This window comes from Cygnus atratus, chromosome 22, assembly GCF_013377495.2.
Source record: "Cygnus atratus isolate AKBS03 ecotype Queensland, Australia chromosome 22, CAtr_DNAZoo_HiC_assembly, whole genome shotgun sequence".
Taxonomy (NCBI): Eukaryota; Metazoa; Chordata; class Aves; order Anseriformes; family Anatidae; genus Cygnus; species Cygnus atratus.
The window spans coordinates 5,024,566-5,093,355 of NC_066383.1; the positions used below are offsets into that span (position 1 = coordinate 5,024,566).

A 68,790-nucleotide genomic window follows, 5' to 3' on the forward strand; every position below is an offset into this window, starting at 1 on the left:
TTCGGACTACCTGAAGCATCAGTCAGTGTGTTGGGTTGTATTTTTCTCTTTGTCTGTAGCAGAATATATTTATAGATTCATGAAAGGGATTTCTGAGCCTCAGAGCCATGCATGTGCTGATGTATTAGGAGCAGAAAGGACGGGCAACCCTTGCAGCTCCTGCCCTATTGTTATTGCAGGCATAAAAAGTACTTCGGGCTCCTGCTCCCACCTCTCTGGCTTGGGACGAGCTTCAGAAACCCACTGCTAGGAGGGTTACAAACAAGGGAAAAAGAAAAACCAGTTGATACAGCAAAGCAGAAGGCAGCCCCGTTAGCCCCTCGGAGGCCATGCACACAGAGACCTCCCCAAATCAAAAAAATAAGTATGATGCAATTAAATATGTTACATATTACGATTTTCCTCCCTTAGAAATAACAAAAAACTGCCAAACCAAAGCATTCTGCTCCTGCCTTTCCTGCTCATGCAGAAGTCCCCTTGGGCTTCACGGAAATTTTGGACTCACAAAAAGCTGCAGAACAGGGGCCCCATGGCACTGTGTAATAAATCTTAGAAGTTAACAGCCAGAACTGTGCCAAATGTGATGGGTTTTGCTTTGTGCAGGATCATGAAAATAATACATTCTGGCTCAGTAAGTTAGGCCTGATGCACCAAGGCTAATGGCCCGCTGCTGCTGCTGCTGCTAATGGATTTACATTTTTGTCTCGTATGTTCGAGGGCTGTGATTTGGGAGGCCAAGGCCCAAGGCTCTATCAAATCTCCCCGTGTTCCTGAAGGGAAATCCTAATTGTGCCCTAAATCCAGCACTAAAGAGTCACCTTCCTTCGATCAGGCGAGGAGGTTGGAGTTTGCAATAAAACATGGGGGAACTTGGTGCATCCGCCACGACTCTTCTGAGCCACTGCAAGACCCCGGGAGCAGCGCTCCCCTTCCCGGCCCAGATTTGGGCAGTTTCGGTGTCGGTGAACCAACTCAGGATGTCTTTGTGGGGGTGTGCAGGAGGCTTTAAACAATATGCCGAGCTCTGGCCTGCCCCCAGCATCTCAGGTGCCGGTGGCAACACGTCAGAAAGGAGATGGGAGAGCATCGTGCTGGGAGCAACGGGAGGTGGACGTGGGGGGCCTGGGGACAGTGGGAGACCTGCCCAGGGGAGCCATTTCTGGGCGAAGCTCTCTCTAAAATGGAGTCAGGAAAAGAAATAATGAGATCCCGTGGATCAAAGGTGAAACTGGCCAGATAAACAATGCGAGGACTGGAAAACCAAGGGCTGAAACTACTGCTGAAGGGTGCCGGGGGCTCTCCAGAGCTTCCCTGTCCATGAGGGCAGGGGTTGTGCTCCTGCAGCTGTGTGCAGGAGGCAGCAGGCACGGGGGCAGCAGCCTCTGCTCCGCAAGCAGGACCTCCAGAGGAATCCCACTGGCCCTAAAGCCCGTGTGTCAGTTGACTAAACCTCATTACTACGTAATAACTTTTGTTATTTTAGAACAAACCTCGCATCCGGCTAATCCGCTTTGTTCCAGAGCTGCCCATCCTTCCCTTGAACGGGAATTAACTTCGAAGGGAATTAAAAAGGAGGTGGAGACTGATGGAGGGGTCCTTCGAGGTGTCTTTTTATAGCTGCTGGCTGCCCCCCCCACCCTCCCCCCCGGCTTCCCTTCTCCGCAATGTGTGGTATCCTTCCCCACTGCTTCTGTCCTTTTTTGCTTGCCAGGCATTGATTTGTTCCCGTGTTGTTCTAATGGAGCTTGAAATCAACAGGACTTTTGTTGTCGGTTGTTGTCGTTGTTGTTCACATCTTTGTTTGGGGTTCAGCATCCTCGGTGAGGCCGAGGCGGCTCCGTTTGCAGGCTAAACACCTCCTTAGCAAGGGAGCCACGAAGGCTGCATCCGTGTCCACAAAACAAGGGCTGCTACAGCGCGGCGGAGCAGTGCCTCCCTCCTCCTGTGTTTCAGCCCTTGTGCTGCTTCTGAAGCCCTTCCCTTATCGAGGCGCGCAGAGCGTGGCCAGAACAGGCTCCTTCTTCCATAAAAACGCTGTATATTGGGGCTTGCACACAAAATATATGTATATTTATGAGTGTGGCTGCAGATTCCATACGCCAGCCACATCCATCTCCCGCAGGGTTTATGTAAGGTGCATTTACCCGCTGTGTCGATGGCCAAGCAGGCAGCTTGCTGCCAGCAGCCATGTCCAGGCGTGCCACCACCGCCGGGGAAATTCGGAGGGCGAGCCTCCAGACCCCAAACCGGGGGGAACTGGGGACCCGCGGGCCTCCACCCCCCGAAACCTGGGTGATGAAGCAGTGGAGATGAGCCGGGGACCGGCGGAGAGGTGCCCAGCCTCTGCTTTCCCCCCCGTTTTGGGAACAAAAGGCAGCGGCGAGGAGGCTGCAGGGGAGGCCGGGAGGCAAGGAGCGAGGCCGGGCCTCGGCGGCGGCCTCCGGGCGGCCCCGGGCGAGCCGCGGGCGGCCGGGAGGAGGCTGCGGAGCAGGCAAAGAGTTAACGCAGCTCCCTCCTCCCTCGGCTCCGCACTGACATCACGGAGGAGAGGGCGAGCGCCGCCGCCTCCGCCCCGCCCGGGAGCGCGCGTGTGAGTGTGAGTGCGTGTGTGCGCGAGCGGCGGCTGCGTGTGCAAGCGGCCGGCCGTGCCCTGCGAGCCCGGGCAGAGCCCCTCGCCCGGCCATGGAGCGCCGCCACCGGCTCGCCCCGGCCCCGGCCCCGGCTCCGGCCCCGGCCCCGGCCCCCTGAGCGCCGCCGGGCTCCCGGCGCCCCGCCGAGCGGAGGCAGCGGCCGGGGGCTGCCCAGCCCCGCCGCCGGAGCCACGGCACGGCCCAGGGCTGCTCCCTGCTTCTCTTCGGCTGCTTTACACCCCCCCCAACCCCCCCCCCTCCCCCGATTTAATTTTTTTTTTTTTGGAAGCTTTTCGGTCTTTTTTTTTTTTTTTGGAAGCTTTTTGCCTTTTTTAAAAGGTTTTTGCTCTTTTTAAAACCTTTTTCCTCTTTTTTTTAAACCTTTCTCCTCTTATTTTCAACCTTTTCCCTCTTATTTTTAACCTTTTGCTCTTCTTCTAAACCTTTTCCCTCTTTCCTTAAACCTTTCCCTCTTCTTTTAACCCCTTTCCCCCCTTTTTCCTCTTTTTTTCTAACCTTTCCCCTCTTTTTTAGCCCTTTTTGCTTCTTTTAACCTTTTTTAACCCTTTTGCTTTTTTAACCCTTTTCCTTTAACCCTTCTCCTTTTTTTTTACCTTTCCTTTCTCTTTTAACCTTTCTCCTTTTTCCTTTAACCTTTTTCCCTTTTTTAACCCTTTTCCTTTTTTTTTTTACCTTTCCTTTCTCTTTTAACCTTTCTCATTTTCCTTTACCCTTTTCCCCCTTTTTCCTTTTTTTTTTTCCCCCCTTTCTCCTTTTTCTTTTAACCTTTTTCCTTTTTTTATCCCATCTTTTTTTTTTTTTTTTTTTTTTTGGCGGATTTCCCCTCCCCTCCCGGCCAGCCCCTCGGACGTGCTCGCTCCCCGGAGGAAAGCACCGCGCCCCGCCGAGCCCCGGGGACCCCGCGGATGTGCCAAGCTCCCCCCGGACCCCCCCAGCCTCCTGCCTGCTCTCCTGCCGCCCTCACCGCCCCTTTACCCTCCCGCACCTCCATTTTTCCTTTTTTTTTTTTTTTTTTTTTTTTAAAGCAGCACCGCGGGCGGGGAGGGCTGAGGGGGGGGGGCCCAGCGACGCTGCCAGACCGCCCCTCGCCCATTTCTCGGAAGGAACTCTCATGGCTTCACAGCTGCACACAAGTTGCCCTGCATCTTGGTGGACTATCGGAGTTTGCATCCTGGCGGCCGCGCTCTCCCCAGGTGAGCCGCTGCCGGCCGGATCCATCCCCCCCCAGCTCCGGGATGGGGTTCTGCGGGATCGGGGCAGCCCCCCCAGGGAGGGTTTTGGGGGGATAAAGGGTGCTGGGAAGGACGGGAGAGGCTTTTTGGGGTGCGCCTCTGGAGCAGGTGTGGATGCATCTGCCCGGGGGTGGGAGGGGGTCGGGGCCGGATCCCCCCCCCCCCCCCCCCCTTGGTGTGGGGAGGAACAAGGCGATGGTTTGTTTGGGAAGCAGCTGCAGGCAGCGGGCTCCCCGGCCCTGCGAGCCGAGGCGGTTTTGTTTTTGCTTTTGGGATCGAGCGAACGGCTGGCGAGGCACGGCAGCCAGGCTGCCCGGGGAAGGGAGCCACGAGGCTGGGTGCTGAGCCCAGATGTTTCGGGAGGAGACAGCGAGGTTTCAGCCGTCCCCAAAGTGCCCCCCCCCACCCCCCCCCAACACACACACTTCCCGCGGGCCCTTTTGCAGAGGGGCCGGGCTGCTCCCAGGTCTCAGACCTTCCCCGGCTTGCTTTGTGCTTGGCGTGCCTGGTTGGGGTTGTTGGAAAGGAGGAGATGGGCAAGGATTCGGGTCGCGTCCCCACCCGGGGCTCGGTGCTGCCCTGGGCTCCAGCCCAGCTCTCAGCAGCGGGTGGGTGACCCGTGTGATAACGTGCCCCGGGGGGGGGGGGGGGGTGGGGGTGGGTTCTTCTGCTACCATGCAGAAGGGGTTAACGCCATCCTGGAGGGCTGTGGAAATGTTCACATGGCAGGGCGACCAGCACTTCGGGTTTGCAAGGCTTGTGAATGAGCTGGGAGGCGAAAGCAGGACGCTTGTTTGCTTTTTCGAGGCGATCTGGGGGTGGCTGGGTCTGGAGCGGGGGCAGCGGGCGCGTGTGCCACCCCCGGGCAGGGGCGAGGGACAGCCTGTGTCTGCAGAAGTTGTGGTGAGGACAGGGGGGCATTGCCTCTGTTCCTCCTCTCTTGGGGCTAGAGGAGCGGCCAGGCTGGCTGGGCTGTGAGCTGGGGCTGCAGGCAGCAGGGTGTGAGCCAAAGCTCTGGCCACCGGGGCAAACGCCAGGGCCCGGGGGCTGCGGGTGGTGGCAGAGCTGGAGGTGGCATCACCCCGGGCACGGGAGGTGGGCAGAGCGCAGTGCCGGGGGGGTCCGGCTAAAATGGGTGAAGGCAGAGGTGAAATGGGGGCTGGCTGGTCAAGAAACCAGGCGGATTGGTGAGAGGGGAAAGGTGAATGAAGAGAAACCGGGTCTGGGTAATGCCTCTGTACTGCCAGTACAAAGGGATCTGCTGTGCATTGCAAAAAGGGGTGATGGAAGGGACAGCCTCGGGCTCCCTGCACTCCTCTGTGCTCCAGGCAGGTGCCTGGCTGAGCTCTGGAGGAGGCTCAAAACTTTCCATGCAGTTCCTGCCAGGGGCTTCCCTCCCTCCTGCCCCTCCACCAGGCAGCCCCGTGCGCAAAACCCTCCCCACGGCCCTGGGAAAGGCGCTGGGGCTGCAGTGACGCTGCGGTGACTGTGCCGGGTTAACCAGAAGGGGTTTATCCTCCCCCAAATCCCCGCAGGAATTGCTTCCGCCAAGGAGAGACACCGGCAGCGCTCGGGGGCAAGCCTGGCATTTCACCTTGCCCTGCCACAGGAGACTTCTTCTCCCCACCTCTTCTATTTCTGGCTGCTGTCGAGGCACTGGCAGCACTCAGACAATCTCGTCTCCTGCCACTCCGCGGTAGCCCGGCAGTTTGTCCTGCCCTGACAGCTCTGCCGGAGCGAGCCGGCGCTGGGTGCACCCAGAAAAGCAAAGGGCACGGGTAGGAAAAATCCCTCCCGACCCCATCCGGCGGGATCACGGGGTGCCCTGCAGCCTGCGCGGGCGCCGCTCTCGGCTGGACCAGTTTGGTGGTGGCTGCAGCACGTTTGTGGACTGGCTGGTGCTCTGTTACGCGTTCGTTCACTCATCCCTCCCAGTCATTCGGGGGCTTCTGTGGAGGCATCCCGGAGCTGCAGGGAGGGAGCAGCACGTTATGGCGCTGCACAAAGCCACCCCGTGCTGATGGTCCTTGCTGAAGTTCGGGTCTGGATGGCACACCGAGGCAGGTTTGGCAGTGTGTTGTGCCAAAAGAAGCTGGGGGGATATATGATACATGTAACGAGCCATATGTGAGCTCCGAACGCAGACGGGCTTGCTCATCAAGGAGAAGGGGAGAGGGTAACTTAGGATTCTCTTCTAGAAGTGAATTAGTGGCTGCGGACTCTTTTTTGGAAAATGCTGTTTGGTACCTAGCACCGGAAGGATGAGGGGAAGGCAGGAGACACCACGGGCTTTCTGGAAAACACTTGTGCCCATCTGATCAATGCCATTTGATTTTTGTCCCCATCCATGCACACCGCTTCCCCTTTCTGCCAACGCTGCTGACAAGGAAATAGGAGTTGCCCGCTGTAGCAGCTGTAAGGAGCCCCTGATAAAAATCTGCTTTACAAATCGTGCTCAATGCAGTTGTCTCCATCATCCAAAAAGGGTTCAGAGCAGGGTTCCTGCAGCCTTCCATGCACGTCTGCCTGCCTGCCCGCCTGGGACCCCTAGCCAGGTCCCACATGGCTGTGGGATAGGGGTGGCAAGGTGTTAGTGCGAACAGGGGCCGTGGTAAAGCCGTAGGGTGCTGGGGAGGGAAGAGCCCCGCCAGCTGATTGTCAGAGGCTACGAACACTTGTGGTTGGATTTACGCTCTGCAGGCTTTAACAATCTGCCCGTGTACCCCCGTGGGAAGCTCGGTGCAGCTCGGGGTGCAGCCATGAGGAGCGGAGGCCCCGTTTTTGTCCCCTCTGGCTGGGGACAAATTCCTGCCTGCCATCGCCGGCCGCCTCTCGGGCTCGGGCAGGGCCCTGCGAGTCTTTCTCTGCGAAGTGCTTTGAGATCCCCAGCGGGGGAGAGCCGGGGAGGTGTTGGAAGCCGTGGCGTGGGGCTTTTTCCATCGCGGCTCTCGAAAGCGGCACTGGCTGACCCGGGCCTCGGGTCAGACGGGGCTGCAGCTGCAGGGCGGGCTCCTTTGGGGACATGGGACAGCTCTCAGGGCACTGGCAGCAGTCGCAGCGTGCCGCTGCAGGATCCAGTCCGTTCTCTTTAATGTCCCGAACCAGCTTCCAGAAGGCCAAAAGTCGCCAAAGTTTTGTTCGGCCTTTGCTTTGTTCATTTTTATCTGTTTCTGTCCTCCTGAAACTCCAAAACGACAGCACCAGGCTATGTCAGGAAGCGAGGCAGTGCCCTTTGCTGATGTTTTCTCATTAAACCCGGCTCGCTGCAGTGGAACCGACGCGGCGAGTCCTCACCCGGCGTGAATTGGTGAGCGAGGCTGGGAGCCAGCTGAGCCCCCGAGCAGCCGTGCTCAGAGCCGGGGCACGGCCGTGGTTTGTGCTCCTTGCTCTCTCAACCAGCAGCATTAATCAAGCAAGAGCCCCCAGCCCGATGCACAGGGACCCGTTTGCAAAGGGCTGTGCAAGGCGGGGGCATCGCCACGTCGTGGCTAGCGCCAGGCAGGTGCTTGCAGCCAGCTGGTGGCCCACGAGGTGCCGGTGGCGGCGGGGCCGGGCGCATCCCTCCTCGCGTCGCCCCTCCTCTGGGCTGCAGCCGGGCCGGCCGCGATGCCGAGCTTGCAGGGAGGCACCCGAAGGATCCTCTGGGCACCGCGCACACCTCAGCTGAATCACGGAGGGAACCTGAAGAGCCGGTTGGCGTGACCTGCTTCCCAGGCCCGCACGTCCACGGGCACCCCGCGCCCTCTGCTCGGGCCACTGAGGCTGGGGACAGCGGGGACAGCCCATCCCAAGGCGGGCACGGCAGCCACAAAGCCAGGAGAAGGCTCTTTCCCACCGGCAGCACCCCGGGGAGCTGCACAGCACCACCAGCCCCGGGGGGAGATGGGGACAGCACCCGGGAGAAGGACTTTTGGGAAGAGCAGAAGGCTGCAGTGAGTGCTGCAGGGAGGAGCTGCTCGCTCCTCGGATGGACAGCCACGGTCCTCAGGCCTCTGAGAAGAGGTTTGCATCTCGCAACATCATTGCTCAAGGTTGTGGAGGCTCTTGCTGTCATTTTCGCAGGCCAGCAAGGCGCAGCAGTGCGAAAAGCAAGAGAGGGACACAGGGACTGCGACCCGCACAGCCCCTGGAGATGTTGCATGCAAAACCACGTCATTAAATGAGGGCGGCGCTGATGCAGGGTGAGCTGGTGCCGCCAGCCACTGGAGCTGGGACCCGGTTTGCACGTGAGACACCTCCGGTGTTAATTACCAGAGCCCCGCCGTCCCAGCACAGAGAATTCAGAGCTCTGCACCGAACCCAGATCGATGTTGCAGGTGAACGTTTGCTTAACTAAAGCACGAAGCCTCCCGTGAAACGTTCCTTTGCTTTCCCTCTAGCTGCTGTTGAGCCGCAGGTACCCTCCTGGCCTTTCGGTTTCCTCGGCTTCTCCCAGGGGAGGTTCAGGCCAGGTGAAGGTGACGCACCGAGCGTGCAAACCAGCCTGGCTCCGTGGGGAATCCGTGACAGAGGAGGAACTCCTGCCCGAGCTGCCCAAATGCAGAAGTGTTGTCCGCAGGAGGAAGGACAGATTTGCCTGATCTGCAAGTTAAAGCCCCGGGCAGGCAGACAGGCACCGCTCTGGCCTTTCACCGTGCCCCTGTTTGCTGGGTTTCAGGTCCTGCCTTCCCACTGTGTCACGCACTTACAGGGGAGAAGTGAAAGTTGCAGGTTCAGGGGCTGTCGTTCCCAGCACCGAGTCGTGTTAATGCCCTCTGCTGCCGTTTCTGCCTCTCCCTGCCTCCATGGGCACCCAAGGAGTTTAAGGCACTGCTGTCCATTCGCTGTTTCTCCTCGTCCCTGGGGCTGATGCAGCGTTTATACCGGCTGGCATCGTAAAAGCTGCAGCGGCTCTCGGCTCTGCAGCGGTCCCGAGGCAGACGAGCAGCAGCTGCTGGCGTGAGAGGGGGAGCACGAGCTGCAGTCCCTGCTGTGTGCCCGTCCCAGGCTGCTCGTGCCCCATGTGGCATGGGTTTGGGGGGAACCTGGCCAGCGTCTCCGGTCCCTTTGGCTTCGCCGTGGCGTGCTGGGGCTGGACCCAACCCACTGAAGCTTCTCGTCTCCATTCCCCTGCTCTGGCAGGGAAGGTGCTGAAGGAGGTGACCGAAAACCACCGCACGGGGCTGGCCGTGTGCCTTCCCGACTGCAGGAGATGGCAAAGTGGCTCCGTCTGCTCCCGACCGTGCAGGAATGTTAGGGACAGGCCCACAAATCACATCACTGCCTCGCAGCAGCGGCAGGTACCAGATGGGCCACCTGGCTCGGAGACAGAAGGTGCTCCCAAGCCTGGTTAGCCACGAGGACTCTGCCTCCATCTCTCTTCTCAGCACTTCTCTTTCTACTTGGGAAAACCCCGTAATCGGACCGAGCTCGAGCCTGTTTTTCCTTTCCCATGGAAGATCCCTTCCTCCCCCCATGCTGGAGGGAGGCACCCGCAGGCAGGAGCAGGACAGAGGGGCCGTGCAGCCCGCAGCTGGTGGCCAGCATCCAGCCCTGCCGCGCTGGGGACAGGCGAGGGCGGCTCCGCGCACAAAGGCGCAGCTGTGTGGGAGGCACGGGGCTGGCACCGAGCACCCCGCGGCCACCTGAGAGCAAACCCAGCCTTGTCGGGGGGTCGGCACGGGCTGCCGTGATGGAGGGTCCGTGGCCACGTTGTGCAGAAACAGCTTTCAATTCTTATCCACCAGCGGGATACCCCTGGACTGAGAGGTGTGCTAGTTGGGAAGGGTTTCAGTGCTCATTTTCACTGAGAGATGGCCCGAGGAGAAGGTCTGGGGGCAGAGCTCTGGCTAAGGACTCGATGCTAACATGTAGGAGAGGCTGATAGGGCTCAAGAGCCCAAGCAGAGCCCTTTGATTAGAGGATGTTGTGCCGAGTGTCCTAGCAAAGGCGGGGTTACGCACCGTCCCTGATGGGCAGAAGTCATAGACCAGGGGAGAGTTTAATACGATGAGCGGGGATTACTGGAGGCAAACACAGAGAGCTGGCTAGGTGAGGAGAAAGGTCAGCATCTCCGTCACCGTCTTCTCACGGTTTCTGTGCCGAGCAGCTCAATATTTCGCCGCGGTGCTGCCTGCGTGAGACACGGCGGCACTCGGGGCAGGGGCAAGCAGCGAGGGCGGAATGAACCCTGCCCGTCCTTGACCAGCCCAAACAAACTGCCTGAGCTCAGAGTCCGGGGCTGGGTGAGCTGTCAGCGCCCCGTGGCGTCACAGCTTCCCTCTAGCCCAAACCCACGGCGCTGCCGGAGGTCCCCCTGCCTTGAGACCTCTCCTTGTGCTCCCCTGGGTAGGGGCGAGAAGCAGAGAGGTGGTCCTGGAGTGCAGCAGCCCCAGCTCTCCCAGCTCCAGAGCCGCTGTTTTGTAGGCTGATGTGTGCTGCATGCCCACAGAATAAATGCCAGGGCAGGCAGGGGGACACCTTGGTGCCGGCACCTGAAATATCCTTGCAAAGCCTGCAGTCAGGAACACATCGGTTGCGCTGGGGAATTAAGTTGCATCAAGTTATGGCTACTTCTTTCATGGTGAGATGTGTATAATGTTGTTGTTTTTTTTTTTTTTGACTTTCCTGGGTTAGGTAATAAGCACTGAGACCCCTTGTAGCCCAACCCTGAGTCACCTCCCCACCAGAGCCCTTGTGCTGATGGTCTGCGTAGCCTGGGGGAGCTAAGTCTGGAGGAAACGTTAAGGATGGATAATCAAAGTCTGTTCAGGGGCTGGAAGTGCGCACAGGAAAAAGATCTCCCCTGCTCCAAGGGGCTCCCAGCACGCAGGCTGCCCTCGCATTGCCGCTGCTCCCGCCCGTGTCGCCTACCCAAGGCCTGCGTCACTTGGGGCTGTCGTGGTTTGGCGGAGCCCAGCGGAGGCGACGGCACGAGCTGGTGGGTGCTGGGGCTGCTCGTGCTCTTCCCATCATCAGCGGCACCGGCACGGGGGCTCGGCACCAGCCAGCTTTTTGGGGACGCGGGGGGGAAGCGAGGCTGTGCCCATTTATAGGCATTTGGGACAGGGCCGTGTCGCACAGCAGCATCCCTGCCATCTCCTAATTCGGATCAGCTGCCGCAGTTTCCATGGGATACGGGACCCCTCTGGGCTCTGCTGGCAGTGCTGCTGGGTGCTGTAGTCTGTGGTGTCCCCCCCCTGCTGGACACGCTGGAGCTGGGGATCTCGCTTTGGAGGGATGAGCTCATGTTCTTGGATTTTGGGGCTGAGACCTGGGGGTTAGGGGCTGAACAGGGTGGTCCCAGCGAGCCCAGGATGGAGACCTGCAGGACACCGATCGTCACGGCTTCAAAGCCAAGTGCTCCGCTCCTTGTGTCAGAGTGCACATGGTTTCTTACGAAAGCCTTTAGAAAAAGCTCCTGGCTTTTCCCTTTGAGGCCACAGTTATGAAAGGCACTCGTGCACCAACATGTGAACCGACACGCAAGCACCACTTCTGCCCCGGTGCTTGCCCCAGCGCGGGCACGTCCAGCCCGCGGGCAGCGCTCCCGGCTCCCCGTGCTGCTTTTCCCCTGGGTCCCGGGGGTATTCAGAGGAGGGGACGTGCTGCCATGGCTCGGGACACCTGCAGCACGGCCCAGCTCAGCTCCTGCTGCAGGGGGACGTGAGACCCAGGCGGCAGCAGCGCCCTCCTGCAGGCAGGGCACCCCATGCGGGACAGCCTCTGGACATCCACTGCGTGCTGCAAGGGGACCTGCACGAGGCCTGAAGCTCTCTGGTGCAAGTTTGGTGCAGACTTTTACTGGTGATGGGTCTGAGCTTGCCAAACCTACCTCAGCGGGATCCCAGGGACGGGGCAAGACTTAGTGGGATCTCCTTGCAGAGGGATGATTGCAGCGCGCTCTGATCTCGAGAGGCGGCTTGTTTGGGGATTTGCTTGGTGCTCTGATGTCTAATGGGTGTGTTCGTGTATCCCTTTGATACGGGCGGAATGGGATCCTCCTGGGAGGATGGCAGCAGTCCTGGGAGGAGGTGGGAGGGATGGGAAGGAGAGAGGCTTGCACAGAGCACAGCTCGTAAAAAGGGGAATGCTGTCAGAGCCCGAGGACCCGGGGGCAATTAGGGGCTGAGTTACGCAGGAGGAGCGCTGCAGCGGTTGCAGAGGATGGGGATGCTCCAGCAGGGTCTGGTTTATCCTCAGGAACCCAGAGAGCAAGGCTGAGGACACTGCGTGTGGCCATGCAGGGCTGCTCCACCTGCGCTCAGCCAGCCACCGACGGGATTTCCTAGACGGCTGCCCAAAAGGGAGCCGGCCCCGCTCCCCGCTCTGTGCAGGGAAGGAAACGCTAACCGGCAGGGACATTAAAGCATCAGAAATTAAAACTGGCGTGGTGATTCAGCGCAGGGTGCCGCCTGCATTCCCCTGCCCCAGAGCCCAGGTGGCCTTGCCACGCAGCAGGGCTGGGACGTGCTGCTCGGGGGGGGGGACACCACGCGGGGCTGTGCCGGCTCCAGGGCCACGTCCTTCACTCGACATCCAGCAGCAGGTCCCTGCGCCTGGCCCCGCTGCGTCTGGTTACAGGCTCGGGCTCCCAGCCCAGTAATCCTGGCTGCTGATCCCGTGGGGGTGCCGGGTCACCTCCTCTCCCCTGGGACCTTGTCCCAGGCACAAGCGGGGGCAGCGCCGGAGTCACCCCCCAGGATTCAGAGGAGCTGCTCAGCCTTTGGGACTGATCCAGCTGGGAGGTGCACCACAAAGTTGCCAGTGGGAGAGCCCCCCAGCCCCCAGTCCTGCTGGGAATTCGACTTTGCAGCCTACAAGAGCAGGATGGGGGTAGGAACGAATTCTCCAGGGCTGATTTTTCCACCTATCACTCTCTAGAAAGAATATTCTTTCTTTCTTCCTTGGCATGGCAGGAACAGACTTTCAAAAATGTATCCTGATTTTTAAATACTCTTTTCGCCTGTGGTGTAAATACTAAAATGTGTTTTTTTTTCTCTCCCCTCTCTCCCGGAGTTTAAAAATATCGCTAGCCTGGGGAGGTGCATCTTTCAGCGAGATTTATAACGGCTGCTCTCAAGTGATGTGGAAAATGAGCCTCCCTCTGCCCCATCCAGCCTGGCACCTTCCAAGAATTTATTTCCTTTATTTGCGTGAGCCTAGGAATACTTAGAGGCTGCATCTCCGCCCAAGCACTCTAATTATTTAAGTTTTGTTTATGGCCAGGCTCTGGGGAGGCGAGTAGGTCTGGGCTGCCGATCCCTGCCTCGTGTGGGTAATCCAGCCCTGCGCTGTTTGATAATGCCCAACAAATCCCAGGTGCTCTGCCTATCGCCTGCTGGGCATCACCCCGGCTCCGTAAATCGGTCGAGATTTCGGTGTGGGATGTGTGTGGCCTCTGGTGGGCAGGCTCTGCAGGCACGGGGGGGAGTTGCGGGGCCGGGGGCTCAGCCCAGTGCTTGGCACCACCCTTGGGTGCTCCCCGACCTGGCCGCAGCCCTTGGGTGCCTTGTACAGGGCAGCGAGGAGCGCCCTGAGGAGCGCTCAGGAGCGAGCGAGCAGGATTTTGGTTGCATTATGACAAGCGATGGGGAGACAGAGTGAAGGCTGTAGTCTGTCTGCCTGCTGTAATTCCAAATAGCAGGGGTAACGTGGACAAAGCCTGGCAGCTGAATTGATCCTGACTTTGTACAGGGAGAACCCACAACACGTTTTGCAAAGGTCCCTGGGCATGGGGCTGTATACATGTGCTGCCGTGACAGGACAGAAGTTGGGTATATCTGTATTAGATCATCATGCCAGAGCCAGCCAGGTAAATAAACTCTTTCTCGGGCTGCTTTTGCCTCAAAATATGCTGCGAAATGGCCTTGAGCCCCGTGGGACTGGCTGCGCACGGGGCAGGATGGCATCTGGGCGGGCGTGGGGTTTATCCGGACGCAGCCTCTCCTCCAGACAGAGCACACCCGGGTGAAGTCACCCGGCAGCCATCTCCTCATGGTGCTGGGGAACAAAAGCTGCTCGGAAGGGGGAGGAAGGAAGGAGGGGGAGTTTCCCTCTTGCTCTTCAAGGCGACCCAGCAAGGTCGGAGCGAGGCCCGCTGGCGGAGGCCGTGGGCAGGCTGCCTGTGCAGATGCTGCCTCAGCTGTGCCCTGTCTGCGGCTAAGGGGAGGACTCCAGCTCGCAGCTCTGCTGATATCGATCCGAGACCTTTCACTGGCTCTAAATTCACCTCAGAAATATAAGGCTAAAGTCATACTTTTTAGATGTATGTATATTTTTTGCATCCTTGACGTCCCAGCGCTGCCGTGCCCGCGGAGCACCTTGCAGGCCCGTGGTGCTCGCTGGCAGCGGGCGGACCGGCTGCCTCACGCCGACTTCCACCGGGCGTGAATCAGCTTTTACTTCAAGAGAAAGCTTGGCCTGGAGGTGATGGCAAAGGCAGGCTGAGCTCAGAAGGGCTGGCAGCGTTTCTTGGCTTTGCCATAAGCTCCCTGGAATATCCTTGGCTAGCTCCGTTCACCTCCGTGTGCCTTGCCTTGTCCAAAGCCGCTGCTGGCTGTCCTCGTCTCCTACCCTGCATCTGCAGGGCGCCTCGCCGTGCCCACGTGCCTCCCTTCGAGCAGGAGATCATCTAAAAAGCACGGGGGAAGGCGACTCCCCTTTATTCTGCCATTTTCCCCAGCAGTCGAGATCACACAGCTCCTTGCCCAGGGATTTTAGAAGACATTTAGATTTTAGAACTGTTTTGCACAATTTGCACAAATAATCTGCCAGGGCAAAGGCCGGACCCAGTTTCTGAGTGCGTGGTGCATGGGTTGGAGCTGTGGAGGTGGGAGGACGTGGTCCATTGGCTTCCCTGCTCGCTTTCATTCAAAGGCCTTTTGATTTTCGCCCCGCCAGCATTGCATTTGGGTCACTTCTGGTTTGCAGTCATTACCTGGGGGGCGGTTTGATGGTAGGTGAGGGGTGCAAAGACGCTCGGTGCAAAAGCAAGGGAGCAGCGGGCTGAGCCCCAGCATCCTGCTGCAGCCCCCTGCTGCCCCCACACACCAGGCTGGCAGAGCTCCACACTGGTCAGTTATTACAAAAGCCTTGTCGGGACAGAGAGAGGAATGGAAAGTTTAAAGTTCGATAATTGTTAATTATTACCCGTGCTTCCCATGAGACCTGCTGGGAAAAAAAAAAAGAGGCAAACCCGCACATGCCTCTCTGCTGCAGAGGTGTTTTGGGGGCCATTTGTCTCTGTCCTGGCCACGCCGAGTCCTTCCTCGCTGCCTTCTTCCTGCCTCCAGTGGGGTTAATAAAGAGCTGCTGGAGAGCTTCTTATCTCCGAGCCGAATAATGTTTGTAATACGGGGAGGGGAGGCAGCTTTGATCCAGGAAGAGAGCAGGGCGAAAAAAAGAGAAGGGCTATTGGGGCAGGGGGTGCGGGGCAGGCTGGGCTGTGCTGCTGCGTGGGAAGCTGGCACGGCTGCTGCTGTGCCGAACCTGTTCTGCAGAGACGAGCTGTGGGTTTTAGGGCTTGCCGGGCTGGGGAAGAAAGGGCTGGAGCAGCTCCAGGGCCGGCACGCCAGCCCCGCGCTCCGCTCCGCTGGGGGCTGTGGCTGCGCGTTTCCCTCTTGCAGCCAAGCCCGGTGAGAGGGCCGGGAGCCCGCTGGCCGTGGGAGGCTGGGTTTGGCTGTTTGTTGGGAAGGGCGTGGGTTCTGGTGGCGGAGGAACCCAAACACCTGGGGTTTGTACCCATTTCTGTCGCCGGCCTCCCAGGCTGGCTGGGGCGAAGCGCTGCGCCTGCTTGGGGACCTGCTCTCATCACCGAGCACGTTCGGGGTGCCACAAACCACAGCCTCCCAAGGGGTCTGCCCCCCAGCAGAAACCCAAAATCCCAGGGGACCCCTTGGGAAGGAGCTGGGGGTGCTGCAGACACCCCCATCCAAGCCTGGAGTCTGCCAAGCGCCTCCCGCTCCCTCCTCCCGGCCGCATCCAGGCTGGCAGCAGCGGGAGCCCGGAGGCGCAGGGCCACACCTGAGAGGCAGGACGGGCCCCGGCTCTTCTCACGGGTGTGGGCTGGGAGCCGGTTGGGCCGGGCCGGGCCCCCCCCGAGGCCAGGAGCCCCATTCCCGTGCCAGGGCCGCGGGAAAGGCAGCAGCGTGGCGCGGGGAGGAGCGTTTGGCCCCATGCATCCTCCCCGCATGCCAGGGGGATGTGCCGCGCACCTTCCCGCACGTAGTCCGGGATTTTTGGGTACCTCCGGGAGGGTCTGGGTGTTCGGCGGCTCCAAAGCCTCGTGCCACGGTCCCATGTAATCCACAGGGGGATTAGCAGCCTGGTTTTATCGTCACCCATCCCAGTCTGAACCCCTCTGGGAGACCCAGCACCAGCTGAGCCCTGCGCCCTCCTGCTCTGTGATCCCCGCAGCCGAGGTTTGGGGAGGGCAGGGGGATGCTCCACGTGCCTGGCAGCACCCAGCTCACCCCATAGGATGGGGAGTCCATGGGTGATGGGTCCCAGAGGGTTCCTGCCCCTCGGGAGCGGAGCAGACAAGTCCCCCCGTGGGCACGTCACTGTCCCCGAGGCGTGCACGGCCGCGGCCCCGCACCGCTCCCCCTGGGGTGGGCTCCGGCTGCCCAGGACCATCTGTTCATTTTCGGCCCATTGCCATGGCGACGGGGAGGCTTTGAGATGGGGTTTCACCAGCAACAGTGGTTGGGGGAACGCCGGGAAAATAACGCAGGCAGGGAGAAGTCTTCCTTTTCCTGGGCGGAAACGGAGGGGAGAGGGAGGGATCCAGCCACGGAGCCTGCGTCCCGGCCCCTGCCTCCCCCCGCTGCTCCCATCCTGCTCCCATCCCCGACACAATGCATGATATCGGCACGCGCCCAGCCAGGGAGCAGCCGTTTTGGTCCCATTGTGCCCTACAAGCCGTGGCATTGTCCCTGTCCCACCACTTTCTGTCCACGGTGGCTCCCCAGGCTGAAGCCACCGGTGCGGTGCTGAGCCAGGGGACGTCTCCGGCATCGGTGCTCGCGCTCAGCCCCGGCGGTGGGAGCAAGATTTGGGGTTCCTGCGTGCCGGGCTGCGTTGGGGCCCCTCCTCTCGCCATGCAAAGCCTGCGGTCGCAGGGGAACACGTCTGCAGGTGGGCAAGTGCTGGCAAGCGGGCTGCGAGCTGCGCCCCGCCTGGCCGCCTGCTCTGCCCCGGCACCGGAGGCGAAAGCGAGCTGGAGGAGGCTGGGGAGAGTTTGGCCGTGGGGTTTTACACACAGGGTCCCTGCTCAGAGCTTTCCCTGGTCCTTTGCACTAAATAAGCCCGGAGCAGAGAGGCCGGAGGAAGTGGCTCGCTGCTGTCTGCGTATGGATGCGTGTATCCGCGCGTGGCTGTGTATAATTTGAGTGGAAATGGCTTTTAAAAAGCAAACAAAAGAGGAAGCAACAAATAACTATCTGCTTGTAGACGGTGAGATCCGGGCTAATGTGTGACAGACGAAAATGAAGCGAACGCAAAGTGACAGATTGACAGATAGACAGACATGTTTGTGCGCCGCTTTAGCATCCTTGTGGAAACAGGAGATAATTCGGGTTGCAGAGGACCTCGTCAGGTCGCCTGCCTACCTGCTGAAGCAGACGGCTGTGCTAAATGCCTTTTTTTTGAACCAAATTCCCGTGGAAGAGACCAGTACAGGGCCGTGCATGGGATCGGCAGGCAGGAGCCTGGTTTTTTGTGCCCACGAGCCAGGCGGGGGGCAGCAGGCATCGGGGAAGCTCTCCCCACCTGGGTGCGATGCTGGCAGGAAAGGCAGCCGGGGCTTCTCAATGATGAGGCTTTTTGTTTGTTTTTACTAAATCTAGGGAAACGGGATCGATTAAGTGAGTTATCGCTGTGTACCTTGCGCTGGAGGCCCGCCGTGCTGGCTGCGGTCCCTGCCGGGGGATTTTCTCTGGCTTTAAGGTTTCCACTGGACGTGTCCCTGGACCTGTCCGCTCCCGGGGCAGGACGGGGCACTTGGGGCCAGAGCCGAGCCTGTGGCCCTGAACACAGCCCCGGTAGCCCAGCGATTGCTGTGGGAAGCAGAGAATCAGCCCCGTGGCCCTTGTGAGTGTAGAGCTGGCGTAAAGTCACCTTCCTCCCTCCTCTCGTGTCCCAGATCCGAGTGCAGCAGGGCTGAATGTCACCTGCTCCCCTGGGACTCGCGATTTACAAGCGCTCATCCTGCTCCTTGTTTGCAGAGCAAATGCCCTTTTCCTGCTGGCTCTGCCCTCCCTGCAGTGGGGAATCAGCATGTTCTGGGCTGGAAGCTTCTCCCAGATTTATGAGCTTGCTCTTCACCTTGAGAGTACGGCTTCCTTGCCCCGAGACAGGTCTGAAACCCAAAACACCACTTGCTGACTTAAGCAAACACCATTGATCCTCCAGCAAGTAAAATTTCTTCCTTTTTGTCTATTTTAGAGCGCGAGTCGTTGAGATTCTGTTGTTGGCCTTTTCGGGTTTCTCTTTTCCTCTGCTGACAGGGGTCCCAAAATATTCTGAGCAAAATCAATACGATTTGAAGAGAACTCTTCGGTAACACTTAGGCGGGACATCGCCTCCTTGCCAGAGACCAAAAGGAAAAGAAAACACCAAAAGTCCTCCCCTCGGCTCCCTCTCCCCTTGAAAAGCAGTGTTCTTTAATTGGCTTTTAATCCGGGGAAGAGGAGAGCTGTTTGCATTGAATTGGTAATAGGGGATAATATCTTACCCTGAGTGATGGGTTATTTGATCTCTGGGCATCAGAAACCCGAGCGTACGGCTGTGAAACCGGGGGGAGGGACGCCGGGGCTGGCTCGGGGCCCAAGCAGGAGCACAACTGCTTTTTGATTTCCGATCATAATTAGAAATAAAAAGGGGAACAATCACCTTCTGTCGTGTTGCTCCGGGGCATCGGGTGACACTAGGAAGCCCGGGGAAAAGCCTTCGAAGGATGGCACGGAGCGCGCGGGCGGCGTTAGCATCACCTAGCCACGCGTGGCACGGGGCGAGCTGGGGCTGCAGGCGCAGCCTGGCTTTGAGCTGCAGGATGCTGCAGGGGGCGGACGAAATGGGCAGTGCTGGCCTGGGGGCTTTGCCTTTGGCTCCCACCCACGTCCCACGCTTGTGCCCCCGCTGCCCCCGCTCAAAGCTGAGCCATGCAGGAAGGCGTCTGCACGGATTCCTGCGGCTGCACGCGCTGGTTGCTGGCTGAGCACCGCTCAGCGTGGTCCCACCACCCCGCTCGCACCTCTTTTTACATCCCTAAACATCATTGTCAAGCCACGGCCACCACTCTCCTTTGCAGAGGGAACAAAAGGCCTGAACCAAGCAGCAGCACCTCACCCTCCTGAAGCCGTGCTAGCTCTGCAGAGCTCTGCAGCGGGGTCCAGAGGGGAGAGCATTGACGTGAGCAGCCCTGGATGGGGCTGTCGGTGGCTCGGCCCCGCGTTCCCAGCAGAGATCCCCCCCAGCAGCAGCGCTGCGCCCAGTGACACGTGCTCTGAAATGCCTCCTGGCTGCACGCTGACTCAGGCGCGCATGGGAGGCTCGGTGGGGACGACACCATTCGTTCCCGGCTGGCTCTGTTTGGTTTGCTTCTTGCTGCAGCTGCCTTCGGAGCAATAAATAGCTGTGGATCCTGCTTGTGGTCTGCGCGAAGCGGTTAATATTTAATCAGAGGGCTGGAGCTGGATTCGGTTGGTCGGCGAAACACGAAAATCACTTTTTCTGGTTTTAGAGCTAGGCAGATAGGGCCAGCCGTTCCAAAAAGCTCAGGGTCAGCTTTTAATTAATCAGTTATTCTCAGATTGCAGCGCGCTGCTCGGTGACAGGTTTGCCAAACACCTCGGTTCCCAGCGAGCCACCTTGCCAAATGCCAGAGCAGCTGAAATGACTGGCACCCAGGGAGAAGTATTATTTATAAAAGAAGTGCCGTGTCCCTTCTCCTGCTCCTTCTCAGGGTTTTACCGCAGGTCTGCTCACGTGGTTGGATGGATGCAGGTGGGAGGGATAGGACCTGGCTTCCCCAGCGAGCCTTCCCTCTGGCTCTGGTGGCGTTAGGCAGCCAGGCCCTGCGCAGCCATCAGTGCAGAAACCCTGCCGCAGGCTCCTGGGAGAGAAAAGCTGAGCTTTGATTCCTCCATTAGCAATTCTGGCCACCGACAGAAACGTTTGCAGCGGGCACCTATGGTTGGAAGCATCCTGGAGTCCGCAGCCAGACCATCTGGCTCATTGCTTTACTGTTCCCCACAAAAAGCCGCCTTCGGGCCAAGGTCAGCCCACAGAGGAGGCACGCAGGTTTTTGGGGGGCCCATTGCCAAATTAGAAGGTGGCAGCATTCGGAGGGGAGCATCCAGCAGCTCTCCTTGTCCCCAGCCCTGAGCCTAAGGCAGTGCCGCAGGCAGGATACCACCCAGCAGCCGGGCTGCAGCATCCTGCCCCTCCCGGGCCCCGGGGAGCTTCTCTTCTCCCCTTCTCCCTTCTTTTGGAGAGACGCTGGCACACTAACCTCCAAAACTTGCTGCTCACCTCCAGCTACAGCCTCTTTCCAGGGAGACGGGGGCGAACCCTGCCCGTGCTGGGAGCCGCCAGACCCCACAGCGCCGCGCTGGCAGAGCTCGCTCCCAGCTGCTGGCTCCTGCGCCCCTGTGCAGTGCCCACGCAGGATCCCGCTTGCTCCCGTTTGCAACATTTCCACCCTGACTTGGGCTCGCTTTAGGAACTTTGGCAATCCGTGGAGATCTCCTCCAGTGCGTTTTGCAAGGCGAGGCCTCTGGATTTACCATCCCCCGGGAATAAGCAGCGGGACAGCCGAGGCTTAGCCAGCTGGTGGTTGCCTTGTGTAGGAGGGCAGGGTTTGTTTGCGAGAGGGACCAAGCACCGGCACGTCAGCTCCGCTTCCTGCTGATGGGAACATCGTGCCTGCTAAAAAACAGCGACTGGATTAGGTCAGGGAGGCCGGCAGCCCACCCCCCAGGGGCCAGCGCCGTGTCAGGTCTTGTTTCTGCAGGAGCAGGGCGCTGGGTGCCGGCCGTGCCGGTGGGTGCAGAGGTGGAGCTGGGGCTGTAGCACGGCGCCGGACCAAGTGCAGCAACTGCTGTGAGCTGCTGGGGATGACTGGAAGAACGGGGAGCAGGGCGACTGCCGGGGATGGGGATGCGATGCTGGGTTTGGGTTTTTTTCACCACTGGTAGAGGCACCGGGTGCCTGCTTCCTACCGTCGTTAGAAAGGCTGGGAGAAGCTGACCATGCCATGCTCTGGCATCTGTCACCCGTGGTCTCCTTGAGCTGTTGTTCAGGCCATAAAAGATGCAGTGAATGCATCTGAAAAATGCACCTGAAGCCAAGAGAAGACCAGCACCCTTTACAGCCCCACCAAGTCGGTCTCTTGTCCCCTTAACCGAACAAAGCATGGGAATTCTGCAGCTTAGGGCAGATTTGAAATTTTTCCCTAAATATTGCTGGTGTCCCGAGTGCCAGGTCCTGTAAAGGTGCCAGAGGAGGAGCGGGTGAGAACCTGTACAGGTTCTGAAGGCCATGGGGGACAGGGCTGCTCCTGTCCGCCACCTCGCACGGCCCCGTCCATCGGCGTGCAGGGGACACGTAGTGCAGGATCCGGCCCCATCCTCCGCACAGGCACGAGGGGAGGCGAGGGTTCGGCTCTGCCGGAGCATCCTTTGTTCTGGGCAGGCCGCTGAGGTTTGGGGATGGAGTTCAGGGAGTGAGCAGCACAAGATCTATCTGTTAGCACTTTACGGTGCTGATTTTCGGTTGCAGCAGCCGTTCCGTTTGGAACGGTGAACGCGTACTCCGGCTTCGTAGGAGTCAATTAAAAATAAAACCGAGGGAGCGGGAGCGGTGCTGGAGCCCAGCAACGCTCCTCGGACATTAAAGTTGCGTCCTTTCAAGCCTGGATTTTCACTTCAATTTGCCACAGGCGGCGGGATCTGACTCGGAGCGCTCATTAGCATAGAAATGCTGTTGGTTGCTCTGCATTCCTGGCCCCATCGCTTTGTTCCTGCTCATGGCAGGAGCCGAGATGATAAAACCTTCCCCCAGCATGGCCCCCCCCTCCCCCGGCTCTGCAGAGCCCCCTCGCCATGCTCAGGGATGCTCGTGGTGGGGAGAGGGGCCGGGTCCAGCAGCGGGATGGGGATGGGGCGAGAGGGGAATGGGCATGGGGATGGGGATGGGGATGGGGCAACAGAGGGGAATAGGGATGGGGATGAGGAAGAGGATGGGGATGGGGGTGCAGATGGCGATGAGGGTGAGGAAGAGGATGGGGATGGGGATGGGGATGGGGGTGCAGATGGCGATGAGGGTGAGGAAGAGGATGAGGATGGGGATGGGGATGGGGATGGGAAATGGGGGTGGGGATGGGGATGGGAAATGGGGGTGGGGTTGGGGGTGAGGAAGAGGATGGGGATGGGGATAGGGATAGGGATCGGGATAGGGATGGGAAATGGGGGTGTGGATGGGGATGGGGGTGAGGAAGAGGATGGGGATGGGATGGGAAATGCGCGTGTGGATGGGGATAGGGGTGCAGATGGGGATGGGTATAAGGAAGAGGGTGGGGATGGGGATGAGGAAAGAGGATGGAGATGGGGATGGGGATGGGAATAGGGGTGGGAACAGGGATTGGGGCCAACCGCCGTGACCTCCTGCAGTGTGACACCGCTGACCGAGGCGGGAGGGAGCTCGGTGCCTGGCTACCCCGGCGGATTAGCCAGCAGACAGCAGACATCTGTGGGGAGTGGGGCAGGGGGCAGGGCTGCTGTCCTTTGTTGTTGCTTTTCCGCTGTATGTGGCCAGAATATAGGTCGCCGCCTGCACAATAGGTTCGTGCTGTCTTTGGGGGATTGCCTCTGCTTTCCCGAAGCAACGAGGGAGGAAAACATTGGCTTTGCCCTGGGTCTGCGTCAGTGAATGTCCTGGTGCACAAGATGTACCCCTGCTCCTATTCCTGGTCTGAGCGCGTATTTTGGGGCAAGAATCCTCACTTTGTCTTGCCTCTTTTTGCCAGCAAGAAACAGCAAGCGAGGCTGGCAAGTACAGGGGCTGTGAGGTGGGGTGTGTGCCTCCGGGAAGGAAGAGAGCTGATGGACCACAGTGGGATCTCACAGATCCTCCCCTTCCTGCTGCTGCTCGTGGATGCTCCTCCTGAGCCCCTGTCTTTGCTGAGATGGGGAGCAGCATCAGGTCTGGCAGCGTCAGACAGGGGGTCACAAATTCCTCCCCTAAACCAAACACAGCTGGCTTGGCGCTGCCTCCGTCAGCTGGCGCTTCAGAGGGGCAGCTGGGGGTGGGAGGCAGAAGAGGCCGAGCATCGTTTTACGGGGGCTGGACTGAGCAGCGGGCCCGAATGCTTCATCTTTAAGTGATGAGTCAGAAACGCGACCCGCACGCAGGGTCGGCTTTCAGAGAGGGGCAGTTTGCGAAGGGAGAAGGAAAAAGCCCAGAGCTTTGCTTAGAAATCGGGGTAGGAAGTCGCCCTGCCAAGGGGGCTCTGGGGGAGGAGGAGGTCGGTTCAGCCGCTGTTCCTCTTTGCGACTCGGGATTTGGGGTGTCCGGGTTAAAACATTTTCAGGAGGCCAGCACTTTGTCATTTGTGGATAGAACAGGCTCTCATGCCATGGGCTCTCCAGCGAGGCAGCCCCTGTAAAAAAAGGAGAACTTTCTACGGGGAGGGCAGGGTTTCTTCTCCTCTTGCCTTTCTGCCCCTGCAGCCTTAGGAGCATTTCCCTAGGTTGGCGTCATTTTCTGGAGATGCTCAGGAGCCCTGCAAGGGTACAAGATGAGCCCTTCTGTGAAGCATCCTCGATCACCCCTTGTGCCTTCCACCGTTTCTTAGTAGTGTTTGTGTGACAGGAAGGGAAAACACAGGGATGGGAAATTAAATCTGGAGAATAGATGAGAGATTTATTAATTTATGAATATGGCAGAACTAATTAATGTCTCTCCAAGATTCATCTCCTTGCCTGGGTTCCCGCATGCCAGTGACTCAGTCCCAGGAGTCACATTAACGTGATGGAGAGGCTGAGAGGAGCTTCATGAGGGGAAGGAAGAGCAAAGCACGCAGCCTGGGCAGGCCGGGCACGATGGCAGAGAAAGCTGCGGATAAGTTAGAGCAGGAACAAGCGGGCAGGAGCCGAGCCATCGCCTCCCTTTCGGCTGCTTGTGCCCACTGGGGGTGATGTGGCGGGGCAGGGGAGAACCCAAACCCAGTGGTGTGGCTGCAGGCCGGTGTCTGCACCCCAGAAGGATCACTCTCTGTTCATCTAAAGGTGTTGATCCGAAAGCTGAAGTCCCCGGGTGCTTCCGGCAGCAGTTTACATGGATTTCTAGCTGCTGGAAGGCCTCGCTCTCCTTTCACTTCTGCTCCTGTTAATGCGTGATTTAATGTGAGGATGGGCAGAGTCCTGCAGTCCCTCGGGATGCCAAAACATGCTGATGAATCCCTTGGCTTCAGCCCCTGGCATTATCAATGAAAAAGCCATTTGTCCTCAGTACACAGTCCCTTCAAAAATGCTCGGTTCATTTTCTTCTCCATCACCTTCAGCGCATCGGGGCCTGGGACTCCATTTAAAACCTATTTGAACAGTGGTTCAAAGGCTCCACCACGTCTTGGTGAGGTTCTGCAGGCTGTGTATCTAGTCGGTGACTTTTCTGCATCCCTCAAGACCTTTTGCTCCGTTTCCACTTTATAAAAAAGCGAAGGCAATGGACTGAGATCAGTTTTCAAACAAGCTCGCTGTGCACTGCGAGGGTCCTTGGGCCTGATCCTTCCTCAGCAGGCAGCAGCAAACAAAGGCAGCCGGGCTCTTTGAAGGGCCGTGGCTAGAAAAGGCTCTTGTGGTGCTTTTTGTTGCTGGACATCTTTGCCTTCGTGTTTATGACGTGCGGACGTTTCGAGGCAGTGTCAGCAGGGAAGGCTTGCTGCAGCGGGATGGGGTCAAGTGAGCATCCTCAGCTCCCTGCTTCCCACCTTCTCGGTGTGTGACCGGCCGGTGGGCAGCAGGGCTCGCTCCCCGGGTCGCCCTGCACGGCATCCTGCGTCCCAACGGGGTGCGTGGGCTTTGCAAAGTCTCTCCTTCGCGGGATGTGAAATAAGGCGGTGGGTAGCAGACCGTAGGACTGGAGAGTGACTTCTGCGGGTACTGGCTTTGGACCTAGCTCCTGCCCTGCAGCACGAGGGCTGTGATGCTGAACGTGCTTCTTCCTCCTGAGCAGTGGCTAAAGTCCCCGTGGGTGGCCTGCCGGGAGGGACAGGAGGATGGCCACCATCTGCACTGCTGGGAGGACACCCTGGGGGGTGTCGAGGTGCAGCTTTTATTGCAGAAGCCCTCTTCCAGCCTCACCCTCCCCTCTTGCTGGGGAAGCAGGAGGGCAGAGCAGGAGCCGAAGCGGACGGGAAGCACCGGGAGGGCGGTGTTTGGTTTGCAGGGATGCAGAGGAAGGTGCCGGGCTCCAGCCCAAGGCAGCTGTCACACGAAGGAGCTCGCACCAGGAAGCCCCGGCCCCGCTTTGCCCCGCGCCGCCGAGCTGCATCTCCGGGAAGGTTTCTCGTTTCTGGGCTGGGTTTCTCTTTTGGCTGCTTTGTTTACAGGGGAATAAATGACACAATCAGGCGGCCTGATCTTCCGCGCTGGGAGGGAGGAGAGGACTGATGCGGATCTTCACTGCTGCTGCAATCAGCTTAGCCGTTCGCAAGGTTAAGGGGCTGCCGGGATCAGCCGTGGTAGGGAGACAGAGACCCTGCTCTGCCTGCGGGGAGGGCAGCAGGGCTGTAACCAGGTCGCTTTCCCAGTTTTCCAGCCCTCTCCTTTCTCCCTGCAGCAGTGCCACGCTTTCTGAAGCCCATCACAGTGGTCAGGCACCAGCCAGCCTGTACCTTTCCTCTTCTGTCCTCCGTGCATCGCGCTGCTTTGCTCCGTGCCCCTCGTCCCTGGGTGGCACCCCTTCCCCTGCAGCTCCTGGCTCTCTGTCCCACCCGGGATTTCACATCTGGTATCCCTGTTGGCTCGGATTTGTTGGGATAAAGCAGGGAGAGCAGCCAGCATCTGAACGCACACCTGCCAAGCTGCTGCAGTAGCCACAGCCCAGTGCGGGATGGAGAGGGTGGAGAGGGAGCGAGCGTGGGAGAAAAGGGCCTGTGTACGAAATATTCCAAGTGGGGAAAATTGGCATGTTTGCTAATGCTGCAAAGAAGGAGGCTGCCTTTTCTCAAGCCCTGGGGTGGGTACGTAGGCAATAAAGGAGAAAAAAACCACTAGGAGTGAGAGCCGCCAAGCTGACAGCCCAAGCAAGCTGAAACCTGCCTGGCGAGGAGGCTGCTCCGGAGCGGGAAGGGGCAGGTTCCCTGTCCCGACCAGCTCTGCACGGCCCTTTCTCATGGAAATGGGGCCCAGGGTTTCCAGGAAGAGCTGGCCTTTCGGTCCCCGGAGGGAGCTCTGCCCCCTGCCCTCAGCCGTGACTTCAGGCTGCTCCAAGCCTGTGACCCCAGCGTGCGCCCAGGTGGAAATGTGAGCCCAGCTCCCCAGCTCCTCTCTGCAGGTCCCAGCTCCCAGAGCTCGCCCGGGTCCCAGCTGGAGCCACGCTGGGGCTAATTTGCAGTGATCCCCCCCCCCGCCCCGCCCCGGGCTCCTTCCAGCACCGCGCCGGGGCTTTTCCCTCGTGCTCAGCTGCGGAGAGCCCAGCACCGAAGGAATCAGAGAGGAAAGCTTTATGGGGCATCCTGCTGCGGCAGCTGGATGTCTCCCCTCCAGGGGACTGTCACAGCCCTGCACAGCACCGTGCCCGCAGCCCTGCACGGCACCGTGCCTGCAGGCGCCGCCGGTCCCTGCTCTGGTTCCCATGCCACGCTTGCAGCTCTCCTCCGTTCTTGCATCAGGGCTGCTGAGCACAGCCTGGCCTCACTCCCTGAGGCTGGAGCAGGAAGGACAGTGGTTCCCCTGCCCTAAACCATCCCCTGGCATTAAGCTGGGAGCCGGGGCACGTTCCTCAGCCAGCCAGCACGGCCGCGCACACCTCCGCCTGCTTCGCGCTGCCCCGCGTCTTTGGTGGCCCTTGGTCCCCAAGCCACGGGGACTCGCTCCGTGGCCCTCCTCGCTGACATTTCTGACTGAAGCTGCATTTCTGGGGCAAGTCGGAGCAGGCAGCCCGGTTTCTGGTCGGACTGGCTTTGTTTGTGCTCTGGGAGAGCCGGGGCCGTTGGCTGCCGGCCCCGTTGGGGAGCGGAGTCGCACGGTTGGGGCTGGGGATTGGGGACGTGCCGCAGCTTGCTGCCCGCTGCTCCCCCCCTCCCCGGTTCCCTCCCAGGGTTTTGAACTTTGGAGATGTCTTCCTGCAGAAAAGGGCGTGAAACGGTGCCAGAGGGAAGCAGAGACGGAAAAAGGAGAACGGCAGAGACAGGTGGTTGTGTCTTAGGGGAAGAAACGTGCTGGAGGTTGAGCACGGAGCGCCTGTTGGGGGTGTAGGGGTTGGAGGCGTGCGGGTGGCCAACCACCCCCAGGAGCTCCAAGCTCTGTAGATGCTGGGCTTGCAGGTCCTGACCCTTGGGGATTGCTGAATCCCCCATCTCTGGTAGCCCAGGCTACTGAGCCCAAGCCTCCTGCTTGCCTTCTTGTTGTACCCTCTGAGACCTCTGTGCAGCTCGAAGCTGCTCCACAGGGAGCTGGACATTTTGCAGGTAGCTTTGGTTTGGTAGGTTTGGTTCCCTTTCTCCTCTTCCCTCTCCTCCATTCGGCCCTTTCTCCATTTTTCACCTGTTTCTCCAACGCTTTTTTTTCCCATGCCTCCCCTCTCTCCCATCCTTTTGTCTCATTTCACCCCCTTCCCGTGTGTCTGTAGGATGCCTCTGCCCAGACACAACAGATGCTGAAGGGCAAGACTGGAGCTACTCTAGATGCAATCTCCATTTTGCTCAAGGATCATTAATTACCTTGATGATTAAATACAATTAAAGATCCGTAAGACCTTTCTGATATCAGAGCCATTAGCAAGGGCAGCTTTTAGGAACCTTCACCAGCGGTAAAACAAAAGGAGGAGATAGACCAGTAAATCAGGGGATCCCAATTAAAATCCGTGCTTAGCTCGTTAACCTAATTACGCATTGCGTCGCGCTAGCCTGAGCTCCACCGAGGGGGCAGAGAGGGAGCAGCGGGGGCAGGCTGCCCCTGGTGGGCTGTCTGTGCCCGGTGGCTCTCGTCTCTTCGAGAAGATGGCCTTGGAGGGGGGATTTCTGCACAAGTCAGAGAAACGTGTGCCAAGCCCTGGAAGGTGGTGCAACGCCACGTGCGCCTCCTCTCCCCCTAAATGTCCTTTCTGCTCCCACCCTCCTCTGTACCCCCTGTGTCTGGTGGCGTCTCCGGCGCCAGGGCAGGAGCTCCGCCACCTAATTCGCCCTCTGGGGACAGCAGATGGCACGGGGGCCTCCCCTTCCCCTGTCCCCAGGCCAGACGCCTGGCCGTGCTGGCGATCCGACGTCTCCAGCAGCTACGTGCAGCTGAGGTCTGGGGCTGAGATCCCGCTCCCAGCATCTGTCCCCCCAGGAGCTCCTGCTGGTTATAGGATCGGGAAGGGGGGGGGCACGTGCTGCCCGGGGACCACGGCTGTCCCACAGGGCGAGGGAAGGGAAGAGAGCCCTGCTCCCTGATCCCGGTGACTCATGGATTTCGGCGTTTTCCACACCAAAGCGTGAGCGCTGGATCCCGCGGTGTGCAGCTGCATCCCGCGTGCCTCGCTGCCTACGTGTTTGTGCTCAGAGGGCCGGGAGGAGGAGGCAGGCCCCAGCACGTCCTGCCCAGAACCAGTCCAAGTTGGAAAAGCAAGTCGGAGCTCGAAGGGGTCAGGGTGCGGCTCCCCGCGTGGCAGGAAAGGAGGAACGGGAGCGTGCTGGAGCCCCCGAGTCCCGTGGGACCAGGCTGGGGCTTTCCTGCAAGCGTGGAGAGAGAAAGGGAAGGAGGCAGGGAGCCCGGGGCAGCTCCTCGTGGAGCTCTGCCTGGGGCCCGTGCAGCTGGGAGGGAAAAGGTTTACCCCGTAACATCGCCGCATCCCCATCAACTGCTCCGTGGGGTGCTTGGGGAAGGGGGCGCGGGGAAAGCAGAGAGGGGAGCGGGGCATTTGCAAACCCTGGGATGGAGACACACAGCCTGCCGAGCAGCCTGCCACGTGGGGGTTATTTGAGCTCCTGATGGGGAACGCTGCCACGGCCTCGTGTGGTTTCCCGTGGCCGGGCTGACTCAGCTGCAGGGAAATGCCCCTTGCCCAGCGCTGCCTCCCGTCCGGCTCCCCTGGGAAAAATCCCTCCCTTCCCTCCCTTCTGCCCGCAGATAAACACCCCCAGACACATTTGTCTTTCACTTGGGTGTGCTGCGGGCTTGTCAGGGAGATGGCAGGGATCCGGGGGGACCAGAAGCCACGGGGAGCTGCTGGGAGTTGGGAAGGGCCGGGCAGGATGGGGACGGATGGGGTCAGATAGGCACGGGGAGCCCGGAGGTGCGAGCAGCCTGCGGGTGGCTGAGATGGGATCTGAGCTTTGTGGGGCCGGTCCGGAGGTCTGTGCGGTGGTGGGGGTGGTTTGAGATCGCAGCCTCTCCTTGCTTATTTGGTCTGAACAGGCACTGAAGGGGCATTTCCCTGGGGCGTCTTCTCCATCTCGCAGCCCCTCGTCCCTGTGCCTGGAGCTTGGGGCACGAGGCAGCTGCCTTGGCTCCGTCCCCTGGGCTGCCTGCAGCAGAAATCCATGGCAGAAATGGGGATTTCAGCAGCCCTTGGTGGCGAGGGGAGCTTGACGGAGGGGTTCCCCTGGCACAGCTCAGTCCCCTGCTTCTGTTTCGGCCCCGCCGAGCCGTGGTGAGGGTGTTTGTCCTGGCAGCAGGCTGCTCGGTGCGAGAGCAGCTGGCCAAAAACTTGCACACCTGGTGCCAGCCGGAGCGGGGACTGCAGAGGCAGCCAGGAGGCAGAAAGGTGACCAGAACCCTTTGAACCTCCAGCAAACAACAAACAGCAGACAGGTTGGGAAGTTCAGGACGCGTCTGGCTTTTTTTTTTTTTTTTTCTCCCTTATTAATTTGTCCTTGCTTTGGAAGGAAAAAAAAAAAATCCCACTCTCTTCATAAGCTGCGCGGCAGTTTTTGGGGTTTCTGCGCTAGCCATGGCATGTGCTGTGTCTGGCCCAGCAGTGGCCTTTTCTGGGATGACACACTCCTGATCTGAAACTCTAGGGCTTGGAGAAGTGGGGCCTGCCTCTCTGCAGAGCTACAAGTGGAAAAAGACAGCTTCAGGCCCTGCTGAAGGCACAGGGCTTGGGGCTTTGCAGTTGTCCCGCTCTGGGGTCACAGGCATTGCCCCAAACCAAACAGCAGACCCTAGGGTCCAGGAAGGAGGTTATCCCCACTGCCATGAAGCCGTGGGCCAGCTCTCGCAGAAGAATTTAATCTAGCCGGAGATCGGCAGGCAGCCTTCTTGAGCCATCCCAGCCCGCTGGGACAGCAGGGCTTGCTTTACACACTGCCCAGTCTTTGGCTGGGGCTCTGCTTCCAGGTAATTAAAACGGCTTAACCCTGCAGCCCAAACAGCTGCTGGCAGAGAACGTGCCTCCGTGCCCAAGGGACCCTTAGCTCATTGTCTGGTGCACAGCACCCGTTAGCTGCAAGGCAAGTCTGGAGGATGCAGGGATTGCACGGAACAGCGAGGGAGGGAGGGCAGAAACTCAAACACCCTTTTTTTCTGGAATAGGGGCAATGGGAAGACAGAGAATGTGAGAAAAAGAGAAAAAGGAAAAAGGAAAAAAAAAACACACATCCTAGCTAGAAGGATGTGGAAGAGCGGAAGATTTTCAGGTCCTGCAATGGGAGCATGGAGTCTATTTCTCAGTTACGCCGAGTGCATCTGGAGTATTCCCAGAGCAAACAGTGCAATTACTTTAGATTCACACTGCGCCAGTGAGCTGTCAGGTCCGAGGTTCAGGCTCCCAGAGGGCCCTGTGCAGGCTTGCATATAAGCTCTTACACTTCCCTGTGGGACGTGGAAGCTCTTGGAGGCCAGGCCAGGCTCACTTTTCCGAGGCCAGCTGTAAACTTCCTCTCGGGCTTCCGACTGCTGCCCTGTCGAGTCCTTCGCTGTCCAACATCCACAGCCCAAAGCCCCGTCGTTGTCTTGGTGCTTGCTGAGCTCCCGTAGCCCACGGCGGTGAAAGCAGCCTCGGGGATGACACTGGTTTGGCCCTTCAGGTTGCCTTCAGCCCCACAATTGGCAATTATTTTCCATTTCACAGGTGGTTTCTGTGTGTGGGCAGTGCCAGGGCACAAGGCTGTGCCTTGTAGCACTGTTCCCCTTGCTGGGATCAGCCAGGCTGCTGAGCACAAGCAGAGCCTTCTCCCAAAGTGGCTGTGCCATTTTCCAGGGGCCAGGCTTATTTCTAACGAGCAAGTGAATCCATTTCTGCACGGCACCGTGAGAGCTGGCATCCCTTCCCTCCCAACTTCGCCTCCTTTCGAGTCTGTGCAAACAAACCTCTGCTGCCAGACACAGCCCATGGGACTCCCACCCGTCACTGGAGTGACCCTTTGAACTCCCTAACACACACTAATAGGAGTTAATGACATTTATCTGTAGGCTTATCTCTCTGTCCCACTGCCTCTCCCAGTGCTCCCCCCACTGCAGTATCTGGGTACCTGACTGCCAGGAACTGGTGGTGGCATCCAGATGACATTAGCTCTCTTCCCTGATGGGAGAATTACAGTTCAGAGACATGAAGAAACCTTCTTTGATCTCTTCTCCCTGGTTTCTTTTCTATTTTTTTAATTTTTCATCTGCATTCATTCAATACCCATCTGGTTATTTCTGGAAGCCTTCCTCCACTACTATTCTGGTCATTTTTTACAACGCTGGAGATGGGACTTTTTGTCCTCTTTTTCTCTTGGCTATTTATATCCTTCCATCTGTCTTTTTAGGTATTCAGGCATCCAGCTGTATTCTATCTATCACCTTGGAGATAGCAACAAGTGAGGATGTTTCTTAGCAGCTGTTAGCTCCAGCAGTGGCTGCTCTAGAGCAGGGGTGGCCAACAAGGGACACCCGAGCTGCTGTGCAGCTTGTGAGCATTTCAAGCCCAGCTGCTGTGCTTGGAAGTTGGGAAGCCCCAAGGGGAGCCCTGGGCAGGCTTGTCCCTTTCTGGGGAGCACTGGGAGCCCAGGTTGGGTTTGTGTTATAAGGATTAATTCCCTCCTTGCCCCCCTCAGTTGTGTGGTGGCCATCTGGTGGTCCTCAGCTATTGTGGGACCTGGCAGGTCAGGGAAATCCATCACAGCGGTGCTGGGAGGGTCCGTCCTTGCTCAGACCCCTAGAGGTGTAGGATTTTTTTTTTATTTTTTCATTTACCTCCCACCAGGAGAGCTGGCTGACATTTTTTGGGTAAAGTTTATCTTTAAAAAATGCAGGATTTTCTGCAGGAACTGTGTCCGTATTGTCACGTCTGCTAGAAAAATATACTAGCCTGCTTTGTGTTCTCTTTCTCCCTCTTTTTTTCCCCTCCATCTGAAAAGAACACGAGTTCTCATAAGCAGTCTCCCGTGCAGCTGTTAGCAAGTGGGAAGACACAAACAGCAGACGGAGGAGGAGGAGGTGGGCATCCCAGGCAGGTGGAGGGTGGGAGCAGATCCGTCTGTCGGTGAGGAGCAGGGAGCTGGGCTGCCTGGCACGGCCGTGCCGGGACACCCGAGGTCCCCAAGGAGCTCCAACCCTGGGCCAGGGGCTCAGGGTGGCCGTGGGGATCGAAAGGGACGAGATGCAGGAGGTGCCTTGTCCTTGGGTGTGAGAGCCATTGGAAATGTCAGCTCTGGAGGTGACTGGATCAGGCTGGCACGTGGGGATGTTGGGCTTTCAGACTGAGCTTTGTTTCTGCCTTGAAACATACTGACATGTGAGAATTTCTGCAGAAATGAAATTTCTGAAGGAAACATTGGTCTGCTTTAATCCAAAGTGTCCCATTGCATTGCAACCAAAGCATTTCATTCTGGTTGCAGTTCTGGTCAGTGTTTTGCCATTTAAAAGGAATGAGAGTCCAGAAGAAGTTGTCCTAAAATAAATATAAGCCTTCAAAAAGAGAAAAAGAAAAGAAAACTTGTTTTAAAGTGGGAAAAACTAACACCACAAAAAAAGGAAACATTCTGTTCCAAGGTTAGCACAAACCATCTCAACCTTATCAAAAGGCTTTTTAGTTTTTGACTTGAGTTCTGTCAAAATCAGCACGTTCCACCGGATAGTTTTGGCTTGGACCAAGTGGCACTTTCCATCAGAAAAACATGCTGCGCTGGAAAGTTTTCCACTAGCTCTAGTTTCTCTTTCTCGCATGCTTCCCATTTTTGTGGCCACTCTGTCAGTCCCTGGTCCCTGCTGGGACCGAGCACCTGGCTGTCCCATGGGAGCAGCTGCCCTCTGGGGCTTTGTAGGGTGGGCGATCCACCAGAGCTCTGCCACCCTCAGATCACCACCTGTTTGTACATGAGAAGGATGCAGGGAGCCCAATACTGCTGCAGTTTGAACAGGAATCAATGAAGGAACTCTGAACAGCAATGAAATATGCCAATTAGGGCCGACAGAGCTATTTAACCCCCGGTCCCCGGGCTTAGTTTCTCCAGAGTGAGGCTGGGAATGGGATGTGTACTCTCAGCTTGCCCCGTCTTGTCGACTGTTAATGTATCTTTATGGGGAAGTGATTGCTTTTTGGTTCTGGCTTGTCTCTATCATAAATTTAGACATTAGGAACACTTAGATTTAGAGGAAATATGTGATTCACGCACGCCATCAAGATTCAAGCCTTGTAGCTACCCACAGCTCCTGTCACAGTTGCTGATATCCCAGCCTTCCTGCTCAAGCATCCCCAGATTGGGGGAAAAAAAAAAAGTGAGACCGAGCCTCCTCTGTGCTGGGAGAGGCCCCAAAAATCAGCCAAAAAAACAGCATCAACTTGGTGTTGGTGCCTGCTGAGGCATCTGTCAGAGTCAGGGTGATGCGCAGCCGAGATGCTCCTGGGATGTGCATGGAGGGACATCTCTGCTCTAGGGCCACAAGAGCCCTGGTGTCACTGAGTTTCATGGAGGGACATCTCTGCTCCGGGGCCACAGGAGCCCCGGTGAGTCACCGAGCGCAGCTTGTGGTGCTCAGAGCAACTTGATTTAGCAGCAAGTTCCCTGAATGCTCCGTCACAGCTCAGTTCCTCCCCAGGGCTACCTGGAAGCACAAAGCCACCTTGTCTGAGGAGGGGGTGGATAATGAGGGCAGGAGAAGTCCCGGGTTTCTCTTCACGGGGGTTTTCTGGCCTCTCCCATTGCACTGCAATCACTGACCCCTGTCCCTCTGCCCTGCCCTCTGCTCTGGGCTGAGCACTGCCTCCCTGAGCCCTCACTAGCTGATATGAGTGGATGTAGCAGCGTTGGTCCCACTTATCTACCTCTCCCAAAAACCAAATCCACGTCCCGGGGCTGTGTGGGGGGCAGGAGGAGGCAGGGAGCGTGACCCCTCATGGGGGGCCTCCCCGCCAGCTCTGACCTTCGCTGCTCCCACCGGGCCAGCAGGGGCTGCCTCCGATGGGTGGTCCTGGCCCTTGTTTACAGCCCCACATCTCCGAAACTCAGCAGGCTCCCCCAAAACCCACCTGTGTGGCCCTTCTGAGGCTCAGCAGCCATTCCCGCAATGGCCTGGATGGAGGCCGCGATGTAGGCCGCAACCTTAACAGCAACCCTAATAGCCTCGGTGCCTCTCGTCATTTCTGGCACGTTAACACAAAATGTCATGGATTTGTTCATTGCCAGGAAAAACTCAAGCCATATTTTGGGAATTTTAGTGTAGCTGTTAATGTGGATAATGCTTGGGGTCTCTTCCAGGCTCTGTCAGCAGAGGTTTTCCACTTCATCTCCTGTGCCTTAGTTTCCCCAGCCATAAAAGTGAGGGTGACCTTTTCTGTTTGCACGAGCTGTAGGTGGGGCTGGGAGGCCTTACCGCAATGCCTCCGTGCCTGCTTCCTCAGGTGAGAATTGTCACCAGAATATGCAGAGGCCCACAGCAAGCCGAAGCCATTGAGGTGAGGTTGCCAATGATTACCTGGGTGGCCTTGGGCACATTTCTTTGTCATTCAGCACCTCTGATTTCCCCATCCCTGAAAGCAGGGGTAATAATACTTACCTGCCTCTCCGGTGCTGGAGGATTAATTAGTTACTGTCTGAAAAGCCTTTTGAAGATGCAAGGCTGTCCATAAATATGCAAAGTTATTCCTACAGGTGGGGCGGGGGCAGGACTGAGGCGTGGTGTCACAGTGCTGCGGAGATCATAAATCCGGGAAAAGGAGGAATCTGTAAAATTGTTTCCCCCTGTGCAGGGACTTTGTGATAAGAAGTCAGAGCAGCAGCAGCCCGGCAATCAGGCCGGGCACTGGGTTTGGTTTACATGTACACACTGTTCTTCACAGCCCGTTGTTCATGGGCAGGAGTCCACAAACAACGCAAACAGAGTTGGGAGGTCTGAGTCTCCTCCACTTTCCTGCAGAAAGATCTCTAGGGCAAGAGAAAACACGCTATGAGAAAAGACACAGGCAGGCAGCCAGTGAAGGGTGCCTGTCCTGGGCATCTGGGGGTGCCATGCTTGCGTTCATGATGGTTGCAAAGGCTTCTTGCCAGCTCTGACGGGTCGTGAGCCACCTGAACTTATATCATGTTCGTCTGGTCACAAAAAGAATGAGCTGCTTCTGTCTGCGGACAAATTATAGTAGCACAGAGCATGGCATTCCCATGTGCAATTGTAGAAAATATTTCTCTTTAACTTTAGGAGCTGGTGAAATATCCAGCAATACGTTATATCCCCAAAGGATAATGAGAGGAAAGATAAGAGGAAAGCAAGACCACAGTCAGAAAGCTGTGCCTGGTTAGCAAGCCTTTAAACTGTAGGAAAGCAAATAGGAGTTTTGATCTCCTCCGCAGAAATTCCAGGCCTGGTCACCACCAGCATGGTTTGGCAGGGCTGCTTTTTTTCACCATGCCTTGGCCAGAGGACTGGAGGGTTTGTGCGTGCCGTAATTCCCTGCGACCCGGCACCTCCCCTGCTGATCGAAGAGGTTTGGTTCGAGTCAGGACAGAGGGAACCGGGGACGAGGCTGGTGGGGGCAGCCAAAATGGGGCTGCCAGCCACTAACCCCTGTGCTGGAGTCACACCTGAGTCAGCAGAGTTTCGGCTTTGTCGCGTTCCCATTGTGGAGGCGAGTGAGTCACCAGCGGGGCCGGGTTTCCTGCTCTGAGCTGGCAGCCCAGGGAGGGAAGGATTTCATGCTCTCTCCTTCTGTGCTGTCAAGTTTATTTTCGTTTTTTTATTGAATCTCTTCAGACTCAAGTTCCTCCATTTCGGAAATGAGACTCTCTATGGGTTGCTATCTTGATCCCCTCTTCACAGCTCTTCATTAAATCCCTCCTCCTCGGCACCTGGAGAGCTCTAATAGGGAGAATATTTAGCCTTGGACCGGGGCTCTTTGAGCAACATCCAAGGTACTGCAGAAAACCAAGGAAGAGGCAAGGCAGAGAAAATACTCATGCACATTTTAGGGGCTCAGTCCATCACGATAAGGTCTCGGTACCTTCAGTCTCAGCTGAACTGGCTTTCCCCTACTCAGGGCTTCAGCTTCTCTCCCCTCCTCTGTACTCACTTTTCCAGCTGTGCCGTTCTTTTCTGCCCTCGCTTCCCCCCCCCCAAGCTCCAAGTAGACATTGTCTCTGAATCTGGTCCCCTTTCTCAGGCCATCAGACATGCCCAGGCTCAATTTTCCCTCTTGCTTACGCGTCAGAGTTGGTAAGCAAGACAAGCTCAGGTTATATCTTGCTGACAGACAAGGGATGACTCTTGGGACAAAGGTCTTTGAGGTGTTGCTCTTTGCCCACCCTTGCCTCTGCCTGCCCCCCTGCCAGCTTTTCCTAGCACCGATTTGTGACCGTGGACACATCCACTGGTGCCCTTCCAGAGGAAGGGGTGGGAAGTGGAAAGTGAGGTGATGATGGTGGAGAGACACAGGAGGGGTGGGAAAATTTGTAAGGCTCAAACAGAGAGAGGGCAAGTCAAGGAAATGAGCCTTGTGGACCAGCTTGAGAGGCTCCTCGGTAATGGGGACAGGTCAGGGACAGAAGGGAGATGCGCCTTAGCTGGGAGGTGTCCCACGAGGCCGGGAGGGGAGAAGAAGGACCGGACAGGCATGAGCAAGAGCGCACAGTGGGAAAAGAGCTGAGGAAGGAGCTGGAGCAGAGTCCAGCCCCGAAAAGCCCGGAGGGACGGGCTGCACGGCCGGGAGCTGGTGCACGCCAGGCAGCGGCAAGGGGCAGCGGCTCTGCGCTGCTCAGGTGTGTGGGAACCGGCGGCTCCACCGAGGGATTAGCTGACGTGCTGGCGAGGCGGGGCGGGCAGCAGGGGCTGGCTCCTCCGCCGTGACTGAGGAGCCTTTGTGCTTTGTTGCTGAGCATGGGATTTGGCGGCTTTATTGCAGGAAGGCCTTTCCCAGCGCTGTGTCAGCACTTCCAGCCAGAGCCCTGCTCTGCCAGCCTCCCTGCTGCTGCCACGGGGCATGTTCCCCTCCCCTGGTCTCGGGGGCGAAGCAAAGCAGCTGTGTGAAAGTCGGGGAAGGTACGGCAAGGAGCGAAAGCCGGGAGCAAAGCAGGCATGGTTGTTGCCTTCCCACTCCTCCGGGTTGCAGCCCTGGTGGAGAAGTGGGAGGCCGGCTGCAGCTGGGGCTGTTTGCAAGGGGGAAGCACAGGCAGCAGGAACTGGGAGCCGAGGCTGGGGTGCATCCCCGCTCCTCGCCGCTGTTTGATCTGTTTGGTCTCACCCCGGCGCCTGCTTTTCTTTCATCTCTATACGGAGAACAACCAGGACAAGCGTGGCTTTGGTCTTGGTTGGGGCCTTTGTGAAGGCTCGATGACTAGGCTTCCCAAACCGTAACAGAGAACGCAGGGAGCATCAGCGGATCAGACCCCCTGGGAAAGATCTTTCATTCAAGGGGATCCCGAGGCTGCTTCGTGCTCTCGTTATCCAAAGAGGAAATGCTGCATGGGCAGCAGAAGGCAACCCTGCTTTACCCCAAAGGCATCTCCACTGTCCCGTCCCGGCAGACAGTCGGTGAAGGGTTGGCAAGAGAGCTCACCCAGTGTGAGCCACCGACTGGCCTCAAACACCGCTGCTGTCACTGCTGTGCGCTGGCTCTGGACGTGAACCAGTGACCCAGAGTGCAAGGCCCCGCATCTCCCATTTGCAAGCCAGTACCAAGCCTGTTCCTTTTTTTGTTTTCCTTCTATTTTTATTTTTATTTTTATTTTCTCGAGGTACTTGGGCGAGAGCCAGATGGGCCGTTGTGCACGCTGCCATCTCCTGTCAGATCCCATAAAGCTCCCAGCTCACGCTGGGGGCAGGGATGCTCGGGTTTGCAGTTCCTCTCGGTGTGCCCCTACCCGGTCACCCTTATTTCAGGCCTTTCACCTGCAGCCAGCTCACCCGGAGCTGCAATCTTCCCACATCTCCTTTCCGAGGCCCCGTCCCGTTGTGCTGGGCAGGCAGCCTTCCCCTCCTAGCCCCTTTGGTGTCTGGGATCCGCACGTAAGAGGGGGCTGAGCTGGATCGGTGTGGGATGGAGACCTGCAGGGGAGGTGTGCTGCTGCGGGAAGTGCAGCAGGGAGTCCTCTGCTGCTTTGCAATGAGCTGCAAGCCATCGACAAAGCGGGCAAGGCGAGCTCTGTCCTCTTCTGGAAGAGCAGCAGGGTACTGAATACGCCTGGCAATCCATACCAGGTCTCCCTGGCAAGAAGGAAGGTTTTTAACCCCAACAGCCTGGCCCAGCGCCAGCTCAAGCCTTTGCTTCCTGCCACCTGAAATTCCCCTGCTGGGGTTTAGGATCTTTCTTTCCCATTTCCCACCCTGCCTAACGCACCTGTGGTGTTCCTTTGGGCTGTTGGGTGCTGGGTGTATGCTGCCCTGTATGCTGCATCTCAGACCTTGATCTCCACTTAAAAACAGGGAGGACTTGAAATAGGAATTCAGAAATATCAGGAGAAAAAAAAAATAAATCATTACCAACAGCTGGAAAGTTTTGAGTTCCTGTTTCATCCCACTTGTACCATCATGAGGAGCTTGTGGACATCTCCTTGAAGTGTCTCTGAGATGTGCAAGCCCCTGTTTAGGGCAGCATCCCTCATACCAAGGTGCAGGGCAAGGGGCCAGCTCGAAGCCAGGTGCTTGCTGCAGGGTCTTTTGTAGGTGGCAGCATGAGGCTTCGTCTTGTCCTTCTGGGAGGTCCAGCCGCTGTGACCTTCTCCACATCCCCTTCAGTTCTAAGTGACGCAAAGTCTATTAGGACTGATCCTGTGACATTTGCATCAGCCGTGATATTGCCACACCAAAGGGCGGCTCATCACACCGCTGCCAAGGGCAGTTTCAATGCCCTCGGGGTGAGATGAGTATCAGGGAACCGGAGAGCGAGAAATCAGCGAGAGGCTCAGCGGAGGCAAGGTTGTGCAAAGCAGAGTGGAGTTCACATGGTGCTTAACAAAGAGGCATTGATTGGAGGCTGGCTGTTGTGACAGAGCTCACTAATGCCTGGAGATCAGTTCCAGAGCTTTCTATACGAGGGAGCAAGAACCAGGTCTTGCAAGTGTGGGAGCATCCACGTAACAGCACCTCCTGGGCTCTTCGGAGAAAGGTTTCAAGGTTCAGGAGCCACCAGCTGCCTTGGCTGAGTCAGCCGCCTCTGCTGCATGGTGGCGTTACGTGCAGCTGGGTGGAGGGGAGGAGGAGAGAGAGAATGCCCCGATGGCAGCTAGTGGCCTCGAAACCTTTGTGTCCTGGGCAGGCTGAGTGTTTATTGATCATGGCAGGACTCCGCTGGCACCTTTCACATGGCTTTTCTCCCGCTTTTCTCCTCTCTGTGCCTCTTGGCCTTTGCATCCCACTTAGTACCAGACAGCAGCTGGGCGCTGGTCCCCTCTCGGCGCTGAAAGGCACTGCTGAATTCTGCAAAGCCCCAAGGGTCAGCAGGTTCCTTGTTTCTTTCTCAGGATCCAACCACCGAAGGGAACACCACCACCTCACACAGGGTGCCCAGACCTTCGCTCCCAGCCCCCTGCCTGTGCCGGAGGGCACCCGAGCTCTGCACAGAGCCCCCAAGGCCTTGCATGACCTAGTGAATATCTGGGCTTGGGATCGTGGGGAAAGGCAGCAACGCAAACCACTTCAGAAGCCAGGGTGGAGGAGTAGGATCCCAGAGGTCTCCACTAATGAGGTCTTGGCACCAACACGTCTTTGGCACTCAGCTGGGCCTTTTTTACTGCTTTTGGCCCTTAAAAACAAAACAAAATGAAACAAACAAAAAAAAACCAACACACCACCAAAAAACTAATGAGTAAATTGCAGCTCGGCAAGCTTCAACCCATACAGCTCATCCTTCCTTGTGTGCTGGCTGCCCCTGGGAGGTGTCGGAGTGGATCGGTGGGCACCGGGAGATCTGGCATAGGAATGGCAGGATGTATCCCAAGCCTTTTCTCTGCCACGTCGACCACACACATCATTCAGCAGAGAAAAAGCAAGGCGAAGAACCCCAGCACTGCACATGCACACACACATCCTGCTTAATATGCTCGGGCCTCTCCAGGGGTTGATTAGGGATTTTAGTTTCTCCTCCTCTCCCTGGCTTGCACACTCGGTGCCATCAATAATCTATGCGTTCACCCTGATGAATTATTGAGTGCGTAACGGGGCGAGGACCCGCCGTCCCGGCTCAGTCACCTTGCAAACGAACGCTCCCAGGAGCATGACAGCACCCGGTTTGCCCTCTGGCTTCTGATTTAGGATGGGGAGCATGGGAAGCGGCTCCAGCACCTTGCAAAACCCCTTTCCTCCGTCTGTTCCCGTTCCTCGCCGTCCCTGTTGGGGTGTGGGTGTTATTGCTGCGGTGCGGAGCAGAGCAATGGGTGCCTTATTTCCCCCGACGGGAGGTTTGGAGGAGCAGCACACGAGAAGTTTACCCCGTCTTGCAAAAGAGCCGTGAGTTATTCAGTCACCTGGAAAGGAAACGCGATTTCCGCACGGTGTTTGTGTTCTTTTTTTTTTGTTTGTTATTTCTTTGCTGCTTTTTTTTTCCCTTTTCCCCTGAAGCCTCTAGAAAGTTTGGAATGTGTTTTTGTTAAAGCTGCTGCGTGTAGGGGCCTGAATCGTGGCGTTCGCAGCGCTGCGCCCTTGGCAGGCAGTCTGCAGCTGGCACCGGCTTTTTCCCCGGCCGAAAGTCTGACACTTTGCACCTGGGACGCGGAGGGTTCAGCAGCACCGTTCTGGCTGAGGGTCGTCAGCCCTAAAGTTTGCTTTTTCCCCAGTTTGTGTCCCAGTACAGTGAGTGCCGACGTGTGGATCCCATGGCAGGAGCAGGGCGAAAGGGGGAGGTCAGAACTGGGAGCTCCTCACCCAAGGCCAAGGAGAACCACTGGCTTTGTGAAAAGGCTTTTGGTTAATTTGCAGAGAAATCATAGCACAAACGAGAGCGCGGTAATGATGAGCGAGGGGTCGGGTTGACCCCTCTTGTGCTACACACCCACCTCTGCCAGCCTGGCTGACAGTATATATTAAGGGGCACACCGCTGGTGGCCATCCCCTTGGCCTCAAGCCTGGCACAGCCTCTTGCATGCCGTGTCCCTCGTCCACTTCAGGGAGCCCACACGGCCCTGCAAAGCACCTCCGAGCAGGGCCCGGTGGCTTCCCATCCTTCTGCGGGGTCCAGCCGGGCTCCGGTGTTTGTGGCACCGCGAGGCCACCACCGACATGGCCTCCTGGAGTGGGATTTCGAAAACGTGGCTCAGAGCGAGCAGCTGGGGCCTGTGGGGGGTCAGGGAGCTTGTGTGGGAGCGGGGCCAGCAGCACCAGCGCCCCAGCCCCAGGCAGGCCCCGCTCGGGGGCCCCGGCCCTAAAGGAGGTGGGGACCGGCGCTGATGAATCCGCTCCGCTCCAGCGCTGGGAGGAGGAGGGCGTGCTGAGCACACCGCAGCGCCGGGCGCAGGTTGTTCCCAGGGCCTGCGCTACGTGATTGCTTTTGCTCTGCGGCAAGCTCCCACACGCCTCGCCAGGCGCCAGGCTTCAGAGCCGGGCCGCTTGGCAGAGCTGTGGCTCAGCTCCGCAGGTGTGGGCAACTCGGCGAGAGGCCCTCTCACCTCCGGGGAAGAAGGAGCAGCGTATGCTGCAAAGCCAGGTGGAGACTTTTAGCTGTTCTTTCCCCAGATCCCAGCACAGCGTACCCAAACCCAGCCCTGCTCTGCACCCGCTGCCCCCATTTCATCGGGAGGCCGTTGCGGGCCAAGTGTCCCATGGGGTGCAGGTTGGGCTGGTGTCAGAAAGGTTTTACGGTGTCTTAATGCTTGGACATCCTCCTGGAGGCCTGACCCTCAGATGGCATGGAGATAGCTGGTCCAGCTGTGACTCCATTGGAGCAGGAACATCCCTTCCCCCTGGTTTCTGGTGGGGGACACATCACAAAATGGCCCCGGCTGTGCTGGAAGGGGATCGTACAGCCCTGGCAGCTCCCCTGACATCTCCGAGGACTCGCTGGCTTCACGCATGCAGGCACATGAGGGCACCAGTGCTTTGCTGTGGCTGTACGCCGCGCCGAAAAAAAACATTCCTCAGCACCCAGCCGGCGTGGTAGGGTGTGGGGCCAACTGGCGCTTGACTCAGGAAGGGGGCAAGTTCACACAAAGCTCCAGAGACTGAGTTTCGGGCTTAATTGCTGCTGACTGTGGTCAGCTGCTGGCGTCTCATGGCCGGGCTGGGTTGTTGAGGCTTGTCCTCGGGGTCACGGGCTCGGCGTGAAGGAGAAGGGGAGAGAGCAGAGGCCGAGGTGGGAGGTGGGGGCTGAGATCGGGCCGAGCAGGCGTGGAGGGGGCGGCACGGCGGGGAGAGAGGTAAAAGTGGTGTTTGTGGGCGAGATGAGGTGCGTCTGGCTGCGTGGGAAGCTGCAGGAAGGAGCCACTCGAGGCCACGTTTGTGTGGGGAAGGCACAGGGAGCAGTGCTGGGGGCTGGGACCGGGGAGTTCACGCTGCCCTAGCACTTGGGGAGCCCTTTGGTCCCCTGCAAGAACATTGTTGGGGTGACTCCAGAAATGCTCCGTCCCCTCAGCTAGAAGATGCTGTCCTGTTTCTCCTGCTATCCATTTTTACCCTTTCCCCAGTCTTTCTTTCATTACCCTTTCATGGCCCTCCCTCTTTGTACATCTCTCTTTTCTTCTTACCCCTTTCTTCCCTTTCCCCTCTGTCTCCCAGAATACATCCCATTCCAGATTGTGCCAGGAGTGAGCAGAACCCGCTTTTCTTGTTCTCACCACCTCGTTTCTCCATTGTATTTCTCATATAAATACCGGCTGTATAATTACCAGCACATTATCTCTAAACATACAGATTAGGGAAAGACACGGTGGCAGCCAAAGATGAATTTCGGGGTCAGTCTGGTGGGAGACATTTTTCTCCATCTGGCAGGAGAGGAATCGAATGAGACAGAAAAGCAGTTGTGAGTACCAGCCACCACTTCTCCCGAGCACCTTTCATCTTCCCTCTGCAGAATTAAGATGGAAGGCTCCTAAACGCAGGCACTTCTGGGGTTAAAAAAAAAGGCCACAGAAAATATCCGGATCATGCAGATAGATCATGCAAGGTGTATGGGCGCCGCCATAAATCTGCTCTTCTCCGGGAGCTGTTGCTACTCTGAAATCCAGGCCTCGGTCTTTGCAGCTCATTTAATTACTGGTGCACTTCCAATAGGATTAAATGGATGCCTGAGTGTGTGTTAGCATATGTTAGTACATGCTGTGCTGATAAATATCTGCGCCTTCGTATGCCTACAGACACACAAGTTCTGTGTAACTTGCAATAACTGATGCAGAGCCTTCCAAGGTTGAAGGCAAAAGGAAGGGAAGTTATTCCTGATCCAACCTCGTGCCTTTTGGTGATCCCGAACCCCAGGGAGGCTGCAGAGCACTGGGGCTGGTCGTGGTGGCAGCAGAGCACCAGTGGTGGGGCAGGAGGTGCTTACGAACGGGAAGGGAGCTGCAGGAGCTGCAGGTGGGGGCAGGTTGTTACTGACAGCCTGTAGCCATAGCCTGCTCTTGGATCGGCCGTGACAAGAAGAAGCGAGCGAATAAATAAAGGAGTTCACGGGCCCAGTATCCACAAGCTGTTCTTTTGTTCTCATTCCCCGAGAAGCACGTGTATATTCACGTCTTTCCGTGTCGTTGCAGGGCTGCAAGCTCAGACTGTCTTAGTCAATGACACAGTCTCGGGGTTTATCGGGACAGACGTGGTCCTGCACTGCAGCTTCACCAACCCGCTCCCCAATGTGAAGATCACGCAGGTCACTTGGCAGAAAGCCACCAACGGCACCAAGCAGAATGTGGCCATCTACAACCCGGCCATGGGGGTCTCCATCCTCTCGCCCTACAAAGAGCGGGTGACTTTCCGCAACCCGTCCTTCAAAGATGGCACAATTCAGCTCTCCCGGCTGGAGCTGGAGGATGAGGGGGTGTACATCTGCGAGTTCGCCACCTTCCCCACCGGCAACCGGGAAAGTCAGCTGAACCTCACCGTGCTGGGTAAGAGACTGGACAGGCTTTGGGGTGTGAACTGTTTTCTCCAGTTAAACATGCCTAGAGGGACCTGAGGCTCCCATCCTGGGGACTCGGGGAGAAGGCGAATCCTGGGTGTCAGTGTTACCTATGGTGCTCTTTCAAGGTGACTGTTAAAAGGTGAAGGGCTGGGAACGCAGGGCAGGTGGTTCACTGAGCTGTCTCGGGAACGTCTCCTCCTTCCAGGCCTCAGCTCCCCTGTCACTTACCGCAGGCGCAATACAAGTGACCTGTTCCCCAGGGGAGTGGTGAGTTAACGCACCTGTGTCTGTCAAAGGAACAGGGAGAAAAGACAACAGAGAGGCCCTGAGCACAAGCAGAGCTTAGAGTTATGAATGAAGAGACCCCACCCAAGGTCTACGTGATTCATTTGCTCTCCAATTTGGGTTTCTCGTACAAACACGGGGCTGAAAACCTATGGCAGGAAAGGACCAACCTCCATCATGTATCTGTGCATCTAGGGCATCTTCAGCAGTCTTTCCCTGCTACCAGTTTGCAGCAGTTCTGGATTCCCGACAGGGTCTGTCACAGGCTCAGTGGTGCTAGATATCTCTTGGGTTGTAGTAGAGAAGGTGGTGTTGCTTTTCTAACCATCCCTTCGTACCATTTTCTCCTCCTCCTCCTCCTTCTTTGCACTTCCTTGCAGCCAAGCCCACGAATCGGATGGAGGGCACCACGCGGCCCCTCATCGCCAAGGCTGGCAGGACAGAGAAGATCCTGGTAGCCACTTGCACCTCCTCGAACGGGAAGCCCCCCAGCACCGTCACCTGGGACACCAAGCTCAAAGGGGAAGCGGAGTTCCAGGAGATCCGGAACAGCAACGGCACCATCACGGTGATCAGCCGGTACCGCCTGGTGCCGAGCCGGGAAGCCCACCGGCAGCAGCTCATGTGCGTGGTCAACTACCAGCTGGAGCGCTTCACGGACAGCATGACCCTCAACGTGCAGTGTAAGTGAGCTGGGGCAGGGCCGGGGAGCAGATACCCAGGACTGGTGCATGGGGTGGGTGATAAAACCTGGCCAAAGAGGGGTTTTCTGAAGGGATGGTGCCGGTCTGGTGGAGGGGTGGGAGTTGGGGCTGCTTTCTTGTTCTGGAGGGTGAAGATTGAAGTGATCCCTTGGAATAATGATGTTTTCCCTTTCTCCTACCTTCTTTCCCTCACTGCCTCTGCCATGTCCCTTTGTTCCTCCCTTTTGCTCTCTCCTTGCCCCCTCTTCTCTTCCCACTTCCTCCCCTTCCCTCCCCGTAACTCGTCCCTCTGCTTTCCCATCCTGCTTTCCCCACCTTTTCTGCCCCGCTGCAGATGAGCCAGAAGTCACTATCGAGGGGTTCGATGGCAACTGGTTTCTCAATCGGAAGGATGTAAAGCTGATCTGCAAGTCTGACGCCAACCCCCCCGCTCACACCTATGAGTGGAAGCTGTAAGTACCCGCGGTGCTCCTGCCCTCCCCAGATGTCACCTTCCAACAGGGACAAGGAGTCTCTGCAGGGGGCTCAGCCACCCTTGCTCCGCCAGCTCCCTGTCCCTTTGCTGTCACAGTGCCACGCCAAGGTGAAATGCACCCCAGGGAGAGGAGGGATGGATGCTTGCAGTCGCTGGGGCTGTGCCCCTGCAGAAAGCTGGGAGCTGGTTCTGGTTTCCTGGCGTATTTCTGCCAGCAGGGACTGGGTTTTAGCTGAGCCACCGCCGTGGGACAGGCAGAGCTCGTCCCCTGCCTTCCAGCCGGGTCTTCCCCAGCATCTTCCAGTTCAGAGGTGGGAGGAAGGGCAGTGGTGAGGATCCTGACCCCCTGCCTCCGGGCTGGGCTGGAGGTTGCTCAGCACCCAGCATAACCCCCTAGTACCATAACCTCCCAGTGCCCCTGCATATATTTTTGCTCCGCTGCAATAATATTCTGCACCGGTGACGTGTGAGGCATCTGAGATGGGGCACAGCACCACTGAGTGCTTCAGTACCAGTGGGAAGGAAAAAAAAAAAAACAACATGGGATTTCCCTTCCTTAAAAGGGGCACAAATAGCACGAAGTTCATCTGCATGTGAAAAAAAAAACTTTCCCTGGAACCAGCCCTGGCTGTGAGCAGGAGCTCCCCTTTGGAGCGCTCATCCCCACGCATCTGACATTAAACAGAAGTAATTCCTCGTCCTCCAGGGCTCCAGCTCTTGGCTGAACACACCGAAGGGACTGAGCAGCGAGCGGGGGATGCCCGGGGAGCCGGGTGGGAATTGATGGAACCTGAGGTGGTTCTCCCTCCCTCTCTTCCTTTTCTATAAGCACTTATGTAGCTTAAAAAAAAAAGAAAGATAAAATGGATCCTTTCTTCTTTTCATCTGGCATTTGTCATCAGGAAAGAGGCTCTCAAAATGGCTTTGCAAGGAGCTAGGCATATTCTCTCTCATTTTGCTTCCAGATCAAGCTGCTCACAATGCAAGTCTGAAGAGGATTGTTTTTCTTGCCTTTTTTTCTACTTCACATCCCCAGCTCTCTCTGGTGGTTCTTCTAGCTTGATTTAAACTCCAAGGGGTCTCTCCGGGTTCCTCTCAGCATTGCCAGGCAGGTGTTGGAGGCAGAGATGCCCCTTGTGGCACCCGGGGCAGAGGAAATGCAGGCTCCGGCTCTGTGTGCAGTGGGGCTGGAGAACCGAGCTGAAGCGAGCCCTGTGGGATGGAGCCGGGGACAGGAGGCAGGTTTTCTCTCAGCTTTTGGGCAAGTCATCCCTTTGTTCTGCTCTTTCCTGCAAGGCTGAGCTCTTGCTGGGCTCCTGGGCACCAGGCTGTCCACGGCAGGAGCTCACAGCCAGCGGCACAAGCATCTCCAGCTCCTGCCCCGCAGCCATGCTGAAGGCAGGCTGAGAGCAGAAGCACGGGGCAACCCGCTGCCAGATTTCTCAGCCAGGTGATGTTCACGTAGCCCAGGGCAGGAAAAAGGGTTAGCTACCGACTGGGCTCAAGCACAACAGGGGATGCAGGTGTCAGGGCTGAGCACGGCACAGCATCACCGGCTCTGGCGCTTCGTTTCCACACCTGGTTGGCATGCTGGGGGGAATAAATTCAGCTCTGGCAGAAATAACTCTTGGCAACTTCGCATTTCCGAGCCAAGCACTGAGTTGGTTCCTCTGTGCTTGTGGGGTTGATGGTTTGTTTTTTTTTTTTTAACACTGGAAAGAAAGGTTTTCCTGTGAATTCTCCGTGAGCTGTGTGTGTGTGTCCATTTGTCTGTCTTTAACCTGCTGTCCTGGTGAGGGTTTCTTGATGTACAGCTAAGAGGCAGAGGGAGCATCAATACTCGGCTTTGAGGAGGACCTGTGGGGAGAAGAAGGGAGAGAGGGAGAGCACGGAATTAAAGAGTACAGGTTTCTAAGCCCAACGGCACTTCGATCCAATTTCCCAGCCTCTCCCTTTGGCACACTTGTTGGGTCAGTTAGGACGGAAAATAGGATTATTGACCTGAAAGAGGATGGAAAGGAAAGGTGGAGCGCAGCTGAAGGTAAGGAGAGGGGAGGCAGGAGACGAGGAAAGTAGAGGGTGAGAGTGAGCAAGGCTGGCCCTGCTTCCTCTCCTCTCATTTCCCGGTGAGGAGCTGATAGAAGCAGCCCCAGCCCCCCTTAGCACCCCACAGCAGCTTCCAGGTGTGCCTTGTCTTTGTAAATTCAGAACTCTAATTCACCTCCAGGCAGAGGACCGACATTAGGCTGCTCTGCTCCTCCATCAGCATCCCTGGCTCGATGCGGCTGGGGAGGAATGCCCCTTTTTCTGACTCAGATGTTTGCTCTACGTATGTGCCCGTGTGTATATATAGACATGCAAAATTTGCCCGTGTGCATTTAGGCACTTCTTTGCAAATATAATTATACCCCATTATTGGCTTTTGTTTCTAACAAATTGCTGACAATATGTGCACATTTTTGTTGGGAGGAGGGGAAAGAATTACTTGAGTAATTTTTAATTGCCTAAGAGAAGTAATTACTTTACTTTGCTTCAGTAATTAAGAATAACCAGGCCATGTGTGTCGTTTCCTAACACACAGGCTTTTTTATTTTTATCTGCCTTTGTTCATTTATTCTGTGTACCTCTAGACTTAGCTTTGCATGATTCCAGCTTCACACTTCTCTGACTCTGCTGACACGGGCAGGCCAGAGATGGCAGGGCTGTAAATTAGCACCACTTTACTCGAGCTGGAGTTACAATTAACACCGGCTGATCAGCCAGGAGTTACACGGGCAGGAAATTGGAGTAAAGCAGGGTTAGGTCGGTGTCCCATTCCCGTATTTTCCATCAAATGGAAAGTTAAGGCTGGAGAAACACCCTGAAGATGAGGCTGGTAGGGGTGAGCTAGCTGAAACAAACCCATCAGCTGGCTGTTTTACACCATGCTTGCACCTGCATGGGGTTGTGCTGGGAAATGAAGCACTTTAAGGCTCCCAGTCTGTGTTCTGGACAGGGAGAACACGGGCTAAAAGCGCTCCACATCCCATTAGCCAAACCCAAGGGGCTAGATGTGACCCAAATATTGCCAGTCTCCCTTGAAATCACCGAGCACAAAAGATCCGTACAAAGAGCCGATCCTCATCACGCAAAGGATTTAGCCGGCGACACCCCAGGCTTCTCCCCGTAACGCTTCAGCCCGAGGGTTTGGTTTCAAGCCTGACTACGTGGACATGGAGGGGTGTTTTCCAGCCAGCACCACCAAGATCTGGACCTGCCCAAGGGCAGGAGCAGAAGCAGCACGTCAGCATCACCCCTGCAGGGCTTCTTCGCCCTCCCGAGCACCACCTCCGGGCTCTGCCATGGTCTTTCTCTCCCCTAGGCCAAACGGGACGCTGCCCGGGAGCGTGGAAATCCAGAACAACACCATCTACTTCAAAGGGCCCGTCTCCTACAGCGTGGCTGGCACCTACATCTGCGAGGCCTCCAACGCCATCGGGACCCGGTCGGGCTTGGTGGAAGTCAATGTCACAGGTAGGAAAGCACTCGGCGTGCTCTGAAAGAGGAGGAGGAGGTGGGGAGAGGAGGTGGGTGTGAGCTGCTGACCTCTACCAGCCAGCGATGGCTTCTTTGTGTCTGTCTGAGCCCCTGGTGTCCCTGGGGGGGGGAGAGTCGTGGTGCAAAGGGAGCAGGGGGTCTCTGCTTTCTCCTGGGTTTGCTTGGATTTTTTCTCCTTTCCTCTCGTCGTCTTTTCCTTTTTACACCAAGACGCGCTCGGTCTCGTTCCCCTCGTCTTCTTTTCTGCTTTGGGCTCGGATGGCTCATTGGACGTGTTAAGAGCTAAGACGTGTCAGGGAAGTGTTTGCTGGAAGGTGGAAGGAGTGGGATGAGGACAGAGGCTGCCACTGAAGCAGTAAAGCGTGAGATGGGCGAGTCATTTGTTCGGGTGTGTGGTGTTTCTGATGGCAGAGAGCTCGGGTGAGTTCTTAATTGCGCTCCTCCTCTGTCCGTGCACTTGCTGGCCTGTGCCAGGAGCAGCACCCCTGGGTGCAGGCAGCGGGATGTGGTGCTGAGCGGGGCCCTGCGGGACAGGGGAAAGGATTTGACAAGCTGCAAATCAACGTGGACACAGGAAGGGAAAAAAAAAAAAAAAGGCACACGGATATGTCGGGTGGAGAAGGTGATGCCCAGGAATGGAGAGGGAAGCTCGCCCCGCTCCTTTGGGGTAGGAGCGATGGATGCACTGGGTCAGGAGGTGGTGGCTGGGCAGTGACCATAAGTTGTTGCACCAGGGAGGCTTGCTGTGCGTAAAGGAGCTCTCAGGGAGGCACAGGAGGGATCAAGCACCTGCCACGGCTGCCCGGGGCACCTGCCTGGCAGCTGGGACGATGCGCTTGGGCTCCATGGTGGGCTCCTCCGGGTGCCCCCTGTCCCCAGGGGACAACGTCCAGGCAGCACAAGCTAGCCGGGCTCACGCTGGGTGCACAGGGGTGCTGGGGCTCCAGAGCTGTGCCCCCCGGGGCTGGGGGTACACGGGGGGGCTGGGGGGCAGCAGTGGTGAGCGCTGAGCCGGTGAAACTGGGGGAACTGGGCGGCTGGCCTCCTGCAACCAGCCGTGACACCGCACCCGGCACCCTCGCCGCTGCCTTCCCCTCGCTGTGACGTGGGGGAAGCGGGCTAATCTTCCTCTATCCGAGCGCTCGGAGGTCAATGGATGGGATGTGCTAATTAGATGCTAATTATGAAGTATTTATTTATGATCATTATCACTGTGGCAGGCCTTTAATTCACACCTCCTGTCCTGGATCCGTGCCTGCTGAGTTGTTCCTGGTACATGCTTTTCTCCGGGGGATTTTTTGTTTGCCGGGGGAAGGAACCAGACTGACAGAGCTCTTTGCTGAGCACGGACGTGGGGCAGCACCCGCCCTGCCCCAGCCCAGCCCAAAACCCCCAAAAAAGGGCAAGGTCGTGGCCAAAACCCATCCAGCTGCTGGAGGTGCCCACCAGAGCGCCGTGTTCCTGGGGCTCTGCAAACTGCCAGCCCCACAGCAGCGGCGCACCTCGGGCACCTGTATGGCCGCGGGCTCCTCTGGGGACGTGGGGTTTTGGTTCCCCCCGGGCTTCGGTGGATTTCCCCGTCCTGGTGGTTTTCAGAGGAGAGGCGGAGCATCGTTCTCATGCTCGACCAGCACAGCACTGGCAAGTGGAGTGGGCACCGGTGGGGTTCCTAGGGAACAACTTTGGGTGGATGTCTGCCTGTATTCCTAGTTTATTCCTAAAAATCCAAACTGTGGTGCTGAGATTAAGCAAGAGGGACGGAAGGACACACCAGCAGCCCCCGCTAGGAGCAGGGAGCAGCCAGCACGCTAAGCCAGGGCTCCACCGTGTTAAAAAAAAATAAAAACCGCCACGCTTTTAATAATTCATTGGATCTGAATATGTTTATCCAGCTCTCCCTCAGGACCGATTAGGCCAGTGCTGGGGAGGGCTCAGCCGCCCTCTCTCAGCTATTACAGGTACATTTGTTTGGGTCTTGCAGACAATTTAGGGATTGTCAGCGGACCACGAAGCATCTTTCAAGAGATGCATGCCGTAAACGGAGTTCAATCTAGTGAGCAGCCAGCCTGGGGAGAAAAAAAAAAAAAAAAAAAAAAAACAACACAAAAAAACCACGGAAGGTTGGTGCAGAGAAAAACCTGCAGCAGCCGCCCAGCATCCTCCATCCCAGCCCCCGGGAGGAGGAGCAGGGCTGGGTCAGCCCCGATTCGTTCCGGGGGGAGGCGGCTGCACGCTTCTGTTCGAGTTCGAACGTATTAAAGGGCTTGATAAGTGGAAATTTAATATTTTACTCCTGCAATCTGTTCCTGTAATAGCTTCTCCTGCCTTGCAGGACCTTTGTCAGTCGCAGCCAAGCCATGTAGTGTGACATGTAGCTATTTATTACGGGCGGGCGGGTGACATAATAAAAGGCTGGGGGTATAGACTGCCTGGGGCTGCCCGCGTGCCCTGCGTGCTTGCACACGCGTGTGGCAGCCCTGCACGGAGGGGAGGGCCCATCCGTGTGCACGGCTGTGTGCGGCCCCCAAAAGCTGCACGCCTTTCGTGAGGCTGCCCTGCCGCGCAGCCGTGCGTGAACGTCGGTGCACGGGCACGTGTGAGCGTGCACGTGTTGGTGGGCATGCGCCGGGATGGGCCTGCTGGTGCGCAGCAGCGTTTATTGCCCCGCGATACGATTATTGTATGCCCTGGCCCTCGGGCACGCGGGTGTGCATACCCAGCGGGGTGCGTGTGCGGGTTGGGGGCATCCGTGCGCTCGTGCCGTGGCTTCAGCAGGAGGAGGATGCTCTCAGAGCTTCGCCTCTCCAGCAGGCAGGCTTCAAAGCCGAGAGAGAATCGCGGGGCTGGAGCTGGTGGGTGCACCCCAGGTCGGCAGGGGACAGGGCTCCACGTGTGTGCACCCTGCAAGAGTGGCGCAAGGACGGGAGGCTCCGTGCTGGTCCGTGCGGGCAGCGCCCGCCTCGTTGTGCCCGTGGGCAGCTCTGGAGCCCTGCCCGCGGGGTGGGGGAGAGCTGCGGGAGCTCGCAGCAGGGAGTTATTTACACACCGCCAGCCAGCCCAGCGCAGCAAGGTCACAGCAAACAGCCCGTGGGGTTGCGACGGGCTCCGTGCACGAGAAAAAGCGCTCTCTGGGCAGCGTCACAGCCCGTCCCCCAGCGGGTGCACCCCAGCCCAGCCACCGCCCAGCACCCAGGGCTGCTCCAGCTAAGAGGACGCAGGGCAGGGGGCTAAGGGCAGCCGGCCGGGGGGGCTCTGCCTGATGCTGACCCTCCGGACGGCGTCTGCTGCACCCCGTCTGCTGGCATCCGTGCCAAGGGCCCCCGCGGGAGCGGCGCCTGATTGACAAGCGGTAGGTGACCTGGCGGGGAGATTAAAACCTCAGGCTCGCTTGGCGTCTGGCCTGAAAGCCGTCACACTCTGACACGCCAGCGGCAGCTGCTGCGCTGCTGGATTAGTCGCCAGCGGTTTGTTCTCCCCCCTCTGCCTCCTCTCCTCCCTGCGCCGCTGCGGCACAAGGAGAGCAGGAGTGCCCTGCTCGGGGACGGGAAGGCAGGAGCCCCCCGCGGCAGGAGGTGGGATGCTGAGAAGGAAAAGAGCAGCAATGCCGCCAGGTTCTCCAACCAGCCCTGTCTGGGCTGGGGCAGGTGCAGAGGTTTCTCCCTATCGTGACTCACGAGCAGAACGGGTCAAAGTCCCGGGATAATTTGGCGTGGACAGTGCTTGCACGGACAGGTTGCCGCCAGCAATCCATCTCCTAAAAATAATAAAATGAAACCACTGCGTTCGCTTGGTGCCACCTGGGAGCTGGGGACCTCTTGGTTTTAGGGCTCCTGCTCCTCCCCAGAGCTGCTGCTCGCCCCTACCAGCTGCTGCTGCGGGGGGGGGGGGCTCCGCGAGGCACGAGGAAATCCAGAGCCTTCCTCCGGAGGAGCTCCGTGCAAGGAGCAGCTTGGGCTGGCACGTATCCGAAAGGTGATTTCTCATGGAGTGTGACATTTTCCTCGACGCCTCTGGCTCCAGCGAGAACCTCGGCTGGTGGTGCTGAGTTTCTCCTTGGCCCTTGATTGAAGGGAAGAGGGTGGGATTGTGACTTCACGAAGAGACGTGTCCACAGGAAGCAGCACCTTTTAAAATATCCAAGCAGTGCGATGAGCAGGAGGGCTTTCGAAAGGGCTTACCTGTTTATCATAGAAGAATAATCTGGTGGCTAAAAATACATTCATTTTTTTCTGATCGGGGCCCTGCCTGCCCTTGGGAGCAGGCTCTTGTCCCTGTGGGTTCTCTGACGTCTAATGAGGTTTAGGTGCCACCTCTGCCGGGGGTCCCACCTGGGATCTCTCCGAGAGCTGTGTGATTGGGATAATTCTGGCTCCTTCTCCATCGGATAGTACAGAAATCGGCCAGCAGGTTCAAAGAGCCGTAGCTGAGGGATGCATGGGCGGGCGGCGTGATCTGCATAGGTCCCTTTTTGTGCTGGCAACCAGCCATTAACAGAAAGGAGCGATTTTAGCACGTGCATTTCCCGAAGCCACCCTCGTGATGGGGACGGTCGGCTTCGTCCGCGCTGCTACGCCCCTGGGCGCTGCCAGCTCCCGGTTCCCGGCAGCCGGAGAAGCCCCCGAGCCCCCTCCCGGGGGGAGGCAGGAGCAGGACAGGGCGATGCCGGTGGGATCAAAGGGAACCGGAGCGAAGCCCCGGGGGCCATCCCCAGCCTTCCAGCTCCCAGCTGCCGCCCCGAGCCGTGCGGGAGCTGGCACGGGGACAGGGAGCTGGGCCGAAAGCAACAGCTGGCAGAGCCGGGCAGCGGGCAGATAGTGTTGCTGCTCTAATTCCTATTCACACAGCGCTCCCTGTTTTTATGAGGGCTGGGGGGGGGGGGGGGAGCAGGAGGAGGGGAGGCTCTTTATGCTGGCATTAAAGCCCGGCTTGTTCCCCCTCCCTGCGCTCTGCCGTCTCCTGTTTCCCCCCTCCGCTTTTCACAGCGGCTTCAGTTCTCTCCAGACTCTTCCTAATGGATTTTTCACATGGGGGCCCCCAGCACGCTCAGGCATCGCACCGGTCTCCAAAAATTTCACGCACCCCTCGGACACAAAAAGGGGATCCTTTTCCCACACTTCCCCCTCTCTCCCCGGCCCGCGCCTGCGCTCTCCTTTACGCCCCGTGCACGAAAGCGGGTGGGCAGCGGGTGGGCAGCACCCTGCCTCCCCTTTCTGGGGCTGGCGACAGTGGCTGCGTGCCGAGAACCAGACCCCGTCCCGAGCCACGAGGGAGCCTGGCGGTGTCCTCGGTGTCCTTGTCGCAGCACAGAGGCACCCAAGGGTCCCTCTCCCGTCCCGGCTCATCCAAGCCTTGCAGCCCGCAGGAGGGTGCCCGGCGCCCAGAGGCCACGGAGAGGGGCGCGGGGAGGCAGCGGTGGTCTGCACCGCCATCCAGCGGCGGTGGCACGCCTCGGCCCACCCTGGATCACTCTTTCCTCTTTTTTTTTACCCATTTCTGACCGCCCCCCCCACACACCAGGCCTGGCCCCGTTCCCCCTCTGCGCCCCCTGAGCCCCTCGGTCCCGCAGGCTCGGAGCGCGGGTGGGTGACGGAGGGGGACCGGTTTGGGGAGGAAGGGGGTGATTTTGGCTGCGGGCTTCCCGTCTTTCTAATCCCTCTCTTCCCACGGTTTGGTTTTGGTTTTCTCTGGCATGGGAAGTGGGCCACTGCGAGGAGGACGGGGATGGGAGCTGAGCAGAAAATAGGTTCAGCCGAAGAAGGTGTGAAAGCCCAAGAGCGGCGCGTTGGCTGCCGTGTCCGCGGCGGTGGCCCTGGCACGGGGGTGGCAGGTAGGCGAGCGTTATCTCAGGGGCGGGCAGCACAAAGGGCAGGAGAAAATAAATATATACGGGAGAGGCAGGAAAACATTCGCCCTTCCGTTTCGTGCCTCCAGCCCGGGCTGATAACGAGGCTGGTAATGGAAAAGTGGGCCAAGCGCCTTTGGAAGGAGTGCGCGGAGCTTCAGATCAGAGTTTTGTAGGTGGGGGTAAGACATCACCGACATCGCCCCCGGGGTGTGGGGCAGCTCGCTGGCCTTTCCCTGCACCCCTCCAGCTCCAGGCTTTGGGGTCTGGGCTCCACGGGACTGCAGGGCTGGGGCGGGAGCTGGCACGGGCAGGGCTGGATGCTGCGCGGATGCTCGCGTGGTAGAAGCGGAGCCCTCGGCAGCCAGGACTAGCAGGGGATGGACGTGACATTTCTTGCTGGCTCGGCAGAGAGGCTTTGCATTAAGCAGCTGGCTGTGACAAGCCTTCTGTTGAAGCAACATGTGGTTTTGGCTTCCCAGAGCCCAGCCTCAGCTCCCTGTGCTGAAACGCATGCCCTCACTCCTGCTCCGGGGGCTGTCTTTGGAAAGAGATGCTGACTCCTGCCTGCGCAGCATCTTTCTCCTTGTTCTGGCCGCAGCAGGGAGCCTTCCATCTGCCTGCCCCCCAGCCCGTTCTGCCCACTGTGCTGCTCTGCGCCTGCTTTCAGGCTCGTGAGGCTTCGCTCGAGGCAAGTCAGCGCTGCAGAAACCACGATGCTGTTGCTGGGACGATGTCTCGGGAAAGGCAGGAGTGAAACAGCTCTCAGGCACGAGCAAAACGCTTGCGCCAGAAAGATCAGGCCAGCGACTGCTCGGGTTCAGAACCCTTGTCCAAAACGTGCAGCTGTTTTCTGGAACTGCCTCTGCGGAGAGGAAGCAAACGCTTTTCTCCCCTCTCCCTTCGTGGCTGGGCTAACTTGTGCTGCAGGGCAGCCCCGCTCCCTGCACTGCTCTCCCTTGTCCAGGATTTCCTGCCCTAATGCAGAAACTTGGCTGCCAGCAGCAGACTCCCACGGGCCCGTGACGAGGGGACAGAAAGCAGATTCGGCCTCGTATCCGCTTTCTTTCAACCCCTCCCAGCCCATCGCCCATCCTGGCTGCTCTTGTAGGAGGACGTGCTGAGGTCGCTAGTCCTTCTGCGCCTGCCGGGTAAAAAGTGAGGGCCGGGAGGGTCCTGAGCAGCATTAAGGGCTTGTGGCTCCGAGCAGGGCTGGGAGACAGGGCTGGGGTGTGGAGGGAGCAGCGTGGGGGGGCCGAGCTCGGCGTGCGAGGGCAGGGGCTGGTGGTCGGAGCAGCCCAGGTGCCGTGCTGCTGGTCCTGGGATGCTGCTGGGTGCCGGTCCCGCGGTCTGTTCATGCTGTCAGTGTCTCCTCTCCCTCCCTTCTCCCACTGCCCACGTGGATGGGGGGCAGGGGTGGAGGGTCTGGGCACAGCAGAACCCAAAAGTGACCGGCATCACGCAGGATGGGCGCCGGGGACCCCCCTTACCTAGGGGTGCCAGGGGGTGTTAACCTGGCATCTGCTGCTGGAATTCGGAGGCAGGTGAAGGACGGAGACAGCCACTTGGTGCTTGAAGCCTCCTGGACACCGCTGCTCGACGGGCAGCTGGAGAAAGCAAGCAGAGTTCGGCCAGGGGCTGTGTCTGCGCCAAGGGAGGGCTGGGAAGGGTGACTTACGTCCCGGATCAGACTTTTATCTGTGCCAAAAAGCGTGGCTCAAACCGCGTGAAAGATGAGGGAGCTGCTTTCCCGTCTCTCTCCTTCTCTTTTTAGCATTGTTCGTTTACGAGCGGGTCAGGGTGTCTGTCGGAACAAGATTAGCTTGAGCCGTGGCACCGTGCCGGCCGCAGGAGCAGAAGGGGGGGGAGGTTGGTGTCCCTGCGCCGCCGGGCAGCCAGCCCCCACCCCGAGCATCACCGCACGGCCGTGGGGTGTGGGTGGGGGGGCGACGAGGTGCTGCTGCCCTCGGGGTTGGGCTCGGGGTGGGCTGGGATGCCGAGGAGGGGGACACAAAGCACCGCAGCCGCTCGGTGCCCGCCGCCGGGTGGGTTTGGGGTCCCGCTCCCCGCGCCGGAGCATCGTCGGGCTGTCGGTAGGCGCGAAACCTCCCCGTAAAACGGAAAGCGCCCGGACCGATGGCGTCGGGGGTGTGGGATCCGAGCACGCCTGGAGGAACCGGGAGGGGTGGGGAGGGAAACGCCGCTTCCAGCCTGCTGGGCTCCTGCATGCAGCTTGGCGAGCTTGGCACGGCATGGCCGCATCCCCGTGCTGGGGCAGAGCTCCTGCTCTGACCCCTGCTCTGACGCACCCTTCTCCCCTTTCCCTGCTTTTTCCCTTCCCTGTTCCTTACCCTCATCTTCCCTCCCCCCCCCCCCACCCACCCACCCCACCCAAAAAAAATGGCAATGAGAGCACGGAGGGAGGGCGCGTTTCCGCATGGTTTGACACTGTTCCCCCTTCCATCTGTCTTTTCCTACCCAGAATTTCCCTACACCCCGTCTCCAATCGATGATCGCAAATCCATGGTGCAGCCGAACATCCCCACCCCCGTGATCGGGGGCATAGTGGGAGGCGTCTCGCTGGTCCTGGTGGTGGCCGTGGTGCTTTTTGTGGTACTCCGGCGCCGGCGTCACACCTTCAAGGGTGACTACAGCACAAAGAAGCACGTGTACGGCAACGGCTACAGCAAGGCCGGCATCCCGCAGCATCACCCCCCCATGGCCCAAAACCTGCAGTACCCCGACGACTCGGACGACGAGAAGAAGCCGGGCCCGCTGGGCGGCAGCACCTACGAAGACGAGGACGAGGACGCGGGAGGCGAGCGCAAGCTGGGCGGCCCCAACAAGTACGAGGAGGACGCCAAGCGGCCTTACTTCACGGTGGACGAGGGCGAGGCGCACCCCGAGCCCTACGACGAAAGGACACTCGGCTTCCAGTACGACCCCGAGCAGCTCGACATCGCCGAGAACATGGTGTCGCAGAACGACGGATCCTTCATTTCCAAAAAGGAGTGGTACGTGTAGCTCGCCTCCTGGCTCCAGCCACGCGCCCGCACGCAGACACGCGCCCGCCAGCTCCCCCCGCGTCGCCGCCGAGCCCAGCAGCGGGGCCCCCCGCGCCCCCGGCACGCGCCCCCCCGCACGCCCCCCACGGACTTCGGAGGCTCCGGCGCTGGCGAGCGGGTGGGGGGGGGGGGGACATGGGGGTGGGGGGTGGGGGCGCGGGGAAAGCTTTGCTTACAGATCATTTTTTGTTTTGTTATTTTTTTTTTTGGGGGGGGGGGGGGCGGGGACGGGCCGGGAGGTGGGAGGTCGGGTAATTATTTCCTCGGTTTTGGTTTTGCCTTTTTAATTTCTCTCGACGACTTTTTCGTCCCCTTCTGTGGTGTTTGTATTGGTCGGTGGCGTAGGTGTTACTATTTGCTTTAACGACTGGTGCCCAGCCTGTATATTACACTCTGTTCGTGTCTTCATAGCTCAGGGGGCCCTTCGGCCCCGCGTCCCTCCCCGAGGTTCCTCCTCCCACTCCCACACCCCTGAAACACTGGAATTTGTTTGTATGTTGTCGTCTTCTTCTTTGTTTTAACCCGGGGAGGGGGCCAGCCGGGCTGTCCGCAGGACAGAGGCCAGAGAAGCTCGTGGCGAAGGGAGCGGAGGTGCCATTGTCGGGTGGAAGGACTTTTCTTCCTGAGCACGTTGTTCCCAGCGGGGTCTGGGTGCTGTTCCCATCGCCCGCTGCGCGCCTGGGGGACCCGCTCCCAGGTTTTAATGACTCAATAAAAGGAAAATGAGGAGAGAAGGGGGAGGAAAGCCCCAAAACAAGCCCCGGGTGCGCGGGCTGATAGCAGGGCAGGGAACCGGAGCTGCCATTTTCCTCCTCCCATTTATCACCTCCTGCCTTTTCCTTTTCCGTCTTTGTCGGAGCGTTCTTTTTAAAAGAAAGACGAGGAGTATTTATTGCTGACATATTTTTTTTTCCCCCCCGCGATGGCTCGAAGCAGCGCTGGCCCCTTCTCGCAGCCGCTGCTGCCCTGGCTGCGGGCGCGCACCCTGCAGCCTCCAGCCCCGGGCTGCAGCCGGGGGGGCAGCGCTCCCACCCTGCCCGCGGTGCTGCAGGGGCTCGGGACAGGCCCCGTGCTTTTATTATACCACTAAGACTTAATTGTCATGTGTTTACACTTGATTTTTTTGGTTTTTTTTCTTTCTCTCTTTCTTTCGGTCAGAGCATGCGGGCGGCTCATAACTCTTCCAGCAGCAGCCCGAGCCCGTAGATACGTTGCTTCGCCTGCGTTGATTGCCACTTTTCCGATATCCTCTCCCGCTGATAAGCAAAGCCTTGGTAGCTAGGGCAGGAGGGAGTGAGCCTGGGGTATTGATCTCGTCCTCCTTCCCCCGGGCCCCTGCGTTGGGATGGGGGCTCGGACTGCTGCTATCTCTGCTCCGTGGGTAAATGGGACTCCAGGCTCCCGGGCCCTCTGACACTGACCTTATCCGAATCAGATTCACTGGGTTGGGGATTATCGCTCTTCTTCTTCTTCTTCTTCTTTTTTTTTTTTTTAAATTTTTATTTTATTTGTTTTGTTTTGTTTTGTTTTGTTTTTTAATTTGATGTATAAATAAATCTTTTGTTTGAAAAGAAACCCCCAGTTCTCCGAGCCGTGTTATCACGCACATCTAAAAATAGCAGGACTAATTCTCCTCCTGCCCTACCCGCTGGGTTTTGTTCCCTAGCATCCAGCGGTTATCCTGCTGCAGGAGGGCGGCTGCAGAGCCAGACCCGCGCAGATGAGTCAAGGTCAGCTCTGATCCAGGCGGCCTCCGGTGCTTTCCTCGGGCGTGCGGCGCTCGGGCCAGGCAGCATCGAGCTCAGGCCGAGCCACCCGCAGTTTGCAGCTCGCTTTTATTGCATTAGCGGCGTACGGGAGTGGGAAATCCAATTGCTGCCCCGGAATCGTGCTGCTGTTCCTGCCAGCCCTGCCTGCTTCCTGGCTGCTGGCAGAACAGCCCCGCGCCGCAGGAAGCGCTGTGCCCGCCTCAACCTTAAGGCTGACCCTTACCAAAACACGGCCGGACCTTCCCCTGTCCCCCCACCGCCAGCAGGAGCACCCCACAACCAAGCAGCCCCCATAGGGGATGAAATCTCTGCCGTCCCTCCGTAACAGATTGCACGGGGCTGTTGCACGCTGCGGGGTCCAGCAGCGATTCTTCCGCCTCCTGCAGTGCTCCCAGGAGGGCTGATCCGGCAAACTCGCCTTGCGCTGGCTCCCCAGCATTTCAGAGCCCCAAACTGTTCCCAGTTTGCTGATGCCCTAGTTATTACCCTCGCTTTGAGGTGTCAGTGTGGGGGATGTAGCCTCCTTGGCTCGTCCATCGCCCATCTGGGGGCTCGGGAGAACAGGGGGCTCGGAGGAAGAAGAGGAGATAGCAGGTGGTGCATCGCCAAGGTCCCCTGGTCCTTTCCTCTCCTCCTCATCCCTGGGCCCTTTGGCATCCCCCCGTTGGTGCGCTTGTCCCCAAATGCCACCTCAGGGCAGTGATTTGCTTCTTGCCGCCCCTTGCAAGGTCGGCTAACTGGCCAAAAGACTCTTGCGGTGGTAATTACCAAGTGATTAGCCATTAATCTATAGCAAGGTGGAAGAAGAAAGAAGGTGGGGGGGAAGCACCACAGATTGATGTTTCATCTGAGAGCTGTTTTGATCCGGTAACAGCCTCACTCCCTCCTCTGGGTTAAATTGCTCGGAGGGGGCCCTTGCAGCTGATTAGAGCAGGGCTTGCTCCAGCTGCGGGATAAAAACCGTCCCTGTCCCCACCTCACACGAGGCTGTGTGCACCAGGGGTCCCACCAGGAGCCCCTCCGGCTTCCCAGGAGGGTCTCAGCTGACCCAAGCCCAAGCCCCCTGCTTCCCCGCTCCCCTGCCACCACAAAGTGCTGAGGAGGTGTAAAACGGCCCCGCTGGGCCCGGCCGAGGGCAGGCGGGAGGCTGGGACCCCCTCCGAGCACATCCCTGTCCTCGCCCACCCATCACCTGCTGCGGGCATGGCATTGCCCTGCCGTGCCTGGGTGCCAGGAGCTGCTGGAAATGTCCCAATTTACGCTGCAGCTCGTTAGCTGGGTTGGCTTCGGGCTTGGAAGGGGTCCCCAGAGAGCACCAGCGCCCTGCTCGGGGACCGGCTGCTGGCGGAGTGCCTCGGAGGCAGGGACAGCTGCCTTACCTCCGCTCGAAGGGATCGATCATCGTGCAGATCCTTTCCCCGGGTTCTTCCCTGTGAAAAGACAACGCAGCGTGGCGCTTCTCCCTCCCCAAACCTCGACCCCGGGGGGCAATTTGGGGCAACACCGCAGCACCTCCGGAGTCAGCCGGGTGGGCAGGAGAGGTGAGCAGGGAGCTGGGGGCTGCCCCAAGCCCCCCGGGCATCCTGGTGGATGTCACCCAGCTGGACAAGGGCCGAGCCCCAGCTCCTTCCCTCTGTGCGCCCAGGAGCAGGCACATCGGTGTCACAACCCCAAACAATCCTACAGTTTACGTACAGACACCCCAGCTGTTTTCCTGCTGGGGCTTACGTCTGGGATTATTCATTGCAATTCACCCTAGTGATGTTATTTTCCCTTATTTAATTACTTTTTTTTTTTTTTTTTTCCCCCCCACGGTTGTTAAATCGTTTTCATTCAGTCCAGGGGAAAAAAAAAAAATAAAACCTGAAGATTTCTTTAGTAAAAAAAAAAAAAAAAATCAAACTCAAATGGTAGCACCAAATTGATTGCAAAGACACGAGGGACAAAGGGAGCCATTTTCCTGGTGTTGAGTCAAAAAAAAAAGAAACACAACTGTTCAGCAGAAATCACCGAGGGGTTGAGGGGGAGAGAGAGAGAGAGAGAGGCTCAAAAGATTGATCTTCAAGCAATTAGAGAAGGGAATGCAATTAGAAAGGGGGCTGCAGATCTCGTTCACTGTTTGCCTTTCCCATACACAAGCACACAACCCGCGCATTTGGGCACTTTCAGGCTCAAAGCTCAGAGGGAAAGCCCCCGTGGCCGAGAGGAGGGGAGATGGGTGAGGGCATCGTGCCGGTGGCTGCACGAAGCTGGGGGGGGGGGGTCCGAAATGGGTCGGGGGGTCCCACGAAGAGGGGAAGCAGGGGGGATGCTGGCGGTGAGGGGCTCACGGTGGCACCCGGTGCTGCAGAGCCACGAAATGCGCTTGGGGTGAAGGCAACAGGCATGCGGAGGCGGATCCTCGCTGGCACACCCCGGTGCTGGCCGAGGTGTTCTCGCTGAGGATCTGCTTTGTCTTTCCTTTTGCCTTTTTTATTTTATTTTTTTTTAAACGTGATTCCTTAACTCCGGTGATTTTATCTCGTTTTCTTCCTCCTCTTGCTGTAATTATCAGTGTGGAATAAAGACTGCAGACAGACAAACAGCCCCAACCCCACTTCTTTTTTTTTCTTTTTTTTTTTTTTATCTGTGTTGTAAGTGCTTTTGTAAAAAATAACAAATAAAAATAATAATAATGTAATGGACTTTTATGATTATTTTTGTTTTTTGTTTTCCATCCTTTGTAATAATTTGTTTGTTTGGGGTCCAGGGGGACATTTTCATGGTTATAATTTGTGTGGGCGGGGTGTTGCATCACCCTTCCTTTTACTTGTACAAAAAACAATAGTGGCTCAGCTGTGGAAAAAAAAAATGTACTTTTTTATAAATAAAGAATTTTAAAAAAAGAAACACTCTCCTCTTTTTGTGCATCTCTGACCGTGTCGTTCTGCATCCCGTGGCTCGTAGCTGTCAGGAGTGGCGGGGGCAGGAATGGCATCTGCTCCCCAGCATCCCGGGGCTGCTCCCGTGCTCTGCAGCGCTTTGCAGTGGGAATTCCTTGCGGACGAAGGCAGAGGCTTAGGAGATCTCCGAAACAAGTTTGGAGATCTTGTAAGCCTCCCAAAAACAACACCCGAGAAGGTGGACACGGAATGATGGCTTTTGCCATTGAAGTGGGTGGTATTATGAGAAATTCTTGGGCAACGGATTCAAAATAAATAAAAGGAGAGGGATTTTTTCCCTGTTTGTAGTGTAAAAAATAAAAGGAGTTTTTTTTTTTTCCTGTTTACAGTGTAAACAGTGAAATTCCTCGTCAAAGGATGCTGCTGAGGCTGAAACTTAGCCCGAGCTGAAAAAGTGACGAGAAAAGCCAATGGAAGAAAAATCCATCAAAGGCTATTAAACTGGTGACAGTCGCTAGCTTGGGAAGTTAAGCTGCTGCTAGCCCTGGCGGATGGGTGGGCTGGGGCAGAAGTGTCAGAGCACCCCGGGGCTCTCCTGCGCCTTCTCCAGGCACGTGCAACGAGCCGCTGGCAGGGCCAGGACACCGGCCTGGGACATTTGGGCTGAGGTTGTAGGATGCTCCTGCAGCATAGCGCTTGGCTCCCGTGGTGATCGGGCACCAAAACCATGCAAAAGCTGTAGGGATGCCCGGGGTCCTTCGGGAGGAAAGATCAGTCAGGTCGCTGGTTTGCCTTTCTCTTTTCGGCCAGCTTCGTCGCTGTGAGCACACGCTGCAAAGGCAGCCTCGTTCCCAACGATCAAGGCAGACAGCCCTGCGAGTCCTGGGGTTTTGCAAGGGAGTGACAGACAAAGGAAGCAAGAGATCAGAGAAAATGTGCACGTTCTTCCTTGCGCTGATACCAGCAGGAGCTTTGCCATGCCTCTGGCCTGGAGAAGGCTCCCAGGGAAAGCATCCTTGTGCCCGACTGCAGCACGTGGCTCACTGCTGGAGGCATGAACCAAAACGCAGCACTCCCTGCCACTGGGGGAGAGGACGGGGGATCCTGAGCCACGTCTGAGCCTGACCTGGTCTCCTCCGTGACGGGATCAGCTGGACGGAGAGGGAAGGGTTGGGGTTAGGCACCAAGGAGAGGTTTGGTGCAGCCCGTGGGCTCCCCGTCTGCAGGCACAGCAGCCGGGGTCGCTGGTGGATGGATGGATGGATGGGTGGGTGGGTGGGTGGAGGCTCTGTGTACACCTGGCAGGCAGCTCCCCGGAGCCCTGCCCTTGAGCATCGCCCCCAAATGTGAAGGGGGAAAAGCCAGGAAGGCTTGTCATCAGGCTGTGGCATGGCCGAGGGAGTTGTGACCGCTGTCCAGGCTGGATCTGTGTGTTCCTGTAATTACCGCCCTTGTTTTCCCCTTTCTGCCAGCCCCTCCCAAGAAGGACAGACGTTGGAAGCGTAGTTTTGCTTCAGCTGTAGCCGCTTGGGTCAGGAGCCCCAGGAGGGGAGCATCCCACAGGGCTGGAGCCCCCGCAGCTGGCCCAGCCCCATCAGCCAAGTCTGGGGTGGGGGTAAAAGGGGAGGAAGGAAAGGAGCACTGGGGAGCTGGGGGTCGAGGATGGTAAAAAGGAGAAGAGGAGGCGCTGCCTGTGCCCGTGGTCCTGCTGGGATGAGCCCCTGGGAAATGCCGCGCTGATTTCCCAGGCCGTGCCTTAGAGTTAAGCGATGATGGATGAAACCCATGGCAGGGGGCCTCTTCTGGGCAGCTCAGGTTGCAGAGCGCTGAGCGCGGCGGGAGCTGACTCCCCTGGAGCACCCCCAGGTTTCGTGTTTCTCTGGAACAAAACAGAACCACGTTGGGGGCAGGAACGCCAGCAGTGCATGCAGCAAAGGTGGCAGCGTGGCTCGGATCTCTTCTCACAGCCACAGCTCTGCAGGCGAGCGCTGCTGGCCACGAAAGCAACTTCAGAGGCTGGTCAATGAGCAGAGCAGCAGGGAGGCAGTGGAGGAGCGAGGTCAGGGTGGCGGGGGATGAACAAGGGGATCGTGTTTGTCCTGGCACCAGAGAGCCAGTGAGATGCAAGCAGCAGGAGACGTACCTGCCTGGAGCTGGTTGTGCACGGGGTGCAGGGCACAAATATCCATGATGAAGGTACAGAGCCAGGCTCCCTGTTGGTGTAAGCACACCCAACTTTTCTGACTGCGACGGAGTTATGCTCATTTCCACCCACGCAGATTAACGTAGCCTAAGCAGGATTTGTAGTGCGTGAGAGTGAGACACAGCCCCGCGTAATCAGGGAACTACCAGGCAACCTCCCCGACACCCCTGGGCACCGGCACCTGGGAGTGTCCCTTCTTGCTGGGACTGAAGCCTTGCACACCGCTTACAACCAGGTGGATCTCCCAGGGACCCACTTCTGTGGCTGCAAGGGCCAGAGGTTCCCAATTCCCTGCGAGGTGAGAGGTTCAAGGCAGAGCACTCAAGGTCACACATCCCTCCGAGTCCCCTACAGCTGGTGCCCAAAAAGTCGAACCGAGAGAACCTCGTTGCTTCAGAGCAGAGCTGGGTGAATTACTTGTAGTAACAAATATGTCTGATTAATTTTTTTTCCCCATGTTTTCAGATTATTTGCGAACTTGAGTCTGATTTGTATGGACGTATTTGTTGGAGGAAATTGCTTTATGCAAATGTATTCCAGCTGGGGGACCTGTGACACCGAGAAGTGCTGTTGAGCCTCAGATGCCCTCCGTGGTGCCTGGCAGAAGGCGAAGGGGGGGCTGGCTCACTCCTCCTCCGAACAAGGCATTTCACAGCCTTCCCGGACGTGTTTGGATGCAGGCTCCCTCTTATATAGTGTTTGCAGAACAAGGATCAGCCTGTAAAATATCAACGGGTGTTGCACTCCTAAAATTTTACATACTAGCTCGCAGAAAGAAGAGAATCAGGCGTGGCTGCGCAAGCAAAGCAGGGGCACTGCACTGTGAATGTGTACGTGATTTAAATGTGCATGGAAAAGGTTGCATTGGCCCCAGAGGGGACTGAAAGGTCCTAATTTAGGGATACTGGTCTTCCCCTTTGCAGAAAACCCTGCCCTGTGGCTTGCTGGGGGGCTCAGGAGGAGCACTTCTGTGCTGGCAAAATCCCTGGAAATGAACATGGACCAAATCCTAGTGGATTGAGGGCAGGACCCCCTGAGCATCTGGGAGGGTAAAGGCTTCCTCTCGATCATTCACGCCTGTTCACCAAGCCTTTTTCTAGCCTAGCACCCGAGTGCTGGCTACATCTGGGGCTATGCAAAGCAGAGTTTTTCTCCATCCATCGCGAGCCCCACGGAGAGAGGTGCCTGAACGTTTCTATTTCTCCCTTATCTCCCGGCTCCTCTCAAACTCCTGCCAGCCTGTTTATCTCACAGTTTTGAAAAGAAAATTGCCAGCTTCACACCTGTCAGGTTTAACTGATTGCCTGTCGCTTGGAGGGAGGGAGCCCATCCGTATGGCCCTGGCCTCACAGGCTCGGCTCGCCAGGGGAAACATCTCCATCCCTCGAGGAACGAAATGCTTCATTTCCCATCTCCCGGCCTCATTTCATTGTCCTGCTGTAGCTCCCAGCCCTTTCAATTACCGCTTTACAACAATAATGAACAGGAGCTTTCCGCTGGCACGCAGCTTTGTCCACCCAAGGAGCTGGAACACATCCTCCGAGGTCCGCGATCTCCCCACTGTGCAAAAAGTGCCCTTGCCCGGCGGCGATGCAGAGAAGTGATGTGATTTCGGCAAAAGTGTGGAGGGAACCAGGGACAAGGCTCGGGGAGGAGCTCAGAAGAGCTAAATCCTTACCTTCTGCCTGTCGGATCTATACAAATACACATTATTGCCATCCCCAGCAGGTGCCTTGCCATGGGTCCGGTGCATCTCCCTTCCCTTTTCTGCCCCAGAACGGAGGAGATTTAATCCCGGCTGCGCCTCCCTAGCAGCTTAGCCAAGGAGGAGGTGGGAGAAGGAGCAGGGAGCAGGGGCACCCAGCCCAGCTGCTGCCAGCTGTGCGAGGGCCCCGGCTGCTGGATGAATGCTGCAGCTGTCTGGGATTACCGATGGATGCCGGAGTGGGAATGCCGAGTCTGAACGGCTCGAGTAAACACTGCCGAGCAGTCCAGAAATAATGGCGTGGGGGCTTTATAATAGGAAGGAATCGTAATTAAATAGAAATTAGTTACTTAAATGGTCACTTCCTGGGGTTTCGTTGATGTCCGATTAACTTAACTTTTAATTTGCATAAGCAATAAATGTTTAATTATGTTATTAATATATTTGAGTTGAGGAGCTTATGGGGTTTTATAATTGGCATTTAACTAGATAGTTCCAGCATATTAACTGATGTTTTATAGCTCCACGCGAGGTTTCCCAATTATAACTGACCTAAAAATTTGCTTGGAGGACCTGCCTTGGAAGTGTTACCTGAGCAACAGGAGAGGAGCAGGCACGGAGCAGCTCTGCACCCTCCACGACAGCCTCAGGACCCCTCTCCCCTCCCCAGGATGGCTTTTCCTTGAGGCTCGCCACCTTCCCTGTGTTGGAGAGGAGGTCACGTCCTCGCTCTCAGCATTCAGCTGACTGCCGAGCCAAAAAGGCTGACAAACAGCAAGGGATTAGGGTGGGGAGAGGGAGATTTTGGGATGGGGAAGGCTCGTCGGGTGGTTACGGCGTGACCCTGGGGCTGTGCTCTGGCAGCCCCTGGGGCTCTGTGTGCAGCTCCCAGCCCTCGCTCGCTGCCTGCTGCACATTACCACCAGTTTATTTCTTGCAGGGAGGTGTTAAATAACTCCCCTTAAGGTCTATTTGCGGTAGACTTATTGGGAAGCTAGACTCAATTATTTTCTCATTTTTTCTCTTCTGTGTGCTCTTCCTTTTAAAAATAAGGGTAAGGATGCAGATGCAGGGTACTGTAGCCGTACAATTATAACTGTGATTGTATCACAGCACCCTGCATCCATTACAGCCTTTATGTACCAACCTCTGCCTCACCCAGGACTGCTGAGGCACCCAGGTGGCGATTATCTGCCCACACCTGATGAAAGCACCGAGCTGGATCAAGCCCACCACTCCTCCCCGCATTACCCTGGGCAGAAACGTGTCCACCGCCGGCGATTCCCTCCTGGCAGCTCCTCCTGAGACCTGTCAGTTAGTCACTCTTAATCTGTTTTCTGTTCCATCTCTATGCTTACTTTGATGAGATGACTGGTTTAGTGGGCAAAAAGATGACATTGTGTTTGACTGACAAGACCTATTTCCATGAACCGTGTAGACTGGCATTGATTATATTCCTGCCTTTTAATTCTTTATTAACTGGAGCCCGTGTTAGCTTTTTCTTTGATGCCAGCAAATCAGCCTACAGGTTTCAGGTCATTCTCTGTGCCCTCTTCCAGTCTGCCAGAATTAACCTTCTAGAATTTAACTGGTCCAATGTATTTAAAAACAGAACGAACTAACAGAGGTGAGATAGGGGGCCTTTTGGCTAAGTTTCCAACATATTTGCTTATAATAAGTGGAGTATCCTAAGAGATGCTGTCCAACAATTGCTTGGTTCTGCCATCTCCTAACATGCAGAAATTATTTTGTCATCTCAAAAGCCACAAACAGATTTCTGTTTCTCTCCCGAGACAGATCAT

At 57.6% G+C, this 68,790-nt stretch overlaps 1 protein-coding gene across 1 annotated transcript; it reads left to right on the forward strand.

The window, feature by feature from the left end:
* Positions 1–2,938: 2,938 nt before the first annotated feature.
* On the forward strand, positions 2,939–58,466 carry LOC118252481 (nectin-1). The gene is made up of 6 exons (XM_035555779.2): positions 2,939–3,844; positions 44,157–44,507; positions 45,187–45,489; positions 45,845–45,962; positions 49,347–49,498; positions 57,847–58,466. The coding sequence occupies exons 1-6, from the start codon at positions 3,763–3,765 to the stop codon at positions 58,386–58,388; spliced, it is 1,548 nt and encodes a 515-aa protein (XP_035411672.1). The 5' UTR covers positions 2,939–3,762; the 3' UTR covers positions 58,389–58,466.
* The last annotated feature ends 10,324 nt before the right edge of the window (positions 58,467–68,790 follow it).

What these genes read in the sequence shown, in the direction of transcription:
- LOC118252481 (XM_035555779.2), top strand. Translation starts at nt 3,763, where the DNA reads ATGGCTTCACAGCTGCACACAAGTTGCCCTGCATCTTGGTGGACTATC. An exon ending in GCTGAACCTCACCGTGCTGG is followed by an intron (nt 44,508 to 45,186) that starts GTAAGAGACTGG and finishes ACTTCCTTGCAG; the next exon opens with CCAAGCCCACGAATCGGATG. An exon ending in GGTGGAAGTCAATGTCACAG is followed by an intron (nt 49,499 to 57,846) that starts GTAGGAAAGCAC and finishes TTTCCTACCCAG; the next exon opens with AATTTCCCTACACCCCGTCT.